A 72,089-nucleotide genomic window follows, 5' to 3' on the forward strand; every position below is an offset into this window, starting at 1 on the left:
ATGCCAGGTCCCTTCTCTCTCTCCCATTTCCACTGTTCAAATTCCAGCTGGTACTTCAAGGCCATCTCATATGGTCTTGTCTCTGAAGTTTTCTCTGACTGTCATCCCAGTTCAAACTTCTGTAGGCATCTGTCCATAGAATAATCACATAGAAGAGGGGGGAAATATAATTTTGACAGTCAGAATCCCAGCTATGCCACTCATTCTCAGTAGAACCTTAGGCAAGTTGCTTACTCCATCTGAGTCTCCGTGTCCTCTTCTAAAAATTGAGATGGGGGCACCCCTGGTAGCACAGTGGCTAAGAATCCACCTGCCAATGCAGGGGACACAGGTTAGAGCCCTGGTCCAGGAAGCTCCCACATGTGTGGAGCAACTAAGCCCATGCGCCACAACTACCGAGCCTGCGCTCTAGAGCCTGTGCTCCACACCAAAGAGAAGCCACCACGATGAGAAGCCCACGCACCGCAACTAAGAGTAGCCCCCGCTCACCGCAACTAGAGAAAGCCCGTGCGCAGCAATGAAGACCCAACACAGCCAAAAGTAATAAATAAATAAATAATTTATTAAAAAAAAAAATTGAGATGGTAATAGCACCTACCTTGAACAATGAGGAAGTTTTCTATTAAAGTACTTGGTACAGTCTGGCATATAGTAGATATAATTATTGTCATTGAAATAATTATCTTGTAGTATGTGGAGTACTACTAGCATAATATCTGGCACACAGTAGTAAAATATTATTTTTTTTATTACTGAAGCATTTCATAGCCTATATTTTCTACTTTTCCTCTAAGGATTCTTAATTCACACTAAGGACCTCTTTTGTAGTTAGTCACTTACCCATTTTATGAGTCTAAACTCTTGAAGGCACGTTATTCCAAAACACCTTATCTGTGAAGGGCAGAGAAATTTGAGGTATTCATAGTTTAGTGTTATTTGCTCTCTGGTCAGCAATTGCTAACCTCCCTCCTAATGAAAAAAATACCACCCTTAAATGCAAGTCCAGCTGTGCTGCTCTGCAGGGGTAACTGAACTCTTGGAGGGACACGTGGTCTCTTTTTCCCTTAGCAACCAGGAAGAATCTAAATTAATGTATCAAATCTCCAGCATTCCCTAGGCAGCCAGACACACAGACAGCCTGGAGAGAGGGACTGTCATTAAATGAGTTGTGACTAAGAAAACAAGAACTTCTTCCCACATTAATAAATATGGCAAATCCCAGCCTGGGTGCCTAGGTTCTGGGCAGAAATTGCTTTAGAATTTTTTTTCCAGTGAGTCATAATCGTCATGGTCCTAACACCTGTCACTAGAAAAAGAAAAAAATCAGTGTAATCACCAGAGCAGTTGCCTCAGGAATACATTCTTTTAGTAATTTGGTTGGAGGAAGTTCAAGAATGCAAGTGATGGGTTAGTTTCAAATGTAGAGTGACCGGAGTTGCCCTAAGTGCTGAGCTCTCTGAATTTAAGGGCAAGTGGGGGAGGAAAGAGAAGTCATCGTATTATTAACAGCACAAAATCAAGTTATTGAAGATTCATTCAGTAATGAGTAAAATCAGCTCTGATACCAATCTTTCCAGTCCACATGAAAATATGAAAAAAAAAATTATTAGATTCCCCAACCAAGCAATTAGTAATGGGGTTGGCCTGATAAAAAGATAAGAATTAATGGCCTAAAGAACGACGGTCTGGGATTATACCCACCTTTTAAAATAAAGCCAGATGAAAAGATGACTAAGCAGGGGAAGGGTGTTTAGGTGGTAGGGTAGAGCTTACAGTTGATAGCACACTGCTGGCAATATTATTTTCTTGTTGTCCATGTTATTAAATTCCTTAAAGGTCCCGTAGGCCATCTAGATGAAACTAAAACCACAAACCAGTGTAGTCATCTTGTTCCTAGGCCACCAACAATGAAATTCCTGTTGCTAATGGTCAATTTCCTGGAAATCATTTTAGCAAATCGAATTCTAATAAAGAGCCTCCAGTTTTGATGTTGGCCAGCTTTCAAGCCCTACCCCTCCTACTGCCTCTTTTTGTCCCACACCAGAGCAAGCCATAACAGGGTACACACACTCTCTCCCTTGGCACCAACAGACTATTCAAACCACACAAATGTTGGCCAGAGATAACACTTATCCTGGCCCTATCCCCTAACCTTAATAAAAACCAAAGTTACTCGTTTCTCCTTTCACTCAAACCATTCCACACATGCCTGAGTACCAGGTCTATCCTTCCCAGGAAGAAAAGACATAAAAACATACAGATTTGAAAGGAAACATAAAACTGTCTTTATTTGAAGATGGCATGATTATATAAAATCCTAAGGAATCTACATGAAAGGAACAGGAAGTAATACGTGAGTTTAGCAAACTGGCAGCATACAAGATCAGTATAAAAATCAACTGTATTTCTATCAACTAGCAGCAATTGTAAATGGAAATTATTTTTTAATTATCATTTACAGTAATATCAGAACCATAAAATTCTTAGGTATAAACATAAGAAAATATATGTCATGACCTGCACATAGAAAACTATAAAGCATTGCTGAGAAAATTTAAAAGACATAAAGAAATTGAGAGATATACCATGCTCATGGATCTGAATATTCAATAACTCAATATTAAGATGTCAATTGTTTCTAAATTAATTTATAGATTCAATGAAATCCCAATCAAAAATCCCAGTTGACAAGCTGATCCTCAAATGTATATAGACATACAAAGGAACTAAACTAGCCAAAATCATTTTGAAAAAAGAACAAAGTTAATTTCATAACTTACTATAATGCTACAGTAAAAAAGAAAGAATGATACTGGCATACAGTTAAATATATAGATCAAAGGAACAGAATTTAAAATCTATAACAGATAAATTTATTCTATAAATATAAAGTATATATATACATCCAATTGATTTTCAATCAGTTGGATTGAAACAATGTTCCAAGGCAATTCAGTGAGGAAAAGGAAATCTTTCCAACAAATCATGCTGAAATAACTGATTATCAAAAAAGAAAAAAGAAACCTCTCAACTCTTACATTCTCCACTATGTAAAAATTACCTTGAAATGGATCACAGAACCAAATATAGTTTTAGTAAGAGCTAAAACTATAAAATTTCCAGAAGAAATCATAAAAGAAAAATCTTAGTGACTTTGGTTAAGCAAAGTTTTCTTAAATTGGATACCAAAAGCACAAAATATTTAAAAATTGAATCCCATCAAAATTTAAAACTTTTACTCTTCCAAAGACACTGTTAAGAAAATGAAAAGGCAAGCCACAGGCTATTATATGAAAATATTTGTAAAACATATATCCATTGAAGGACTTTTTATATTTTTAAAAACCCTTAAAATTCATTAAGAAGGAAACAACAACAAAAAGAGCAAATGTTTTGAACAGACACTTCACCAAAGGAGATATATGGATGGCAACAGAGTCTCAACATCATTAGTCATCAGGGAAATGTAAATTAAAACCATAATCGAATACTACCAGTCATACTCTAGAATTTCTAAAATCAAAAAGACTGACAAGGCCCAAGGGTTGGCAAGAATATGGGGCAACTGAAATGCTCATAAATTTAGATTTCTTAAAGAGTTAAGCATAAATCCACTTCAGTTTTAGTCAGAAACTGGCTGAGGTAGAATCCAGGGCCTAACCATTTTAAAGCCTAGTTAGTCAGAAGCCAGGTAGGGGCTAAATCCACTTCAGTTTTAGTCAGAAAGTGGCAGAGGTACAATGCAGGGCCCAAGCATTTAAAGCCTAATTATTCAGAAGCCGGTTAGGGCCAAAATCCATTCAGTTTTAGGCAGAAACTTGCTGAGGTAGAATCCAGGGCCTAAGCATTTTAAAGCCTAGTTATTCAGAAGAGGGGGGCTTCCGGGAAGATGGCGGAAGAGTAAGACGCGGAGATCACCTTCCTCCCCACAGATACACCAGAAATACATCTACACGCGGAACAACTCCTACAGAACACCTACTGAACGCTGGCAGAAGACCTCAGACCTCCCAAAAGGCAAGAAACCCCCCACGTACCTCGGTAGGGCAAAAGAAAAAAGAATAAACAGAGACAAAAGGATAGGGACGGGACCTACACCAGTGGGAGGGATCTGTGAAGGAGGAAATGTTTCCACACACTAGAAGCCGCTTCGCGGGCGGAGACTGCGGGTGGCGGAGGGGGGAGCTTCGGCGCCGCGGAGGAGAGCACAGCAACAGGGGTGCGGAGGGCAAAGCGGGGAGATTCCCGCACAGAGGATCAGGGCCGACCGGCACTCACCAGGCCGAGAGGCTTGTCTGCTCGCCCGCCGGGGCGGGCGGGTTTGTGAGATGAGGCTCGGAGCGTTGGAGCTCCGGGAGAGGACTGGGGTTGGCGGCGTGAAGACAACCTGCAGGGGTTACTGCGCCACGGCTAGCCGGGAGGGAGTCCGGGGAAAAGTCTGGACCTGCCGAACAGGCAAGAGCCTTTTTCTTCCCTCTTTGTTTCCTGGTGCGCGAGGAGAGGGGATTAAGAGCGCTGCTTAAAGGAGCTCCAGAGACGGGCGCGAGCCGCGGCTAAAACCGCGGACCCCAGAGACGGGCATGAGACGCTAAGGCTGCTGCTGCCGCCACCAAGAAGCCTATGTGCGAGCACACGTCACTATCCACACCTCCCTTCCGGGGAGCCTGTCCAGCCCGCCAAGCCAGGGTCCCAGGATGCAGGGACAACTTCCCCGGGAGAACGCACGGCGCGCCTCAGGCTGGTGCAACGTCATGCCGGCCTCTGCCGCTGCACGCTCGCCCCGCACTCCGTGCCCCTCCCTACCCCGGCCTGAGTGAGCCAGAGTCCTCGAATCAGCAGCTCCTTTAACCCCGTCCTGTCTGAGCAAAGAACAGACACCCTCCGGCGACCTACACGCAGAGGCGGGGCCAAATCCAAAGCTGAACCCCGGGAGCTGTGAGAACAAAGAAGAAAAAGGGCCAGCAGCTTCAGGAGCAGCGGATTAAATCTCCACAATCAACCTGATGTACCTGCATCTGTGGAATACATGAATAGACAACCAATCATCCCAAATTGAGGAGGTGGACTTTGAGAGCAAGATTTATGATTTTTTCCCCTTTTCCTCTTTTTGTGAGTGTGTATGTGTATGCTTCTGTGTGAGATTATGTCTGTATAGCTTTGCTTCCACCATTTGTCCTAGGGTTCTATCCGTCCGTTTTTTTTTAATAATTTTTTTTTATTTTAATAACTTTATTATATTTTCTTACTTTATTTTATTTTACTTTATCTTCTTTCTTTTTTTCCTTCCTTCCCTCTTCCCTTCCTTCCTCCCTCCTTTCTTTCTTTCTTTCTTTCTTCTACTAATTCTTTCTTTCTACTTTTTCTCCCTTTTATTCTGAGCCGAGTGGATGAAAGGCTCTTTGGTGCTGCAGTCAGGAGTCAGTGCTGTGCCTCTGAGGTGGGAGAGCCAACTTCAGGACACTGGTCCACAAGAGACCTTCCAGCTCCACATAATATCAAAAGGCGAAAATCTCCCAGAGATCTCCATCTCAACATCAGCACCAAGCTTCACTCAACGACCAGCAAGCTATAGTGCTGGACATCCTATGCCAAACAACCAGCAAGACAGGAACACAACCCTACCCATTAGCAGAGAGGCTGCCTAAAATCATAATAAGTCCACAGACACCCCAAAACACACCACCAGACGTGGACCTGCCCACCAGAAAGACAAGATCCAGCCTCATCGACCAGAACACAGGCACTAGTCCCCTCCACCAGGAAGCCTACACAACCCACTGAACCAATCTTAGCCACTGGAGACAGACATCAAAAACAGCGGGAACTACGAACCTGCAGCCTGCAAGAAGGAGACCCCAAACACAGTAAGATAAGCAAAATGAGAAGATAGAAAAACACACCACAGATGAAGGAGCAAGATAAAAACCCACCAGACCTAACAAATGAAGAGGAAATAGGCAGTCTACCTGAAAAAGAATTCAGAATAATGATCGTAAAGATGACCCAAATTTTTGGAAATAGAATGGACAAAATGCAAGAAATATTTAAGAAGGACCTAGAAGAACTAAAGATGAAACAAACAATGGTGAACAACACAATAAATGAAATTAAAAATACTCTAGATGGGATCAATAGCAGAATAACTGAGGCAGAAGAACGGATAAGTGACCTGGAAGATAAAATAGTGGAAATAACTACTGCAGAGCAGAATAAAGAAAAAAGAATGAAAAGAACTAAGGACAGTTTCAGAGACTTCTGGGACAACATTAAACGCACCAACATTAGAATTATAGGGGTTCCAGAAGAAGAAGAGAAAAAGAAAGGGTCTGAGAAAATATTTGAAGAGATTATAGTTGCAAACTTCCCTAACATGGGAAATGAAATAGTTAATCAAGTCCAGGAAGCACAGAGAGTCCCATACAGGATAAATCCAAGGAGAAATAGGCCAAGACACATATTAATCAAACAGTCAAAAATTAAATACAAAGAAAAGATATTAAAAGCAGCAAGGGAAAAACAACAAATAACACACAAGGGAATCCCCATAAGGTTAACAGCTGATCTTTCAGCAGAAACTCTGCAAGCCAGAAGGAACTAGCAGGACATATTTAAAGTGATGAAGGAGAAAAGCCTGCAACCAAGATTACTCTACCCAGCAAGGATCTCATTCAGATTTGATGGAGAAATTAAAACCTTTACAGACAAGCAAAAGCTGAGAGAGTTCAGCACCACCAAACCAGCTTTACAACAACTGCTAAAAGAAATTCTCCCCAGAGATAAACCCACACACATATGGTCACCTTACCTTTGATAAAGGAGGCAGGAATGTACAGTGGAGAAAGGACAGCCTCTTCAATAAGTGGTGCTGGGAAAACTGGACAGGTACATGTAAAAGTATGAGATTAGATCTCTCCCTAACACCATACACAAAAATAAGCTCAAAATGGATTAAAGACCTAAAGGTAAGGCCAGAAACCATCAAACTCTTAGAGGAAAACATAGGCAGACCACTCTATGACATCAATCACAGGAAGATCCTTTTTGACCCACCTCCTAGAGAAATGGAAATAAAAAAAAAATAAACACATGGGACCACATGAAACTTGAAAGCTTTTGCACAGCAAAGGAAACCATAAACAAGACCAAAAGACAACCCTCAGAATGGGAGAAAATATTTACAAATGAAGCAACTGACAAAGGATTAATCTCCGAAATTTACAAGCAGCTCATGCAGCTCAATTACAAAATAACAACCCAACCCAAAAATGGGCAGAAGACCTAAATAGACATTTCTACAAAGAAGATATACAGACTGCAAACAAACACATGAAAGAATGCTCAACATCATTAATCATTAGAGAAATGCAAATCAAAACTACAATGAGATATCATCTCACACCAGTCAGAATGGCCATCATCAAAAAATCTAGAAACAAGAAATGCTGGAGAGGGTGTGGAGAAAAGGGAACACTCTTGCACTGCTGGTGGGAATGTAAGTTGGTATAGCCACTATGGAGAAGAGTATGGAGGTTCCTTAAAAAACTACAAATAGAACTACCATACGACCCAGCAATCCCACTACTGGGCATATACCCTGAGAAAACCATAATTCAAAAAGAGTCATGTACCAAAATGTTCATTGCAGCTCTATTTACAATAGCCCGGAGATGGAAACGCCTAAGTGTCCATCATCGGATGAATGGATAAAGAAGATGTGGCACATATATACAATGGAATATTACTCAGCCATACAAAGAAACGAAATTGAGCTATTTGTAATGAGGTGGATAGACCTAGAGTCTGTCATACAGAGTGAAGTAAGTCAGAAAGAGAGAGACAAATACCGTATGCTAACACATATATATGGAATTTAAGGGGAAAAAATGTCATGAAGACCCTAGGGGTAAGACAGCAAGAAAGACACAGACCTACTAGAGAATGGACTTGAGGATATGGGGAGGGAGAAGGGTGAGCTGTGACAAAGCGAGAGAGAGGCATGGACATATATACACTACCAAACGTAAGGTAGATAGCTAGTGGGAAGCAGCCACATAGCACAGCGATATCAGCTCGGTGCTTTGTGATCGCCTGGAGGGGTGGGATAGGGAGGGTGGGAGGGAGGGAGACACAAGAGGGAAGAGATATGGGAACATATGTATATGTATAACTGATTCACTTTGTTATAAAGCAGAAACTAACACCCCATTGTAAAGCAATTATACTCCAATAAAGATGTAAAAAATATAAATAAATAAGAAACTTAAAAAAAAGAGTTAAGCATACATTTACCATATGACCCAGAAATTAAAATTCTAAATATTTACTCAAGAAAAATGAAAATGCATGCTTACACAAAGACTTGTGCTCCTATGTTCATAAAAGCTTTCCTCATAATAACCAAAAACTGGGAGAAAAAATAATTATCAGATGGGAAATGAAATAAACATATTGTGATATATTCATGCAATAGAATACTACTCCGTAATAAAAAGAAACAGACTATGATAAACCCACATTATGGATGTGAATCTCAAAAGCATCATAAGTAAGTAACAGAAGTCAGACCAAAAAACAAACTACATACTGTATGACCTCATTTATATGAAATTCTAGAAAAGGCAGAACTAGTGAAAGAAAGCAAGTCAGTGGTTAACAGGAGCCAAGAAACAGGGAGAGGGGATGGGCTGCAAATGGACACAAGGGAACTTTTTGAGATGACAGAAATGTTCTACGTCTTTCTTACAATGATTGTTACACCGTTGTGCATATTTGTTGGATTTCACCAAGTTGTGCCTTTTGTCCCATGAATTCTATTCTAAAGACCTGTTCTAAGGAGAAACCTTTGATACGTGGAAAGAGTTTGCCACAGTGGTATTTATTGCATTTTAAAAAATAATAGCAGGGCTTCCCTGGTGGCGCAGTGGTTGAGAGTCCGCCTGTAGATGCAGGGGACACGGGTCCATGCCGCGGTCCGGGAAGATCCTACATGCCGCGGAGCGGCTGGGCCCGTGAGCCATGGCCGCTAAGCCTGCGTGTCCGGAGCCTGTGCTCCGCAACAGCAGAGGCCACAACAGTGAGAGGCCCGTGTACCGCAAAAAAAAAAAAAAATAATAATAATAATAGCAAAAACGGGAATAATGTCCAACTGTAAGGAATTTAATTAAATACATCATGGTATATTTACAAGATGGATTGCTTTGAAGCTATTAAAAAATGATGGTGTTGTTGGATATTTAATAACACAAAGATATATGGTTACTTTAAGGCAGATAACAAAGCAGTATATCCATAGTCCATTTTATTATCCATTTATGTGATTTTTACATGGGCATGTGAATATATATGAGCCTATAGAGATATTTAGATCTCTATATATTATTAGAAAGTTATGCAACATTATATTAACTGTTTGTTTTTTTCATTTTGTTTTTTAAGTGATAATGAACATATATTTCCTTTGAAGGAAGAGAAAAAACAAAAGTCACTATTTAAAAAAAAATACATGTCCTTAAGCCTATAATTTACTCAAGACTTCCTTTTTAGCTCAATAAAGTCTTGCATTTTCATCATAATAAAAAAAATACATGTCTTGCCTTTAAAAGACTTACAGTCTAGATAGAGAAAGAGACATGTAAATAGTGTAATACATGGTAGAATGAAATGAGTACCCATGGAAATAAGGGACAATTGGTTGGGTCAAGTATACTTTCTAACCAAAGCTGGAACCATTGTTCTCTTCAACATCCAGACAATGACCTTGAGGTTCTATCTGAAGCACTGAGCCCACTTTCTTCACTCATGATGATTTTCTCTCAGGGGATCCATGATTCCTGACTGCCACCCTATCCCCTAGCCCAGTGCATCAGACAAGAGTGTCAGTATTTGAACTTCAGTTGTAGGCTGAGTGAAAGTTCCCTCCCACAACAAGCCAAGGATATACTTGGACGCTTGCTGCAGTGTCCTTGAACTGCAGGTCAAGGACAGTTTCTAGAGATCCTCTGGAAATTCCGTGATAAAAGATGACCTGCTTGGGGAAATAAGCACTCCTGAAAGGCATCATATGCCCCAATGCCTGGCACACAGTAGGTACTTAGTAATATTTGCTAATTGTTTAGTGGATATATTGAAAATAAAAGCATGGGCTCAAGATTTTATCCTGAGGCTGGTTTTTGCCCTGGCTCAGTCAGGGAGGGCTTCCTGAAAGAGCTGTGATTCTTTGGTTTGAAACAATGTCTGCACACTGCCTCCACCCTTGTTGTGCTCTTACATTTGGGGTAATTCCAAGACAGAAATGTTTCCTGCTGGCCACTAGGATGCTTTCCATCTCACCAATTGGGATATTTGTAGACTAAACCTATTTCCAGTGTTTTCTACCAAACTTTCCTGTAGTGCTGGGCAGGGCTGATCAAGTCAAGCAATGAACAGTTTGGTCCAAATTCTTCAACTCTTTCTCAATATTCTAGATTCACTAAAACCCAAAACAATCCTACCTGGCAGTTTTGTCTTTCATTTTTAAACCTCAGTGGGTTTTCAACAAAACTGAATCCCTGTTGCAGATTGATTTATGTTCTAGTCCATCCAAACTCGACTTCGCCAGAATTAGACTTTGCCTTCTAATTAGAATTAGCGATTCTAATTAGAAGCCTCCAAAGCCTCGTGCTGAGGAAAGGATAGCAAGGCATCCCAATTTACATTCAGACAAACTAAAAGTGAAAAAATCAAGTGTGGATAGAGACTGTGTAGTATAATAAAAATCCAGATCATGAATCTTAATTTGTGGTGTAGGAAAATGAATGCTGTGTTAGGAGTGAGAGGCTGAGTCCAAAATCTGCTTTTATGGCCTGATTGATTAAACTTTCAAACTTAAACTTTCTGGGCCTCAGTTTCCCTCTTTCTTGTCTAGGGGAGATGGTTTCTTTTATTTGGGCCACTAAGTTCCCTTTAACTCTAGTATTCTGTGATTTTGTAATGTTCCCTTACAGATGCTTGGGGGAGACAGTCTTTGGCAAGATTCTTTCCCCGTCCTTGCCTTGTCTCATTACTTGTCAGTGTGTGCAACAACAATAAATAACCCATTGGTTGCAAGAAAAGCATGTATTGGATCAAGCTGATGTGTCAGCTCTCTGCCTTCTGGAGAGGAAAGAGGAGGCTTTGATGTTGTCAGAATGGGTTCCACATTTTGACCTAGGGACCCCTCAGTTCCAAGTGGGCCCCGTTGCCAAGCAGTATTATGCAAAAATTATTTACAATGAAAGAAGCATTTCGTACATCAAAACTGCCAGAGGTATTTTATTTTATTTTAAAAAGAAAGAAAAGTATAATCCCAAAGATTAAATCCCTGATCTGGAAATGGAAAAAGCAAAAACAAAAGAGCCAGAAACCTGCTCTTCGTATACTGTTCCTGTTTAATAGCAGGCAAAGAACAGGCTCAGTGATGCAGCCAGTCTGTCTGTTAATATGGAGCTAAACAAGATTCTTGGTTTATAATGGAGAAAACAGACATGAAACACTGTGTAATCCTACGTGGCTCCCAAAGGATTGAGGCCTTTCTCTGCTTAACCCTGGTCTCCAGATCAACCCTTTCTTTGGGCCGGGGCTTTGTGATGGCCTGTGAGATTGGTTACATACAAGGTGCAGCACAATTCCTGTCACATGAGAATTGATACTTCTCTTCTCCTTCCCCAAATGTGCTGTTAAAGATATCCAAAGGCCTACCTTCCTCCACATTCACTCAGCTCCATTAAAGTAGAATAGCATTTTCTGGAATGTGTTCTATGTAACTCTAATCCTGACAAGTAAATAAAGTGATACATGTAAATACTAATAAATTTGAGATGTGCTGCATAATCTCTCCTTCTCTTGAGGTTCACTTATAATACCAAAGGCTTTAAGATGTTCCACACACAATAAATGGTAGTTTGTTACTGGCCAGGGAGAACAAAGACTATCGCACCAAAGGAGTCCTTCACTTCTCCGTAAAGATTGTCCATATTTCCTGATCCCAAACTTCCTTCCTGACTTATCTCTCCTGACTGTTCCCTCCATTGGAAATAATCTCTCCTCCTCTGAACTAGATCTTTATTTGCATTTGTCTCATAAACTTTTTTTTTTTTTTTTTTTTTTGCGGTACGCGGGCCTCTCACTGTTGCGGCCTCTCCCATTGCGGAGCACAGGCTCCGGACGCGCAGGCTCAGTGGCCATGGCTCACGGGCCCAGGCACTCCAGGGCATGTGGGATCCTCCCGGACCGGGGCACGAACCTATGTCCCCTGAATCGACAGGCAAACTCTCAACCACTGCGCCACCAGGGAAGCCCTCTCATAAACTTTTTAAATTACTTTTTATATTATGGATATATACAGATAGGTCTTAGCTGTTCTAATTGCCTGTACAATACAAAAGAGCAGATTCCTTGTTCTTCGGTGTTTACCATAGAAGACCTTGTACATGAGAGGAATCTATACATGCTTGATTAAATGGATCCATCAGTCTAGGAGTTAGCATCTTCTAAATATCCACACCGTCATTGGCAAATAACAATGGAATGTATGTAAATTCTTAAATCATTAAAAAAAACAGTACTATACTCAAAGCTAAAGTTGGGAAAATGAAAATATTAACACTAAAGGCAGAAGTGCGAAATGTCTCTCCTCTCTTCACTCACTAATTCAATTACAAAAAAACCTGCATATTATCACTCTTTCATCTTTAGGTCTGGAAATATGCTTCATATGCATGAAATTTATTTACCATAATTGAACATGACATCAGGGGGAAATATAAATTTCAGGAAATTCCCTATAAAGGGATTATATTATTCTTTGTGAACAGTATTATGTAGGCTCAATATACACAGAACTATGGTATTAAAGGCTCTGATGCCAAACTTTGTTAGAATGGTATTTGTTTTAATTTTATATTCTTGTTATTTAAAAAATACCAAATAAAAGATCCACATAGATGATCAATTTTGAAACAATTTTAGTTCCATAAAATATGCCTAATATTAAAACCAAATTGACAGAATTAGGTCAGTTTTTGAAGGATGGGAGAAATAAGTATTGAGCACTATGGAACAAATATGAATAAGATAAGATCTTTACCCTCATTAGGCCTACCATACAGTAGGGTTTCTCAACCTCAGCACTATTTATATTTTGGACCAAAAAATTCTTTGTTGTAAGAAGCTGTTTTGTGCATTGTGGAATCTTTAATGGTAACCCTTAACCACATCCACTAATGCCATCCACTAATGCCAGTAGCACTTCCCTAATTTTGACAATCAAAAATGTCTATTCATTGTTACATATATCTCATAGGGGATAAAATTGCCCCAGTGGAGAAGTATTGCCATGCAGGAAGAGATCCTTAAAATTGTACAGGGTTTCAGAGTTACCTTTTAACCACCAATTCCCATTTAACAATCCTATTGGATGTAGGAAATGTAGAAAACCTTGGGCTAATTGTAGACTGAGTCCAAAACACAACAGTAGGTGTTTGATATTAATTCCCCTATTCAAAGATGAATAGAATAAAAAGTAAAATATTTGTTCTTTCTGGGGGGTTGAATCAGCCATTAACTACTCATTTAATGAGTTCTTCTTTGCATACAGCACTTAGCTAGGCATGAGGAAGATAGAAGGGTCTGATATGGTTCTGCATGCAATTAAAATCTCCTTGAGCTGCAGCAGTGATAGAATTAAATTAAAAGCCATCTTAGAGATGATCTACCTACTCCCCTGTTTTTTATATGAGAAAAATAAGACCCAGAAAAGTCAGTATGACCTAAGGACATCTACCCAGTAAATGAACTTGGGCTAAAACATTAAGTGTCTTGACTTCCTGGCTTCAGGGAAGGGCCAATCGTATCTTTTCCATGGACTTGGTGTCAAGCTGGGAATGACATGAGAGGAGACAGACAGGCAAGACAGCATCTGATATGAGCCAGGAACTGAGTTCACACAGGGAAAAATAAGATTTGGGATCATTTTCAAAATCATTCTGAGGAATCCCAGACTACCTTCTTTTCTGGGCATCATCCCCACATTTGTTCTTCAATCTTCAACTGTGAATACCCTACTGGCCCAGAGAGGGCCTTTGGGAGCAGCTTTACTAGAGGTGGAAGGCATCCCTAAGTTTTAAGCACCCTTGGAGCTGCCCAGCCCCAAAAGGCATCATCTTTATGATTCAAATTATGAACTCAAAAAATTCTCACACACCAAAGCACTAGCAACAGAAACAATCATTGTGCTTCTAAAACCGCAATTTTCATCACCTCCTTCCCTTTAGTATTTGATCTTGAACACTGAAATGGACTTGATTCCTTTTGCGTTACACAAGCTAAATTTTCCCTTTGTATCAAGGGATGAGCCTGGCATCAGTGAATGGATTATGTGAATCATAAGAAAAGTGAATCTGACTGTATGGTTTTATAAAGTTGAATTAATCCAATAACATAAATAAATAAACAAACATAAAGCATGACGATTTCATCAAAACATGAAAAAGATCCATTGACAAGACTTCTTCAGGAAAGAGCTGAGGGAAGTCAGCTCACTAATATTGTCAGCTTCTCAGGAAGATTACTGGGAGAAAAGAAAAAGAGAAAGAGAGAAGCCACACCTCACTCTTTTAGTCCATTAAGCATAGAGGTGATCCTTCTAATGTGTGTGTGCACACATACATGTGGAAAGTGAGAGAGACAGAGAGAGAGGGATTCTGGGATAAAGGAGCAGCATGGATTTCAGAAGGAAAAAATGAAGAAGGTAGCTGGTCTAGCTCAGGTTAAAAAACAAAAATGCAGAGAGGCAAGTACAGCTCAGAATAACCAAGGTAAATAAGGTAGTATCGTCTTTCTCCCACTTTCTCAGGCAAAACAGGCCACTAAGGCATTGAGGTGATTTTGCCCACTCTTCAAGCCTTCTAAACATATTGGCTGAGTACCAACTGTGTAATTCCTTTTCTCTCTTATGACCAAATTTCACTTGTGTGAAAAATTTTGGAGAGGAGAAATCAGGACACACAAATCCAGAGAAGATATCATCGAGCCTGTTTCAGATATTATTCCCAACCTTATGACTGAGTCCAGTGAAGGGGTACTACAGGCAAAAGCTGTAGGAAATGTTTGTAAAGGGACTCCATGAGGTGTGGAGACCTGCTCAGTAAGGCATTGATGTTCTGGGTGACAAAGTGTGGCACAGAGCTAGGAAGCGGGGCTTTCTCTACACCTTTGTGTGAAGCATCCCTCCAGTACTGTGAGAACTTTGGGAAGCATAAGGAGACTGCACTCTTTGTGGGTCAACAGCTTCCTCAGAAAGAGTACCAACAGTTGGGACACTGTTGGGGCATGTCTCTCAAGGAGACCTTGTATTTATTCAACACCTCAATAAATGCTTATGAGCAGCCTCTGTGCCAATCATTCTTCTACATTCTGAGGATACTGCAAGAAGCAAGGGCAGAAGAAAGCAATCAGAGAAATAGAACAGCCCATGAGAAATTATTGGAGCTCTTTTGGAATATCCCAGAGGCTCCCAGAGTTGACTAGGGTGAAGTGGAGCCGGAGGGCTACAGTTGAAGGCTGAACTATGCAGATGGGGACAAAATCCAGTTACATTTTGGTTCATATTCTTACTGTGACCCCACTGGTATGTGCACACTAGTGTGTGTGCACTGCGTATCCATGCATGGATAAGGGCTGGAAGAAAATATACCACAATGGTAACAGTTGTTATTTATGGGCAGTAGGATTATGAATATTTTTATATAATTTCATATAATATTATCTTTTCCAAATGTTCTATGGTGGTTTTATATATATATATATATATATATAATTATAAGCAGAAAAAGAATTTTTTCTTTTGTAAAGGAGGAGGTGGTACTACCCTGTCATTAATTTAATTTGCTTTGGATAGCATGATTCTGTAAATTCTGACCATGCTATAAATTTAAAAGAGGTGTCTTTCATGATAAACTTACGAAAACAAGAATTGACAAATGTCTCTGCTGCTTTGTAATTTTTTTTTTCATATAAACCCTGGTTTAATCTGTGTCAGACGCTCCCTGGGATGGTGCTAGCTAATGAGACCTGCCATGCCCCCATACAGGGGCCTTACAGCCATCCCCTGGGGCTGTCCCCTTGGAGTCTTTCCTCCTGTGAACTCTTTCAGCCAGTGATAATAGTAATAACAGTAACAGTGATGGTTACTGAGCATTTCTGGGGTTGGGGCCTGTACCTACATCCATGAAAACCCTATGACAGTGGGGTCGGGGGGGGACCATGCACTGCAGGAAAGCCGCTTTTAAATTCTCTGATGATGTTCTCAGGCGGACGGGTGTAGGGATGCTGGTTTTGGTTTTTGATTGTCCTTTCTTTTTTTAAAATTTTTTATTAGAGTTGATTTACAATGCTGTGTTCGTTTCAGGTGTACAGTAAAGTGAATCAGACATACATATACCTGTATCCACTCTTTTTTTTTTCCCCCCATATAGGCCATTACAGAGTATTGAGTAGAGTTCCCTGTGCTATACAGCAGGTTCTTATTAGTTATCTATTTTATATACAGTAGTGTGTCTATGTCAATCCCAATCTCCCCATTTATCCCTTCCCCTCATATCCCCTGGTAACGATAAGTTTGTTTTCTACACCCATGACTCTACTTCTGTTTTGTAAATATGTTCATTTGTACCCTTTTTTTAGATTCCACATATAAGCGATATCATATGATATTTGTCTTTCTGTGTCTGACTTACTTCACTCAATATGACAATCTCTACGTCCATCCATGTTGCTGCAAATGGCATTATTTTGTTCTTTTTTATGGCTGAGTAATATTGCATTGTATATATGTACCACATCTTCTTTATCCATTCGTCTGTTGATGGACACTTAGGTTGCTTCCACGTCATGGCTATTGTAAATAGAGCTGCAATGAACACTGGGGTACGTGTTCTTTTCGAATTATGGTTTTCTCGGGGTATATGCCCAGGAGTGGGATTTGTAACTAAATGTTTAATCTTATTTCATCTTTTACTCCTTCCAGAAAAGTAAATTTTACCGGAAATGAAAAAGAAGAGGGTAATTACCTTTCTCTGGGAAAAATCATAAAAATAAGTTCTGTAGGGTTTCCCTGGTGGCGCAGTGGCTGAGAGTCTGCCTGCTGATGCAGGGGACGCGGGTTCGTGCCCTGGTCTGGGAAGATCCCACATGCCACGGAGCGGCTGGGCCCATGAGCCACGGCCGCTGAGCCTGCGCATCTGGAGCCTGTGCTCCGCAATGGGAGAGGCCACAACAGTGAGAGGCCCACATACCGAAAAAAAAAAAAGCTCTGTAATTCCTTGGAAGATATATTCTACATGAATAAGAAGATAATTAATTGAACTCTTCAGATAATTCAAGAATTTAAATACCACATCTTTGCCCTGGTGTCTCTATAAAGAGATGAAACGGTTTACATGCGTGCGTTTTATATTCTATTACCATAAACGTGGCAGTTCTAATTCATTTGTAAGTAGTTCCCCTTGAAACATCTGGTCTTCAAAAGTTTAATGCTACCTCTAATGTAACCGTGTACCTTAATGTTTTATATACATAAATGTTTTATTCTCCTGGAGAACTTTAATTCAATCTAATACTTGATACAATTGATATTCCTTTGTTAGAAAAAAAAAAGCAATGAGAAATTTTATCTAGTTTTTCCCCCTTCAGATCTAATTGCAATTTTTAAAAAAGTGGCAGATTAATTTTCTTAAAAACAATGCAATGAGACTTTATGCCAACACAAGAAACATGTCTGTGCCAGGATTAGAGAAATGAATATGAAATAGAGATACAAAGCAAGCCTGGAAAGGCCAGGCTTGAGTGGGGCACAGAAATGAGGGTTCAGCATGGGGACCCCAAAATGTGGAGATTCCTGGAAGTGAGAGACTCTGGAAAGAGAGGTGATGGTGCTGATGTACACTGTTGTCGAAACGAATCACTAATTACGGCTTGATGATGGTTTTAGTGGCAGCTATGCACCTGAATCACTACTCCCAGAAAATAAACTATAAACGCTGATTTGGTCGAACCCAACCTTCAACAGAGTTCATCCAAGACCTTCAGAGAATTGCCAAGGACGTTTACTGTCCACAAAACATGCATGACTCCAATACAAACTCCAGGGCAAACTCACCAAGCTTCAGAAGCCAGAATGTCTCCATCATAAAGAAAGGATGCTCCAGGTGACCTAGCCATGGAAACATACATACATGGATATGTACGTATACTTTGTTCTGGAAGCCCAGATCTTGGGGTCTGTTTGTGCCTTCCAGACCTAATTGGTTAAGAGTAACCTTTGAAGTGAGGAAGTTCACCTTCCTAGGTCAGGTTCATTGGGAACCTTTGATGTACTACAGACCTTCCTTTGAGCCCATGTTTCCTTTCAGAGGCCCTCTGATAAGATCTCCTGGGAAATCTAAAAGAAGAGTTGTGAAGGGCATCACAGATCACAGCCAATGTACAGAAAGTCTTGACAGTTGGTTCTTTCTACTACATTGAAAATATGGGAACTCTCCAGTCAATACTCTGCTGTTTTCTTATTCAGTCCCAGCCTGCCCTGAGAGCCAGGCAGAGCCAGTTGGAAGACATGAGGTATTGGGGAGCTCTCCCCTCCGTGATGGAGATAAACCAACTTGGGTTCTCTGTATACTTCTAAGTCTTGACAGATGAGCTGTTCTGCCTGAGAAACAGTCCAACAACCTTACTGTAAAAATGCATACACTTTCCACATTACAAATGCCAGACAGCTAAAAACACAAGCCCTACAATGACTGTCAAATCGTACAAGAGGGTGCGGATGGCATTCATGTTGAATTACAATACAATTCACCATCTTTTTTTTTTTTTGCGGTACGCGGGCCTCTCACTGTTGTGGCCTCTCCCGTTGCGGAGCACAGGCTCTGGACGCGCAGGCTCAGCGGCCATGGCTCACGGGCCCAGCCGCTCCGTGGCATGTGGGATCTTTCCGGACCAGGGCACGAACCCGTGTCCACTGCATCGGCAGGCGGACTCTCAACCACTACGCCACCAAGGAAGCCCAATTCACCATCTTTATGGTATTTGCCGAAGCTTTCTCATTGTTTCCATTTCTTTTCTTTTTTCTCTTAGGGGAAAAACAGAAATAATATGCTTTGGGGTTTTTTCACTTAAAATGAGGAACTCAGATCTAAGTAAACAGTACATCTTAACACTTCTTCTCTTGCTTTCAGGGGAGAAAAACAAGTGGAAAAATTATTAAATACATTTGGAGAGAAGAATAATCCCTCCCTTGTAAGCTAAAATATGAACGAAACAAGTAGAGTCGTATATCTGAAAAAAAATTATTTTGACCCCTATTACCAAAGCTAAATTACAAGAATCATCTGGAAAATATGTTTCGTGGCAAAATATACTACGGCACTCACCAGTTGGAGTTATTAAGATTTGGGTCACATTTCCCAGTCTACAGTGATGTAGCCTAGCAGTTCTCTTATGGAAGCTCTCTTAGGTAGGTAAGTCTGTCTTGAGGCTGAGGCAGGTAGATGTGATGCCAGCACTCAGCTCTGCCATTTACCAGCGACATGTGTTCTTGTGTAAGTGGATTAACCTCTCTGAGCTTTGGCTTCCTCATTCATAGGCTGATGGCAATAACAGTACCTTCCTCGGACTTCCCTGGTGGCACAGTGGTTAAGAATCCGCCTGCCAATGCAGAGGACTCGGGTTCGAGCCCTGGTCCAGGAAGACCCCACATGCCGCGGAGCAACTAAGCCTGTGTGCCACAACTACTGAGCCCATGCTCTAGAGCCCGCGAGCCACAACTACTGAAGCCCACGTGCCTAGAGAGCGTGCTCCACAACAAGAGAAGCCACTGCAATCAGAAGCCCACGCACCGCAACTAAGAGTAACCCCAGCTCGCGGCAACTAGAGGAAGCCTGCTCGCAGCAACGAAGACCCTACGCAGCCATAAATAAATAAATAAATTACAAAAAATAGTATCTTCCTCATCAGATGTACTAATGTACGTAAAGCAGTCAACGCGGTGCCTGGCACATAATAAGTATGCAAGCATGCATTAAACCCAGAGTCAGCGAATTATGGCCTGCAGACCACTGGTTTTGTAAAGTTTTACTGGAACACATTCACACTCATCATTTACATATTGTCTATGACTGCTTTCTGTTCACAACAGCGATGAGTAGCTGCAACAGAGACCATGTGGTCTGTAAAGCTGAAAATATTTGATACTTGGCCCTTTCCAGAGTTTCCAATTCCTGGATGAACAATAAAAAACAACTATTATGATAGTGATAGCTCAATTTTCTTTTCTTTTCTTTCTCTCTCTCTCTCTGTGTATGTGCATAGAAAGGAACTGACTTTCAAAGAAGTATAGCAACTTACTGAAAATCACCCAGCAAGGTGGTGACGGGGATTCTCTTATACCCATTCCCACCCCATATTCCTTCCTGCACTTACAGAACCTTAAAGGAGGTCATTTCTTTCAGGAAGTATGTTTAGCTTGCGGTCCCATAACACATTTGCTATTTTTTTCAACTGATTGGCTTTCAATTCAAATTGAACTTACTAAAACCAAACATTATCATTTAGGGCTTTGAAGATGATTAAATGTTGTACATAGGTTTGTTCATCCCAAGAACCCTACCCCAAAATATTCTTGATAAAACTTTGGCTCAGACATCCCCCCACTGTGCTTATCTCCCTCTGGGCTCAGTTTGCTTTGAAGTCAGTGGATGCAGAAAACGTCCCCAGGGGGAGTGTCCCCAACTGGAGGCTTGATCTCTGAAAGTAAGTTCAACAAAAGCCTCAGGGTCACTCCAATGATCATTGAGCCCGTAGGTTAAAAGCTGAGGAGTGCAGACAAATTGGCAGTTACAAATTAGGTGTCCAGGAAGACAGTTCAACTGAAAAAAGTATTTTACTTCTACAACACCCGGGCTCACTTACTGATAAGCTCTAAAGAGACACTTTTACAAAGTGAATTTGATGTGTAGCTTTGTTCTCTTCACTTCTATCCCCAGAACACCCTTGCTATTAAAATAAAAAGTAGAATTTGAACTAAATCCTTAAAAAGGGAAAACATATGCAAGTAACTCAAGAGAGAAAAGGTTAATAAACAGGTTTAATAATCCTGCTTATTAAACCCCCTCCATGGGTTTATCACTGAGGTTGAAAAAAGACAGCATCAGAACACACATAAATGGTTTCTCCCGGCCCATTGTGTTGTCTGCCCTTCTACTATGTAACCCTTACAAAGCTACTTTGTTAAAAACAAGAAACTTTTACAAATAGAATTATTTTCTCACCCAGATGTTATGTCGGTTTATTTGCTGAGATACGTCTTTCTCTGATCCAAAGATGAACTTCCAAACTATACTAAAAGTCATATAGAATGAAAACTTAGTGAATTCAAAAATTATGCTTTAGGGTTTGGAGTTGATAAAAAAAAAAGAAATAGCAACTAGATTTGAACCATTGGAGGTTTTGGTGTTAATTTTTTTTTTAAATTTTTATTGGAGTATAGTCGATTTACAATGTTGTATTAGTTTCAGGTATACAGCAAGGTGAATCAGTTATACATATACATATATCCACTCTTTTTAGATTCTTTTTCCATATAGGCCATTGCAGAGTATTGAGTAGCTGTTAATTATTTTGACTCTTTAACATTTTATTCAATTTAAGGTAAATTTATTTTCTTCTTTCCTAAATGGCTCTGGGATTAAGAGCAAGTCTCAGACTTGAGGCAGAATTTTACAGCCAAGTTACAAAAGCCTGACAAACAAAGTTTATAATGGGAACACACAACAACATGACCAGCACTACTACGATGGAATCAAAATATGTGGGAAATAAATTTTTTTCCAGTAATATACAGGAGAATATGAAATTCCCACATTGAAATAAAGCATATTTGCTGGTTATTTACTAGGAATAAGTATTTCTATGTTGAGGGAATACAGAAATTCAATCCGCACATGCCTGAAAAATGTGAACACAGGTAATGGCCAACTTGTCTTGCTTCCTCATTGAAACCAAATGGAATTTGCCTACAACAAGCAACTCTTATTTTGTGAGTATAAATTCAACAAGAGATTTAAAAAGAGGGAGAAAAAGACTGAAGCCAGACTACATAAAATAGGAAAAACAGCAGAATACCCCAGTTGTTCAACCCAGGGCAGATATAAAATAAAACTGAAAATAGCTTAAGGAAGATGTTATACAGGTCCTGGTGTTCCTTCATGTTGCATTTGAGCAGGAAAAAAAAAAAAATGGGGAGAATACAAGATCTGGTCCCTTAGCTTCACAAAGCTCCATCCCAGCTGGAGAGCCATAGTGTTACATGCATTCATGAACACAGATGGGTCACACTTCAGTACTGGTTCAGAGTGTCCCCATTTTCCAATCCCTGGCAGAATCTCTCTGATCATTTCTTATCTTTCAGAAAGTAGAAGATCAGTCCTGTTATTTACCACCACAGAGAAGTTAACCCATGGCCCACCCTCCTTTCTGTTCTTCTGTCTTTTTAAATTCTGGGTTCTCCTGTTTTCTCAGCTCATCTCCCCACAGAGAGCTTTTCTTGGGAGGGCATGTGCGTTCACTTTTCCTTATGGTCATCATCTTAATAGCTTACAGTTATGTAGCACTTCCCACTTTCCACACTCTTTCAAACATCCCAGGGGGCTTCCCTGGTGGCGCAGTGGTTGGGAGTCCGCCTGCCGATGCAGGGGACACAGGTTCGTGCCCCGGTCCGGGAAGATCCCACATGCCGCAGAGCGGCTAGGCCCGTGAGCCATGGCCCCTGAGCCTGCGCGTCCGGAGCCTGTGCTCCGCAACGGGAGAGGCCACAACAGTGAGAGGCCTGCGTACCGCAAATAAAAAAAAAAAGAAAAGAGAAAAAAAATCCCATAGCGCCCCTATGCAGTAGTATTATTATTCTCAATTTACTCAGGAAATGAAACCAGTATTAACAGACTCATTGTTTATATACATGATCCATTCCCAGCCCCATCCCGAAAAAAGGATTATAACTTCTCATTTATAAGCATTACATAAATGACTTTCTCATATAAACAGAACATTCCTTTTGGACACCAAAGCTCCATTTTAATCATTTTGTAAGAAATCCTTCTCAAAAAACTTGTATGTCATAAAGGATAGTCAATGCAATTTAACCTTTTCTTGAAGAGCCGAATATAAATGTAAATATCATTATCTTATAATTATGTAATATAGTTTTGTTCCTTTGAGTCTAGCAATTTTCCCCCTTATTCCTTTCAGGCTATCTGCTGTAACTTCCTATTTTAGTGGGCCTGCCTCTTACAGTCACATTTCTGTTTCAAATACCCTGAAGTCATCTAAACCAAGAACTGGACAACCGTGTTTATTAAAAACTGCATGTCAGATAAGGTTCAAGGAATGACATAGAAATTATTGTTAATAAGTTTGGTGCAGAGATCTTAAGAAAGCTATTTCACTTTTCAAAGAAAGCCCTTTTCAACTTTTCCATCCAGGACCATGTTAAGAAAGGAAAACCTGAGGTTTTCCTTATCTGAAGTCTAACCTTCAGATAAGCTAGGTGGTTGTGAACTTTGATTTCCATTTTCATTCACATCTAACCAGTTTCTTATATCCTCCTGTGAGTTATCTGCCAACAGGTCTCAAAGCAGAGCAGGAATCTATGAACAATATTACTTTTTTGCCCAGTGTTACTGGTACTACATTAAGTCACAACAATTTGAACAATCTACTCCAGACCCCCAAAATTACTTTGAATAATTTCAAGAAGAAAAAAAATAATCAAAGTTGATAACTGATGCAAAAACATCTTTTCCAAGATTTACTTACTTTAATGAGAGGAAAGTCCACTGGAATAGAAGTCAAGAAATCTAGTTTTAATGCTAATTAGCTATGTGATCTTAGCTAAATCACTTGATTTATCTAGTTCAAATAGTCTATTTTTGTTTTTAATTAACTGACATGATTGAACAACATGAATTTCAAGGTCCCATTCAGCTTCCCATATAACCTGGCATTTAAAATAGGGTTTGATAAGCAAAATCTATGAAGTGTATGACATCTAGTGGCTTCTCAGTTCATGTACATCCTGACTATCCAACAATTCCCATGAAGTCGCCATGGATTAGTACAATCTCATACATGCAAACATTTAGAATTTTAAAAGAGTGATCTAGAGGATAATCTAGTTCAACCTCCTCATTTTACACTCATGACAACAGAACAAATAGTGGTCATATCCTTGCTTAGTTAAGGACCCAGAGCTAGAGGTTACCCACAGTCTGTTGACTCTAAATCCAGTGTGTTTGTCTTCTTTATTTTTATGTTCCCCACAAATGCCAAAAAAGGCAAGAAATAGTACCATAAAAGACCAAGAAGAGTTTTATTCCTTTATGCAAGATCATGTCAATGAAAAATTAATCAGTTGATCTAAGAAAGAAATGCAAAATTTTATTCAAGCCAAATTGAGGATTTTAACCTGGAACAGCCTCTCAGAAAGCTCCCAAAACTATTTCGGGTGTTAGAAGTCAAAGCACAGTTATAGGGCTTCCCTGGTGGTGCAGTGGTTAAGAATCTGCCTGCCAACGCAGGGGACACAGGTTCAAGCCCTGGTCTAGGAAGATCCCACATGCCGTGGAGCAACGAAGCCCGTGCACCACAACTACTGAGCCTGAGCTCTACAGCCTGTGAGCCACAACTACTGAGCCCACGTGCCACAACTACTGAGCCTGTGTGCTACAACTACTGAAGCCCACGTGTTTATAGCCCGTTCCCCACAACAAGAGAAGCCACTGCAATGAGAAGCCCGCGCACCGCAACAAAGCGTAGCTCCCGCTCACAGCAACTAGAGAAAGTCTGCGTGCAGCAACGAAGACCCAATGCAGCCAAAAATAAATAAATAAAATTTTAAAATTAAAAAAAAAAAAAGAATTACCAAAAAAAACACACCACAGTTATATACGTTTTTGAGATGGGGCTATACATTAAATGATGTAGATAGTTTGCACAATCCAAATCTGAAAATACAAAATGGTGGATCATTGTGACCCTTTTCAAGATTGTAAGGAGACAGGTTAGGGGGTCCCCTAAGAAAGAGAACCAGAAATGGCTTTCTTGACATAAGAGAATCCATTTTGGCCTAAGCCATTGTGTGACCTAAGCCTGGCCACAATGCTTGCCCTTAAACAGGTCAAAGTAATTCATGATTTTAAGGGAGGGAATGCAGAAACTAGGGAGGAGCAGTCAAGAAACAATAGTGCAGCCTTGGGGCAGGGTCCTGGTTCCTCAAGGGACATACATAACATATCTTTGAGTTCTGCAGGAACTAAGGCCCCCCACCGAGGTGGAGGATAGAATGATGACTTCAATCAACCTTTGCCCCAATTCTAGGCTGAATTCTCCTCTGCTCAAGCCCCTTCACGAATATACATGTACCCTTAGCTTAAAACTTCCCCAATTTTGCTGTTTGGGAGACACTGCTTTGGGAGTGATCCCCAGTGTTCTCCTTACTTCCCACAAGTAATAAACCCTTCCTTCTCGTGATCTTTAGCTCTGTTGTGTCTACTGGCTCAACATCCACCAAGAGGAGAACCCAGTTTTCAGGTAACAAGATCAAGAAGGAATATAATCTTTTAGGAGTTGTTGGTGCTAGGAGATAGTTGCTCTTTATGGTTGAGCCAGTATTTCTGCCAAAAGGGAGGTTTGGTTGATGCATAATGCAGCTACACAACACACAGTAGAGGCAAAAGAGGAGGCCAAAGGGCAGAGAAAAAATTTTATGTTTAAATGTTCCTTAACTTGCCTTAGAATATGAGTTTTTATTTCACCAATCATTATCTGTCATCATACCTGTTAGTGATTATCACACTGTTTTATAATGGTTGTTTACTTGTTTAAATTTCCTCATTAGTCATGAGTTTCATGAGACTAAGAACCCCAGGTCTCACTCATTTTTGTGGCCCCGGTACCTACAGTTATATTGAGCCTATCACTGATGCTAAAATCTATATATTTACTATCTATCATCTATTTATCTACATACTTATCAATCAAGGATTGGTAACATATTGTCAATATATCCTTTTTAAATGTAGTGAAGAGTGTGTAATTTTATAAAATAAAAATGTAATTGTGTATTACTTGTGTGGCCAAAAAGAAGATAAGTTTATTGGACTGTTTTCCCCACCTTCCATTGGAAAACCACTTATCTTCATTCTGCATCACTTGGGTGGGTCTCCCTTGACCCCAGAGGAGATTCAGCCCCAGAAGTTCATGACCCAGGCTTGGCCACTTTGTCTTCCCCATTTTTCTGGGCATGTCTGTGAGGGTATTTCTGGATAAGAGTAACATCTGAATGAGTAGACTAAAGCAGACTGCGCCTTCCTAATGATCCACTGAAGATCTGAATAGAAGAAAAAAGCTAAGTGAGAGGAAACTCCTCCTGCCTGATTATTTGAGGTGGGACATTGTCTAGTGGAAACTCAATTTCCCACTGATTAACAGGATTACGCATCCTGGCTAGTACAGTAATGTGGGAAGTTGGGTGAGGCTGGGGAAGTAAAGCTAGATCCCAGATAAGGGGGACCAGATCACTCTGCTTCCAGCTTCGCTCCACTACAATCCACTCTCTGGTACAGCCAGCGTAACCTTCCTAAGACAAATCTGATAGACCTAATCCTTCTTATGTCTCTTCATTGGTCCTGAAAAAAAGTGTAAACTCTCTATACATTGGCCATCATCTCTAAATTCTGCTTCTCTGTCCAGGACCCTTCTTTTTTTAACCACTACCCCATTTCTACGTGGCCCGTTATAGACACACAATTTTAAACATCTTTTGGTTTTGTTTTGTCGTTTGTCATGTGCTGAGATCACTCTTCACTTGCAAGACTGTCACTCAGTGAAGAAAAATTAGAATTATGATCCTAGTTACACTATACATAAAAAAGAAAACAGGTAAAAGAAGCTATTTATTCCTGAAAACCTTTCTGGAACAACTAACCAATAAATATATGGTAAACACATGCTATGCATTAAACCCTTAGTAAAGGTGCATTGGCTAATACAGTGACACATAAAACAATGTTTCTGTCTTCAGTTAGCTGTATGAAGAATATGGAGACAATATTCCTAAATATTAAAATAAAAATTAAAAATGATAAAAGATACAAACACTAAGATCAACATAACAACAGGAATGCCTTCATATGCTTTCATGTGATAGTCCATGACTGTCAGGAAATCACCCAGTGTTGAGGTGATGCAGTTTGGAAGAGTGGAAGAAACATACATTTTAGAGACAGATAGACCTGTGGTCCACTCCTAGCCCTGATTTTACTAACTCTATAACTGTGACCAAACCACTTAACCTCCCTAAATCTGTTTCCAAAATGATGAGGTACCATGCAGAATAATTATGGGGATTAAATAAGTTGCTCAAAAGCAGTAGAGATTTCCACCTGGAACACAGATGTTTGAATGTGAAACACCTAGGCTGGAGCCCCTGGGATGTAAATGACCATCCTACAGCCAGAGGGCCCCTGAATGGTGAGGAACTGGAGAAGTGGTGCTCCTTGAGCTCTGTGCTGAGATAAAAGAAGCAGATCACAGAGCAGGAAAGGACCCAGAAAACACAGGTGAAGGAAGGAGACTATTAGAACACTGTAAAATTGATCACGTGTCTCCCTATTTGCTACCTCTGTCCTCTGTCATTCCCCCATCTACTCTCTACAAAGGCAAATGCAAATGCTTAAAATAGGGAACACTATGGACTTCATTTCAACGACATACACGAGAGAGGAGGTGAGAAGAATCCCATCTCACAGTCTGTCTCGGAGGAAGAAAAGTCTCTGGAAAGAAAGTAGCTTCTGGCATCTTCAGAGAAAAGGGAAGTAAGCTGAGTCCTATGAGCCTGCACAGAAAAAGGGAGAGGTGAGAAACGCTGAAAATGTGACCCTTAATTGCCATGAGGCACATTCAGGTTCCCAACATCTGATTAACTTCCAAAAGAAATATATACCCAACATATGCTCTAGATACAAATGGTAACTATGAGGTTTGCTAAGGCCTTATGCTGGCCATAGACAAATGGCAAGATTTAGATGGATCTGAAGGGCTAAGATCATGAGCAAGTGAGCAAAGGCCAGGATACAGAGAAACACTGTCACCTCTCCTGGGGTACATCTATTTCACTGGAATTTATGAGGGCAGAGAAGAAACATAAACTGGAAAGTTACTAGGGTCTAAGTTGTGAAAGCTCTTTATTGCTAGGATAAGGACAACCTTTGCTCTAGGCAATGAAAAATCATTGTAAGGTTCTCAGCAAAGAAGAGGTATGACAAAACTGAAGATTAATTCAGGGGGATTTTTTAGGATAGTTCCTAATGAACCTAGAGTAAACCTGAGAGGGTAATTAGCCAGAACATTCATTTCCCCAAACGTAATTAACTTTTATAGCCCTTTAGAGTTTGCAAAGGACTTTTCATACATCTAGTTTCATTTTATTCTCCCAACAAGTTCCAGAATCACCTGTTATTCTTATCTACATTTTATAGCTGAAGAACATGAAGATATCAGACAGGGTCTGCAGGATCTGCCTGAGAGAGTGGCTGCTTCAGGTTTCCCTGCACTAAACATTAGGCTGGGGCATTCTGTCAAGTATTGTCAAAAGGAATAATATTTGCTTTTTATAGTCTTTTTCTGCCCATGTGCAGGATATTAAAACACAAAGGCAGCTAAGATACACATGGACTATAGAGCACTGCTCTATGGTAGTACTAGGACTAGCTGTAGTTTTAGAACTAGGTCTAGGTATCCAGAGCTAGATCAGCTGTCCCAAATTCCACTCCTCTTTGCATGACTTTTGAACTGTATTTAAGGATAAAAGCCTGGAGGGAGTGACTTTCGTGGTTTATCCAGCGATTTCACCAGCTATGTGATCTTAAGTAGACTCTTGAGAATTAAAAAAAACATTTTTTAATTAGTTTGTGTTATTGACAAAAAGTCAAGGATATAGGCCTTTATTACAAAGACAATATGTTCTTTTGGGGGATTGCAGTAGAGAAACAATTCAATTAAATTATTGCAAGCCCAAAGGTGAAGAAGGTAATTAAAATACTAAAAAGACCTGTGTCTGAAGTCTCTGTCTCAGGGAAGCAGGTGTTCTTAGGAGACCAAGAGGAAGGAGAGGTGCTTGGAAAATACACTTCAGTTTTAGTGTTAGAAATCAGCAGTGTTACACTGAAAGTAAAACAAGAGAAGACAAGCTGATTAAGCTGCAGAGAGAAATTCCCTTAAGAAAAAAATTACTATGGTAGAGGCAAGAAGGGAAAAAGCGTATCTTTAACGAAAGGATAGATAGGAAACGGAGTAACCTCAAAAGGTAGAAGAGAACTAAGGTATTCTTCAAAAACGCAGTAGAAAATGGGGAATGTGTTAGATGTTATTAGGTCAAAACAATGAGATCTACGGAAATAAAATCTAACAGGATGGGAAGCAAAGCCACTAAACAAACTGGAAAACTCAGAAGAAACCAGGGTTCAAACACCACGGAGTGCCCTCTTCAAGGTGTAGATAGGCTTTCTATTTTGGAAGCACCTACTAAAGCTTGACACTGTCATTCAAAATGCCCACAGAACATCTGGACAGTTTTGAAAAGTAAACCAGAAACATTGGTGCAAAATACTCAAAGAGTTAGACAGTGAGTTTCAATTTGACCAAGTAATTATGCTTGTGCCCTGAGTAAACATATGGTTTTTTTAATATATATATATAAATAATAAATCTGCATCAGCATTATCTTCTCTGCTGTGGTCTATAGTGATGCTATATGCTATGAATCTGCATAATGATTGGTAACATCGTCAACAGCATTCACAATTTTAACCATATTTTTCAGATACAAAATGATTTGCAGGATTAACTGCAAAGAAATCAGAAGGGAAAAAATTCATATCAGTAAGGACCATATGTCTGATAGCTCTAAGGATTTCAGACTAAAACATAAGCCAAGATTTATTTGGAAAGCATTGTGTCACTCCAAATGTGACTGGTAAGTAATTTTATCATAATAATGAACACCTTATAAGTGGTGTCACATTTTCCAAAGTGCATTGCATGGAACAACTAGTTTTGTCAGATGTTGTTAGAAGTTAAGCACCCTTGCATCCTCTCCCCAACAAAAACCTCCACAAAAACACCCTTAGTTCTTTTTAAGTGAAATAGCACCCAAATTCCTTTATAGTAACTGTAAATACTGCTAAATGAATCACAAACACGTTTTGCCTTAGAGATAACACTCGCAGCACCTGTCATGCTCAGCGTCTCCTTCTAAAGGTGCCCCCAGTCCATGAGGAAAACAGCTGATCCCTGCAGCACGATGGCTAAACCACATGACCAGCCCCTCAGCCATTACAGATAAGACCAGGGGAGGCACCCGACCTAAGGAACAACCAATCCATCCATAAGCTGGCCTGTGACTTATGATGATGTGGCTTGGCAATTAGACAACTACTCTGATTCTCCCTGGTAACTTGAACCAGGACATGTGGAATAAATTGGCCAGCTGGTAATAGGAGGAGAAGCAAAAGACAAGACTGACTGAATCTTGTTACTAGCAGAGTACTAGAGTTCAAAGGCACAACTTCCTTATACTACAGAGCACCTCGGATTCTGATCAACAGCCTCGCATGAGGCCCAGTTGTCAATTTTCCTGCAATCCACCTGGCCTGGCTACACAGATGAGATTCTCCTTTCCCTTTCTACTTCAGGTTGTTTAAGAATAAATTTCCTATTTGTCAAAATCACCAAATGAGTTTCCTTCTTGCAACCAAAAGACCACGCCTCCCCATTCTCCCTGTAATCAGATTCATTCTTACCTGGTTATGTTCCAGCTGAATGTTTTCCTAAGATGTACTAACAGCAAAGGAGAACTTTCCATGCAATCTTCCATTGTTACACACCCTCTGTACTTCCTTTCTTTTTTAATGTTCTTACCTGAGTGAATAAGAGATTATAGATCATCTTGAATCTTCTCTAATTCATATTTCTAAAAAGTTGATTATGTGCAATCTTCTATTATTTTTAACATTTTTTGTAACGTAGCTCTTAAATAATTTTGTTCCACTTCTCAAAGCAGAGATGTTGAGAATCACTGTCCTAGAAAGTATGTAGAGTAGTAGGCATAAATTATAACACTGGATGTCAGTCAATATTTTTTTGTTGGTAAATACAAATAAAGTTGCATAAGAGCATGTTGTGCTCTGGATCTGAGATCTGCAGGAAGCTCCCATCATCTTTGCTTAGCCCTTAATGTGCATGATGAAAGTACCCCTTCCTAACACCAGAGGGCACTGTGCCATCAGGATACTGCCAGCAACTGATTTTTTTTTTTTTTTTTTTTTTTTTTTTGCAGCTGCTTCTATCAATACATTCCTGCACCACATTCAACCTCTCAGAAAAGCCTTCTGCTTTTTCTTTTTGCCATTCTTAGGCCAGGACTGGTTCTGAGGTTACATGAGAACAAGGGATTAAGAGAGGCTGCTAAAAACCAAGTTTCACAGGGATAAGAACAATCTGTAATTTTTTAGCCATTATTATTCTGCCTGTAGCAAATTCAGTATCTTGATCTTTCTGGCCCTCATTATTCTCATTTAAAATTAAGATACAATTCCGGCTTCCCTGGTGGCGTAGTGGTTAAGAAACCGCCTGCAAATGCAGGGGACACGGGTTCAAGCACTGGTCGCGGAACATCCCACATGCTGCGGAGCAACTAAGTCTGTGCGCCACAACTACTGAGCCTACGCTCTAGAGCCCGCGAGCCACAACTGCTGAAGCCCACGTGCCACAACTACTGAAGCCCGCGCGCCTAGAGCCAGTGCTCCACAACAAGAGAAGCCACCGCAATGAGAAGCCAGCGCACCGCAACAAAGAGTAGCCCCCCGCTCACCATAAATAGAGAAAGCCCGTGCGCAGCAGCAAAGATCCAACGCAGCCAAAAATAAATAAATGTTTTAAAAAATTTTTTAAATAATTAAGATTCAATTCTCGGGAAAACATGTCTAATGAGCATAATTAAACAGTTTTGCATTAGAAGGTAAGACTAGATCCTGTTGATTCTCATTGCAATTTAAATATGGGAAGTCAGATTGGTTTACTTAAGCCTATAAAATTGTGTCTAACTACTGGAACTTCTTAAAGAGAATACCCACCAAGTACTACCAATAATCTACTCTTATTATAAAGCTTCTTCTAAATCTCATTAGTACAGCGGTTTGGGCTTCTTTCTTTCACAATCCAGATTAAGAGGAAGTTTTTCAAGCAAGGATTGTCTCAACACTCATTAATTCCCTCAACATGTACTGAACATTAACTGTGTGCCAGGCTTCTATCTGCTAGATGCTGGCAAAAATACACAAGTTGTGCTTTCGTGAAGTTTTCAATCTGAGGCAATAAAATATTTTTTTAATTGTAAAGCTGAACTGATAGGTGCTATAAAGAGAGCTCCAGGAAGCTACCAGAATATATAACAGGGAGACTTGCCCCATCTGGTAAGAGTGGTCAAGAATGGTTCCCCTAAGGAAACGATTCTTGAGATCTAACAACTAAGTATGTGCTAAATATGCAAAAAAGGACGTGAGGCAGGCAGAGATGAGGATGGGGAGAATAATCTCAGCAGGTACAAAAAAATCTGTGGGAGAAGACCTGAGAAATAAGGTCACTAAGGTTCAGTTAAGTGTACAGTGGGTAAGTGGGAAAGCAGGGCAGAGGCCCTCAAAGCCATGACTATCTTTACACTGAAAAACACTTAAAGAATTTTAAGCTGGAGGTTGCCATGATCATATTTGTATTTAAAAATACTATTCTGGTGCCATGTGAAAAATGAACACAAAGTCAGGTTAGGGGGCTACTGATTATTGAGCTTCATGGAAGGATGACCCTGAAGGTGGCAAGTTGTCGAGAGCTGATGTTGAGAAAGTAAAATCCACAAAACTTGGTGATGGAGTATATAAATTATAAACGAGCTCATTGCGCTTCTGATTTAAAATCAGCAACTGTTTTAAATTGGCTGGTAAATGAAAATAGAGCCATTGGATTACAAACTGAGACCTCTGCGTGAGAGAATCCCTGGGGTCGGCGTGGTTATTAAGCAAAAGTTTCGCTGCATTCTCATGGGCTCTGTGGAAATGCTCCCCGATAGACTGGCGGTGGCGTGTACAAAGGAATGTCCGAGGAAGGGCGCTCGCCCCTGGATCACCAAGGCTTGGGTCTTGGGAACCCTGGAGTGCAATAAGGAGGGCTCGGTCAATTCACCGCCACAGACTTCGGGGCCCTGAGTAGTCCCCAGAACTCAGCAGTCACTCCAGGTCAGGTGGCGCCGAAGCAACAGCGAACTTCGGCCTCTATTCCGGTGTTCATCCCACTGCCAGGGATGGTATTCAGCTTGCCGGAGATTTGCCGGAAACTTAGCCCCTTCGCTACGGTGGCCGAAAAGGCCCTGAAATAAGCCAAGTCAGACTGAAGAAGGCGCACGCGCATTGAGGACTTCTGGGCTCTGGGAAAGGCTCAATACCTGACGGGCAGAGAGTGCACGTTTAGCGTCTGTAGTTTCTTCTCCCGCCCCTTCGCACCCTGATTTTCTAGAAGGGTTGTCGCCCAACAAGCTTGGTTTAGAGAAAGGAGGGCCCGCCATTCCCCGTTGTCGATTAGCTGCCCGTCATCCATCAGGTTAGGAGGCGGAGTTTGGGCGCTTTCCTGTTGCATCAGCAGGTCCCTCTCGGACCACGTGGCGCAAGCGCAGTGTTCCTGGGCGTTCCAACCCACCTCTGCCTGGCGACCACTGTCCTTTCCTCCTGACCGAAGTTTTGGGGTTTAGTTTTCTCTTAGTGGTTTGCCAGTGTCCGAGGAGAAGGCCAGTAGCCCTTCAGGGAAAATGGGAGACGAGAAGTCGGTGAGTGGGTTGAGTGGATCCTGGAGGCCGGGCTGGGGCTCTCCTGGTACCCGTGTTGCCCAACCGGGGGAGGGAGGGGGTGGAGGAACCCGAGGGGGGCGATGGAAATCCCGGACAAGTCAGGGCCCCCTTTGGAGAGGAATCTCAAATGGATAAAGCAGGGCGGGGCTTAAGATCGTCTCTGGGACCATCCTCTTTTTGTAGATGAGGACACTGAGACCTTGAGTGTCTTGCTCAGAGCCACACAACTAATTAGAAGCCGAGACAATTAGAATCTAGGGCTTCGCACTCCTAGACTAGGGTTATGTGGCTCACTTTCGTCGGGAAGAATGTTGCAGAGTCTCATTTACTTTTAAAACCACGTACGGGTAAAAAGCCCCAGTTTAAGGAAGGGAAAACCAAGTCATCGAGATCTGCCCAAGTTTTGGGTGGTTTATAATAAATGGTGGAGACTGGATGACCCCAGCTGACAAACTCTAGAAAAGTTACACACTTCCCTGCGTGGTGGTGGAGGCATGCCTTATACCATTCATAAATGCTCATTTCACCTCTGGACTTTCCCTTTAGTGTCATAATTTGCTTAGGAACATCTTCCCAATCCTCTTCTGTGTACCAACTTTTGGGTTGAAATTTTAGATTGCTTTTACGTTGACATATAATATGTAAACTCGCCTATTTTTGTTTTGTTTTCATTAGAAGTAAAGAACAGTTGCCCATCACGATTTCACTTGTTATAGGAAAGGTGAAATGGGCCTCAGGGTTCCAGAGAGATCCATTTTAACGCCCTGGCTCTACTGTTTACTAGCGATGTACAAATGGGAAATTACTTACTTTCTTTGAGCCATTGTTCTCATTTGTAAAATGGAGAGGTATTTAGAAGACAAAAAAAAGTGATGTTAATTTTCTTCATCTTTACCATTATTCCTGTTCATTTAGCAAATATCCATATGACCAAAACCAAAAACATTTAATCAGAGAAATAGAATTATTTCCCTCTCTTTCTGTTTTAAAGCTATACAGGCAAACTTGCAATTAATTTTTCCCCTTTTTTAAAATAAATTTATTTATTTTATTTATTTATTTTTGGCTGCACTGGGTCTTCGTTGCTGGGCGCAGCCTTTCTCTAGTTGTGGCGAGCAGGGGCTACCCTTTGTTGTGCGCGGGCTTCTCGTTGCGGGGGCTTCTCTTGCTGTGGAGCACTGGCTGTAGGCACGCAGGCTTCAGTAGTTGTGGCGCACGGGCTTAGCTGCTCCGCAGCATGTGGGATCTTCCCGGACCAGGGCTCAAACCCGTGTCCCCTGCATTGGCAGGTGGATTCTTAACCACCGCGCCACCAGGGAAGTCCCTTTTTACCCTTCTTTTCACCTGATATATTTGACTAATTACATTAATCATACAGTATGGTGAAGGCATACAGGTAATCTTGTAATCATGTTGGTTAGTACTTGATTAGAATGGACTTAAGGTGTGTTCATTGTTCATCTATTGACTATAAATGAACCTTCAGAGTTCATTAAATATACCTGAGTGGGGCAAGTGTTAGCTCAACATGAAATTTGGAGTCATATTTTTAAAATTTGTTTTGTTTTTTAAATTATACAAGTCATAAGTTTTATGAAATTGAAAACAATGAGAATGTCCACAAGGGATAAATGGATAAATAATGGAATGTTATTTGGCAATAAAAAGCAGTGAAATACTGATACATGTAACATGGATGATCTTGAAATCATTATACTAACTGAAAGAAGCCAGTCACAAAAAAACCAATATTGAATGATTCCACTTATATGAAATGCCCAGAGTAGGCAAAACTGTAGAGACAGAAAGATTAGTGGTTGCCAAGTGCTGGGGAGAGGGGAGAACAAGGAGTGACTGTTAATGGATACATGGTTTCCTTTTGGGGTGATGAAATTGATCCTGGTGATAGTTGGGCAACTGTCTATGCACTAAAAACCATTGAATTATATGCTTTATGTGGGTGAATTTTACGGTACAGAAATATATCTTAATAAAACTTTAAAAAAAATTCGAAGATCAAAAAAATATATGAAACAAAAGTCCCCCCGTCACATCCCCAGTTCTACCCTCAAAACTCCTTCACTGCTGATGATAACATCCCCACTTAGAGCTGACCGCTGTCAACATCTGGGTGGGTATCTTTTTTTCCTGCCACTTGTAGGTTTTCCGAACCTAGAAAAATCATCTAACTTTTTAAAGTTTAATCTTATCTATAAAATGGGAATAATAATGATAGTCATCTCACAGTGTTTCTATGAGAATCAGATGTGATTGTGGAGGAACTTTGTAAACTGTAAAACTTTATGTAGTGAAATTTGCATTAGGATGTTTCTATCTGAGCAGTTACAAAGAAGTAAGTAATTTATTTCTGAGAAGATACTCTTTGGAGTATCCCATAATGTGGTTCCGTGTTTCTCGACCTCAACACTCTTGACATCACGGACTGGATAATTCTTTGTCGTGGGAATCTGTCCTGTGCGTTGTTGGATGGTTAGCAACCTCCCTGGCCTCTACCCACCCTCTGCCTGTTGTACGCACCACACCACACTGCCCTCCCACCTTCCCCCAACTCCCCACCCCCGGTTGTGACAACTGAAAAGGTTTCCAGACATTGCCAGGTGTCTGCTGGGGGCAAAATTGCTTCTGGTTGAGAACCACGGGTAAGACCGTTCTTGCCATTGGTTGCCTTTTTGCACAGGACTTACTGTAAAACTTTCTATGACTTCCTGGAATTGAATTGAATTGAATTCTAATTGAAGTACACATCTTTATGGTAACTTTTAGTGCTTGCTTCTGTCTAAGCCCTCATCTGTCTTAACTGACAGTGTTTCCTAAAAGGTTTAGTAATTTTCTCTCTCTCTCTCTCTCTCTCTCTCTCTCTAACATTTCCAACAATAAGTTTCTGTGTACACCTAGAACAAAATTTCCTCCATTCTCAAAATCCGGCCTGTTGAAATCTTCTCCATCCTTTAAAGTCCTTTAAAGCCCTAACAGTTACTAGTGTCTTAGCTTATCTGACATCTGATCAGAGTACTACAGCTGTGTTCTTTTCTCCTCCAGGAGTTTCTCACATATGTATGCCTTAGTTTCCCCAAAGAGATTAAGTTTGCACATGGTAGGGATTGGGTCTTATGTTTGCTTCTTCTACAGGGTTTAAAAAAAAATACTGCGAGCACAGAGGCTCTGGGTAGTACTTGTGGGATGGATGGATATATATTGCATTAGATTTTTTTTCTGAAAATACTACTGAATAAATTGCATGCTTCTTGTAGCTATATATTTAGTATATGTCCATTTAAACCTGAAGTGAGAGTCATGTGAACAGGTAAAATGAATGAAATTTGAGGACTTGAATATTATCAAGTAACTCTTCTACTTTTTTAGGGCTTGTCTTTATTGTAAGTTGTTAACTTGTCTTTGACAGTGGTGAAATTTTCTAGTCTTTCAAAATCAGATTTCCACTTAAAAAAAAAAAAGATGCTAAAATAACATCCTCAAAACTTTTCTGGAAGCAGCATGGATGGGTGTCAAATGAGATTAAAATGTAAAACCTTCATGCCATTTTTGCTTATTTAGGTAGGTGCCAGTGAAGAGAAACGAAAGGAAGGAGGCAAGAAGAAGAACAAAGAAGGCTCTGGGGATGGAGGTCGAGCAGAGGTAAATGTTTTCAGGGCTCTGTCATCAAAGATTGACAGAGGCAGGGAGCTGTCTCAGACTCATCCTATGCGAGATTCTAATGGTTTTTGTGGGGGTTATAAGATGGCACTAGATGGGAAAATCAGGGAGAAGAATTAGGAAATTCTGAGAGGGGGAGAAAGACTTGCAGTTACTTGTTATTGAAAAAGGAAAACAACTGAAGTATGATTGTAAAATAATCTGTGGGATTAGATATTAGAACAAAAGTTGGTGAAAAGAGGACTGTGGTAATTAGTTGCCGGGTCGAATGCTAGCTGTCTGACCATTTCATTCAATGAGACGTTAAGAGACGGTGTTGGGGCTTTTACTGACTACAACAGAAACCAAAGAAAGCCTTGTTCCTTCACCCCATTAGCACTGTTTCCACCTGGACCTGCCACTGGAGTTTGGTTTTAAGCCAGGACAAATCTCCTTGCTGCCTCTCAAGTGTAGAGGAAAGGCTTTCAGTTCACCAGGCTCACACTAAAAGGAACTGGCATTTCAAGAGTCATCCCAGAATTGACCTGGTTCCTGGGACTTGCTTTAGGAGGCAGTTAAGCTTGTCTTCCTACTTAGATTTTGAAGTTGAACTGCTGTGAACCGTGCTTGACTTTTTGCTTTTGTCATTGCAACCGTTTTGTTAGAGACTCTTTAGAAAACGACCAGAATGCAAGACAAAGGAATAGGCTTTTAAGAAGTATGCTATAGCACAGTAAACTGACTTTAAAGAGCTGTTTTTATAAATGTTGCATTGCTAAATTTATAGTGCTTCCACTTAATTTAGGGTAAGTTTGTAGGTGATCAAGGGTCAGTAAGTGTTGCCCAGAGCCCTGCATAACCGCTTCTGTTGTGTTTTGTCCATTATATCCCACTGTAATTGTAGGGAATTGTTGATTGTGAATTTCAGAATTTGTAAGTAAGTAAGAAAATGGCGTATGTTCCCTAATTTCTTTTTTGTACTTTCAATACAAGTAGTACATGTTGTTCTGTTACAGCTTGAGATTTAGCCTGGAAATAGGAAACAAAGGGTATAATTAGAGGACTTTTTTGAATAGAGAATTGTGCATGTGACATGTGGTTGATTATATATGTTTTAAATGATCTGTCTGGAAAAAAAGTGTACAGTGAGATGTCGAAGACCTTTCTTCCTCCTCCACGCTCCCATCATCTGTGTACTTGTCTTGTTCCCCTTCTAAGGGCAGTGGGCAGGTCTTACTCTTCTCTTGCATCCGCAGAGCCAGGCACAGAGAGTATCTGCTCCATGAATGTTGAATAAATTAAGTTTGACACTAAGTTCTTCTGATCAGGAAGTGCCAAATGGATGTGGAGATAAACTGCAGTAAGATACAGAGGGTCATGTGGGTGGGTAGGACTGTAGTGATGTCAGAGTATGTGGGACCAGGTAATGTGCTTTGGCCTGAGGGATTCAGAGCAGGGTTGTAGAATGATAGACTTTGAGCTTTTAGTTAATTTATTGATGCTTCTTCATTGAGGATTATGGACCCCTGTGACAATTTAATGAAAAGCCCCCAGTGAGCACCCAAATGACTAAAGAAAGGGAAGGACTGTGGTCGGAGGGAATTATAAAGATATTAAGGCTCTTCCATTTAAAAAACTGAAGGCCAAGAAAAAATATGATTGAAATGAGAAGGAAATTTTGTATAAGGGAAAAACAATAAAAGCACTACTTCATACAAGGTAAACTTTGTTTTTATTATTTCTTCCACTTTTCTAAAAAGGAAAGCAAGTGTGTACTGATTATTTATTTCTTCATTTGTTGTCTTGCAGTTGAATCCTTGGCCTGAATATATTAACATACGTCTTGAGATGTATAATAAACTAAAAGCAGAACACGATTCCATTCTGGCAGAAAAAGCAGAAAAAGACAGCAAGCCAATTAAAGTCACCCTGCCTGATGGTAAACAGTTGGATGCAGAATCCTGGAAAACTACACCATATCAAATTGCTTGTGGAATTAGGTATAAGCTATACCTGTCTGGACCTTCTGTTGTTTGTAACTGAACTTTTTTTTTTTTAGCTTGCCAAGTTTTATCCTCATAATATTTTTATGTTCCTGTTCAATGTTTTTATTGTTTAATTTACCTTATTTGGGATTTTTAAAAAATCAAAATAATGTAGAGCTTTATAGTCAAGATTCAAAGTTAATATCTGAAAGAGTCAACTTCGGTCTTATTTTACAAAAGATTTTATATAATTAGTTCTCCTACTTTGATCATAAAATGTCACATAACCAAGTAGAGAGTACTTCACCTATTTTGACTAAAAAGTCTCAGTTTTAAAGTTAAAAATGAAGGTAGCTCATCTCAAAATGGGAAAATTAAGAAACTAATATATGAAATATATTATTAAACTATATATGAAATATATGAAACTAACATGTGAAAAAATGTACTATTTTTATAAAGCTAATGTTAAAACTTTTGTTGGGCTGGGGAGAAGTTATTTCAGGTAACTGAGAATTAGATGCATACTTTGTAATAGAGTAAATGCTTTCCTAATCTAATATGATTGGGATGAATAGTTGGTAAGTTTATCAAAAAACTGATAAAGTTGGGAAGGCATAAATTGATACATGTGTCTACTACCAAGTGTTGGCAAACTGGTCATAGCCTGTTTTTGTACAGCTCAAGAGCTAAGAATCGTTCTTATGTTTTTAAATGGTTTGAAAAAAATAAGACAACTAAGAATATGCAACAGAAACCATGTATGGCCTTCAATCTAAAATATTTATATGGCTCTTTACAGAAAAAGTTTGCCAGCCGCCATTTAAACATTTTAACTTAAAACTTATATATATTCATTTATTCACTAATATGTATATAAGGCCAAAGTTTGGGGGGTGGAGTGCTAATTAAACTTTTACATTATCTTAACACACTTGAGAAGCCATCTGAGTGCAGAAGCCTTCCAGATTTTTATGTAGTTGTTTCATCCACACCTGACTTGACAGTATTTTTTTAGTGACTTCCCTTTATCAAGCCTTCCCAAACATTCAACTTGGTTTGAATGTAATTCAAACCAAGAAACTGTAATTCCCTCATTGTATACTTATATATTTCTATTTATTTATAATAATTACATATTGAGCTGAAACAAATGAAATCATATATGAATTGTCAGAAATGGTTGATTATCATCAATTTCATATTGTTGAACCTAAGACATAAAATAACAAGTGCGTAAACAAATTTGGGAACCATCACAGCTGATTCTTGGTAAGCCTACTATGTAACTGGTGGGAGTTAGGCCCACGAGCTATGTATTGGTATATGCCCTGGCCTTCTTACAAAAGGAATGGAATGTTGCTGTTAATTTGACAAGTACTTCTACCTAACATACTTCTGCCTTACTCCAAAGGAAGTAAGTAAGAAAGTTGTAATGTTAAGCAAGTTTCCATGTGAGATCATAAGTGACTAGATAGACCTTTAAATATCAGTTCAGCCTTTCACTTGAGAGATAATTTCGCAGGTGAGGTTAAAAGATTCCTCCGTTGTTGCACAATGAGTCTGTAGCTGTGTCAGTACTAAAATCCAGGCTCCTGTTAGTGCAAGAACTTTTTCTCTACATGCTACCGTATTGTTCTTCAGATTATGTTGTAATTTATCAAGTGGCCCATTGGAAAACTAATTTTCTCTTTTTTTGAATTAAAACTTTTATTGCGGTGTAAGTGTCATAACATATTAGTTTGAAAATATTTGAGGCGGGGAAACTGCTAGACTATTATAGACTGTCATTTCTCTAGCTGCACATTCACATCTATAAGCTGACTAACCTTACTCAATTCTGCTTGAGCCCCGCAGCTTCCTGAACGTCTCCTAATTTATATCTCTGCTTGCATCCATGCCCATTCTCAACATTTGAAGTGCCATCTCCTCTCCTTTTCTTCCTGTCCAAATCTTTTGATGCTTCGTCCCCTCATTACTTTATGTTTTAAAGCCTGTCCAGACTTCTCTGAACTGTGCTGCTTTCCCCTCCTCAGAACTCCTGCGACTTCTCCACTTGGTGGGTCTAACATCTCATCACTTGAGGAGAGAGTTGTCTTTTGTACTGTGTACTGTACATTTAGATGACATTTTTATCCGTATTATAAAATGTTTCATTAAATAGTATTTCAGTTCACCTGTATATTTGTTATAACTAACATCATCTTAGGCATTTGCAGAATTATGAGATTAGCGTTGCTTCTCAGAGGAAAGATCTGTTACAGATTTCAAGCAGGATAAAAGCAGAGAGGTTATTTAGAAGCACCTCCACCTCCCTTTTTTTCCTTTGGAATCTGAATAGCTTGGCTTTATGGAAAACTAATTTTGGAGAAATTTAAAGATAAACTACTGGAACTTGTTATTGTTTATCACAGTTGCCATGTCTGCTTAAACAAGAAGCATTAAATGAGGTCAAATAATAGTGTTCTGAATTTTCAGCATCTTCTAGTTATATTCTTAGGGACTTTTTTGAATTTTGTCACTTTTTCATTTTATTTCAGAAAGGTAAATGTACATCTACATCTATATGTAATATTACAGGCATACCTCAGAGATATTGCGGGCTCAGTTCCAGACCACCACAGTAAAGCGAGTATCACAGTAAAGCATGTCACACGAATTTTTTGGTTTCACAGTGTATAAAAGTTGTTTACACTGTATTGTAGTCTATTAAATGTGCAGTTGTTTGTCTAAAAAAAAGTACATGTTGTAATTTTAAAATACTTTATTACTAAAAAATGCTAGCTATCATCTGAGCCTTCGGTGAGTCATAGTACTAACATCAAAGATCACTGATCACAGATCGCCATAACAAATACATATAATAATAATGAAAAAGTTGGAAATACTGTGAGAATTAACAAAATGTGACACAGAGACACAAAGTGAGCAAATGCTTTTGGAAAAATGATGCCAATAGGCTTGCTTGATGCATGGTTGCCCCAAAAAAAAAAAAAAAAAAATTCACAGTGTAATAAAAGGAGAGATATGCCTGTATATAATGTTTATTTTAATTATATAATGTATATAATGCTTATTTTCCTGTTCTTGTTCTCCAATTAACTGTTGTGCTGCAGAAAATTCTTTTTTAGAGTCTTGTGTTTTTATACATGTGTGTATGTTTTTTTAAAAAGTCAGGGCCTGGCTGACAACACTGTTATTGCTAAAGTGAATAAAGTCGTCTGGGACCTAGACCGTCCTCTGGAGGAAGATTGTACCTTGGAGCTTCTCAAGTTTGAGGACGAGGAAGCTCAAGCAGTAAGTTTTTATTCAGATTCACATTTGCAGACTTCTCCAGCTTATTACTAAAGCCAACGGGTGGCTAAAGTTGATTGATGTCTCATTGTCATATTTGAAATCTTCATTTTGTCTTTCATGTAGGAAACATAGTAAAAGTGCTTGTCTCATAAAATTAATAAGTGCACTTATTCAAGTTTATTTTTACTCTAGATACTTCAGTGGGGAAAAAGTGCTGGGAATTTTATTAAAAATTGATTAAGCAAGTAAAAATTGTTTTCTGCATTATTAGTCAACACTTAAATCAAGATGCATATATTTAACAAATTCGAGCATGATTTAAAGTTCTCTTCCTGTTGGGCAATTGATTTCTGTATTTTTCTTACCTTAAAATGCAGATCTGCTGAAAGCACTGTAAAAATCAATCTGCATTTGATGGCAAAGTTTTCTCCTTATTTCCCCATGATGGAATACCATATAAGAAGAAGTAAAATACGTTGTTTTAGTGACAGTGGTTTACTTATGTATGTGAATCAGTGGTTTTCAAATGTATTCTGGAGTCCTTAAGTTTTTTATGAGAATTTAATTTTACTTACTATTTATTTACTTATTTATTTATTGAAGTATAGTTGACTCACATTATTAGTTTCAGGTGTACAGTTTTTATGAGAATTTTAAAAATCTTTATTTTGGTACCTTATTAATTAATCTTAAAAACATTGCTTTGGGTATATTCTGTCTCATCTGAATTACCACCTTAAAACCAAGTACTACCTTTTGATTTCAAGGCCCGTATGTGGTCCTTGGTTTTATAATTGTACCGTAGGGTCAAGTTGTACCATCTTAGCTTTGTTTGGGGCCAATAAGAGAAAAGCAGATATAATTCTTTTTTTTTTCTTGTGGTACACGGGCCTCTCACTGCTGTGGCCTCTCCCGTTGCGGAGCATAGGCTCCGGACGCGCAGGCTCAGCGGCCATGGCTCACGGGCCCAGCCGCTCCGCGGCATGTGGGATCTTCCCGGACCGGGGCACGAACCCATGTCCCCTGCATCGGCAGGCGGACTCTCAACCACTGTGCCACCAGCGAAGCCCTATAATTCTTAAGTGATGTTCCACAGCCAAGTAAAGGCCAGAGCATAGCCTTTACTAATTTTGGAGAAATTTAAAGATAAACTACTGGAACTTGTTATTGTTTATCACAGTTGCCATGTCTGCTTAAACAAGAAGCATTAAATGAGGTCAAATAATAGTGTTCTGAATTTTCAGCATCTTCTAGTTATATTCTTAGGGACTTTTTTGAATTTTGTCACTTTTTCATTTTATTTCAGAAAGGTAAATGTACACCTATATATAATTTACAGGCATACCTCAGAGATATTGCGGGCTCAGTTCCAGACCACCAACTCAGATATTTTGAGTCAGTTCCAGGGATTGACTCAAAAGATCCTGGGGCTATGGCAGTTAATAAGACAGTCACATTGTGAGTGCCTATTGTTTTCAGGAAACAAAATCCATCCCGTTTAATTAATGATGCTAAATTTGTATTTTAATTAGTTTGAAAACAACTAAACCAGATAATTTCTAAGGTACAAATACAATTTAGTAATTAGAATCATTTTAAATTATGTTGGCTCTGAATAGAATCACACTGCAATCTATAGATTTGTAAATTTAGGTTTTCACGTCTTGGGTTTATTTATAATAAACTTTATATATCTTTCAAAACAAACAAATTAATTTACAGCTTGTATGCCCAGACTCAAACCATCCCATTTTTCTTTGATTTTCAGGTATATTGGCACTCGACTGCTCACATAATGGGTGAAGCCATGGAAAGAGTCTATGGTGGGTGTTTGTGTTATGGTCCACCAATAGAAAATGGATTCTATTATGACATGTACCTTGAAGAAGGGTAAGTTATGTAACTGGATAAAGAAAAATAAAATCTGAATTACTGTGGGTCCATACAGTATTTTTAAAGAGTTCTCAATTAAGGAGGAATGATATAAAACTTATTGCTTCATAGTCACCAAGTACTCCCACTAACAAAACTTAAAGTGTTGTAGTAAGTCACGATGTAGTAGAGAGCTCTCTTCTAGATCAGTGGAGGTGGAACCCTAAGCTATGTCGGGAAATAAAATGAAGCTTGGACCTCTCCTGTTCTTTAAACCTGGTTATAAAGTTAGAGGAATGTTCACTAGTTGGAATGGTCTTCACGATGACCAAGGTCAGAGCCACTGAAAATATGAAAATCGTTTATAAAAAATGTCTAGTTTAGAATTCTTAATAAATGATGCAGGGGTCTAACTTTTTATATTAAAACCCTTGAAGTATTCTAAAGAAATGTTCCCCCAAGCTGTGGTGTGAGTGGAATGGAATGGAAAGAGATTAATTATATTTTCTTCTTCAGGGGTGTGTCCAGCAACGATTTCTCTTCTTTGGAGGCTTTATGTAAGAAAATCATTAAAGAAAAACAAGCTTTTGAAAGATTAGAAGTTAAGAAGGAAACTTTACTGGAAATGTTTAAGGTAAATTGAACTGTAACATGGCCTCCGCTTTTATTTCACTCATTAATGTTACGTAAAGTACATTGGGCTCTACGCAGTGCTCTGTGGTGACCTAAATGGGAAGGAAATCCAAAAAAGAGAGGATATACGTATATGTATAGCTGATTCACTTTGCTGTATAGCAGAAACTAACACAACATTGTAAAGCAACTACTCCAATAAAAATTAATTAAAAAAAATAAAGTAGGGCTTCCCTGGTGGCGCAGTGGTTGGGAGTCCGCCTGCCAATGCAGGGGACACGGGTTCGTGCCCCGCTCCGGGAGGATCCCGCGTGCCGCGGAGCGGCTGGGCCCTGTGAGCCATGGCCATTGAGCCTGCGCGTCCGGAGCCTGTGCTCCGCAGCGGGAGAGGCCACAGCAGTGAGAGGCCCGCGTACCGCAAAAAAAAAAAAAAAAAAAGTACATCGGGGCTTAGTGTACTAAGTTCTTTAGAAAAATTTAACAGTGTTTTTAAAACATGAAATACGTATTTATATTCATATGGTGATTAGATGTACTTTGAATTGTATTTTAGCGATAGTATTTAGAAGTAAAAATTAAAGGATGGTTATTTAAAAAATAATTTTTCCTATTTTCAGTACAACAAGTTCAAATGCAGGATATTGAATGAAAAAGTGAATACTCCAACTACCACAGTCTATAGGTGAGAATATCAAGTGTCATTAAATACCATTGGTGTATATGTCATTTTAAGTCTATGTTAAAATTCCTTTTAATTTATCTCTAGGTGTGGCCCCTTGATAGATCTCTGCCGGGGTCCTCATGTCAGACACACTGGCAAAATCAAGACTTTGAAAATACACAAAGTAAGCAATGTAACTTTGAAGGCGCTATATAAACATATTTGTATACTAAAGATGTATGTTTAAACTTGCATTCGTTTCTCTTTTCAGCCATTTTTCTGTTGCATATTTAAGGGTGGATTTTTTTCTCGTGCTGTCTACTGACTGTGGGCACTATGTGTCACTAGCCATTTTTTTTAACTGAAATTCTCTCAAGCACTGACTGAGTGACTCACCACTCATCACCAGAGCACACGGGGATGGAGATTTGGAGGATTTACAAAATCACAATCATGGGCCATCGTGGCTCTAAAAGCTTGGAGACTCACTGTAAGAGTGTGTGCTCTTGCCTTTTGTATGTCTAAGGTAGTAATTACCCAAGCTGTTCTTTTTTAACCAAACTAATCCTGCCAGTCAGATTTTTTTTTTTTTTGGCTTGTTGGTTGGTTTTCCATTTTTGCTGAATCATCTTGTGGGAGATGCCCCTGTAGTCAGTCGTGTTCGTGGAGTTGTGGTGTGAGTGGGTCTGGAGGGCAGGGCAATTTCAAGGGCATTAAGCAGCCAGCTTTGTGCTGTGGAATGAGTACAGCCACCCTAGCAAGGCCTCAGCAACTGAGATGCTTACTACATGTGCACTTTTTGTGCCATTTTTCTTGTCATAAGGACTAAATATGAATTTGACTCATGATGTGACTGAGAGAGAAAACGTCTAACTCTTAAAATAAATGAGATATTTAAAAATTTGGGGACTTCCCTGGTGGCGCAGTGGTTAAGAATCTGCCTACCAATGCAGGGGACACGGGTTTGAGCCCTGGTCCGGGAAGATCCCACGTGCGGTGGAGCAACTAAGCCTGTGCGCCACAACTACTGATCCTGTACTCTACAGCCCCCATGCTCCGCAACAAGAGAAGCCACTGCAATGAGAAGCCCGTGCACTGCAAGGAAGAGTAGCCCCCGCTCACCACAACTAGAGAAAACCTATGTGCAGCAGCGAAGACCCAACACAGCCAAAATAAATAAATAAATTTATTTTTCAAAAAAATTTGAATATTATCTCATGGTTATTCCTTCTGTTCAGAATTCCTCCACCTACTGGGAAGGCAAGGCAGATATGGAGACTCTGCAGAGAATTTATGGCATTTCATTCCCAGATCCTAAAATGTTGAAAGAATGGGAGAAGTTCCAAGAGGAGGCTAAAAACCGAGATCATAGGAAAATTGGAAGGGTATGTTTAAAAGAATAATGATGTGTGTAGACTGAGTTTTCTTTATTTTCATTTGAATTGAAATTGTATTACGTACCAGGAATTTACTTCTGCAGAGATGCTGTAGCTTTCAGTAATTATTGTACTGTCCTGTGAAAGCTGTAAATTACTTATTCATTGTCCACATTATCTTTCTAGAGTGTGTTCAGTACCGCACAGAAGTTCATTTTGACTTCTCCTTTTATTGAGAACAAATGCTGATGACCTGCATTTTTCTTTAAAAAATGTATAGCGGCATAGCAGCATTTCACAGAGCTGGGAGATGCTTTAGAAATCCCCTGGTCTCACTGACTTATTTTAAAGATGTGGAGGGCTTCCCTGGTGGCGCAGTGGTTGAGATTCCGCCTGCCGATGCAGGGGACACGGGTTCGTGCCCCGGTCAGGGAAGATCCCACATGCCGCGGAGCGGCTGGGCCCGTGAGCCATGGCCGCTGAGCCTGCGCGTCCGGAGCTTGTGCTCCGCAGCGGGAGAGGCCGCAGCAGTGAGAGACCTGCGTACCGCAAAAAAAAAAAAAAAAAAAGTGGAAACTTAAGTCCCAGGAAGATTCATCTGCTTGTTGCCCAAGATGACATAGCAAGTCATCGATGGATTCTGTGGTGTCCTTTTCTTTATTCTTCTACCCCTGACTGTTTTCTAAGCTGTCAGTTGGGTTTGGTAAAAATACTCCCTTCTAGAAGAGTGTTGACTCTGTGCTAGGCGTCAGGTCGCGGCTGTTAGGTTGCGAAGTTTGCACACAGGCAGCAGCCACTGTCCTGTACTGCTGACTGCCTGAAGTAAGATCCAGCAGGAAGGAGGCCAGCAACAATTGGTGGGGTCCCTCCCTGAGGACTTGGGCATTTGGTGGGCAGGAAGGTAGGAGGGTGTGCCTCTTTCACCATGACCCAAAGTTAGCCAACTTCTTCTCCATCTTCTCTTTCATTATCAGTGTCTTTTTCTCAGTCTCCTTCCTGCTGTTCTTACTTTAAAAAAAAAAGAAAGAAAGAAAGAAAAAAAGGGAGGGAAGGAGGGAGGATCTTTGAGCTTTGAGGAATTAAGACTCTGAGAGCCCCTCCTGTGCATAGTAGAGGAGAACTAAGACCCTTGCTCGTGTGACTCTTGGGTAAACTTGACTGGATTCAGGAATGTAACAGTCAGAGAATGTCAGAGAATGTACTTGTGCTAAGTGGTAAAACACCTGCAACACCAGAAATGTCAACATGTTTTCCTTGATTTGGGAATGGCACCAATTAAAATACGAAGCATCATGACCATATTCTGAACTCAAGAACCCTGAAATTTATGTTGGTATTATATACATATATAAACTTTCTTTTGCTTTTGTTTTACCCAGGACCAAGAACTATATTTCTTCCATGAACTCAGCCCTGGAAGTTGCTTTTTCCTGCCGAAGGGAGCATACATTTATAATACACTTATCGAATTCATCAGGGTAAACCATATTCATTACTTTCTTCTGTAGATTTAAGACATAAGTTGATTTTATTAAATAAGATCTGCCAAAGGGAAAGATAATCTTTTGTTTGAGAAGAAACATTTCAAATAATAAATGAAAATGGACGTATTAGGTTTCATAAAATGTTTTAAAAATTCTTTCCTTCTAATACATGATCTTGTCCACATACCTGGGTGTGCACGCATGAGACAAGCTGGTGAGCCTGAAGTGGGGCCTGTAACCCTTTACACAGGAGCTCTGTGGCTTTCTGACCGTTCATTTGTATTTGCCTAGAAAAAGCAAGTTAATCTTTACATTGCTTTTTTTCTTTGTAAACTATGAAGTGTTTCAAGCATACATTTATAGAGAATAATACTGCCAACATCTCTGTACTCCCACCTAATTTAACACATAACTGCATTGGGCTATATTTGCTTCAGATTTTTTAATTGAGGTAAAGTAATACATATATAGGGGAAAAAAAACTCCCCTTTGAGAGCCCTTTCTGATCCATTTCCCTCCTTTCCTAGAAGAAACTACTGTTTAGAAGTTAGCATGGTTGGATTCTTTTTGTCCATGTTATTTTTACATCTACCCCATAAATATGTACCCTAAATTATAATGTTTGTTTGTGTGCTTCAAACTTACATACGTGAAGTCTCATTGTATATCAGTCTGCGCTGTGATTTTCATTTTAGATAGGTACAGATCCAGTTTGTTTCCAGTTGTTACGTATTAGTCTGTCATATAACTACCACAGTGTTCATTTCTTTACTGGGGGACACTGATGTAATTTCCCATTCTCCCATATTACCAGCTGTGCTGCAGTAGCCTTCTTATGTGCGTGTGCAGGCGCTTCCTCTTTGGTGTATACCTCCAGGTGGAGCTTCTAGATTATAAGATGTACATCTTGAACTTTACTAGATAGTATAAAATTGCTCTTGAAATTTTTCCTTCCACCAGCAGTATAAGCATCTTTTCCTTACACAGGCATTGTATTTGTTTTCTAACAGAGTGAATATAGGAAACGAGGATTCCAGGAGGTGATCACCCCAAACATCTACAACAGCCGACTCTGGATGACCTCGGGCCACTGGCAGCACTACAGCGAGAACATGTTCTCCTTTGAGGTGGAGAAGGAGCTGTTTGCTCTGAAACCCATGAACTGCCCAGGACACTGGTATTCTGCAATTTTGAGTTTCTAGCAAAGATTTTCTTGCAATCAGTCCCAGATTGTTTTCCCTCCTTTGAAAGTATTTTGTGAAAAACAAATTATGTAATCAGAAGAGTATTTAAATACATCATCATTGTGGTGGTGTAACATCTTCTGTGCCCAGCTAGATCCTCAGATCTACAGATAGTCAAGAATGGAACTGGGGTAGCAGCAGTGAACAGGCAGAATACAGAACAGGGGCGACTGAATATGGGGCACAGCAGATTTTTTTTTTTTTTTTTAAAGAAACATGTATCAAAATCTTCTGATGAATTGACCTCCTTGGAAAATCTTCCTTGCCTTGAGGCCATTCACTTTCTATCCTTGAAAGTTGGGTGAAGAGCAGCGTGGCGGCAGACTAGGGAGAGCTGTGGCTGTAGGTAGCTGAGTCATCGCTCCTAGCACTGCTCCCAGTGGCAAGACCTCGAGGGCAGAGGGCTGAGACAGAGGAGTCTCCACGAGGGGACTAGCTTGTAGGTCAGGGAACCAAGGTCAAGTTCATTCTTAGTTTTCCCAGATTCTTCACAGTTTCTGAAGCACTTTCAGACTAAGAGGGAACTGAAGCACTTTTGAGAGCAACAAGAGTACAGACTTTAGTTTCTGCTGATATAAATGATTTGTATATAGCTAAGATTTTCTTTAAAATATGAGCCTTACAGGCAGTCCTCAAATTAATAGAGATAGAGCACAAGGCTATGACTCCAGACTTACGGGAATACATTTTTAATTTTCTCTTAGTTACAGATGGTTGTATTATAATTTATTTGCTACTTTATTCATGCAAGTGCTTACGCCGTTGTATGGAGCCCAGACTTTGAAAAGTGTTGTTTGTGTGAACAACTAGAACCAGTAGCTTTTTGACAGCCTTCCTTATAGTATTAGAGAAGCAGTTTTATTCTTGTGAAATTAAATATCAGTGGATTTTACTTTTCTGTTTTCTTTAGCCTTATGTTTGATCATCGGCCAAGATCCTGGCGAGAGTTGCCTCTGCGAGTAGCTGATTTTGGGGTGCTTCATAGGAATGAGCTGTCGGGAGCGCTCACAGGACTCACTCGGGTACGAAGGTTCCAGCAGGATGACGCTCACATATTCTGTGCCATAGAGCAGGTATGAGACGCTGGGGTGAAACACTTGGAAAAGAAGTGTCACAAAACTTGAGGAAAATTAATGACCACTGTGTCCCTGTTTTTTGTTTTTTTTTTAATTTAAAGATTGAGGATGAAATAAAAGGTTGTTTGGATTTTCTGCGTACAGTATATAGCATATTTGGGTTTTCTTTTAAACTGAACCTGTCTACTCGCCCGGAAAAATTCCTTGGAGATATTGAAGTATGGAATCAAGCTGAGAAAGTAAGTGGTGATTTTCAGCGTGCTTCAATGTTATTTGACTGAAATTGGCTTGCGCCATAATGTGATAAAGCAAAACCTCTTTAAATGGATAAAAGCAAAAGAAAATTGGAAATGGTTTCTAGGCTTGTATAAGCTAGTTTTTTTTCTCTATGGTTTTGTATTTTAGAAATGGTTGAATGTTCTTTTAGTCATCAAGCTGTAACCTTTAAAGGGGTTTGTGTATGAGTATGTCTAGGTGGACAAAATGGTAAAACAAAGAATAATGACACATGAAAGTAGTTGTAGTATTTTTAGTCTCAAATTAGGCTGGAAGAAGTTGCATTTGACCAGAAGTTAAAATCATTTTGCTTTATCCTTAGCAACTTGAAAACAGTCTGAATGAGTTTGGTGAAAAGTGGGAATTAAATCCTGGAGATGGAGCTTTCTATGGTCCAAAGGTCAGTACCAAAGTCTATTTGAGAGTAATATGTCTTTCATTTTTGGGTGAAGAAGAGGTTACTTTAAAATAAGTTTTAAAAAATTCAACCCTAATACAACCCACTCTTTGCTTCTTAGATTGACATACAGATTAAAGATGCCATTGGTCGGTACCACCAGTGTGCAACAATCCAGTTGGATTTTCAGTTGCCCATTAGATTTAATCTTACTTTTGTAAGGTGAGTTTCTAGTGTCTGCTCTGAATATTCTTCTTCAAGGACGTATAAAGGAATATATATATATATATATAATAAAGCAAAACAAATCTTTTCTTTCTAGCAATGATGGTGATGATAAGAAAAGGCCGGTGATTATCCATAGAGCCATCTTGGGGTCAGTGGAAAGAATGATTGCTATCCTCACCGAAAACTATGGGGGCAAATGGTAATTTTTGTCATTGTTTCCTTCTGTTTTTGTCTGGACCGTGTAAATTCACTGTCAGAAATGTCTGCTGTCCAATTTAGTTATATGACGGAAAGGAAGAATGATTGTAGTTGGTCACTTCTAATTAATCATGAGTGTTCACTAAAAAGTAAGGAATCACAATCTAAACCCAAACTTTTTAGCTCTATGAATATTTGTTGTGAGTAATTATTTTTATTTTAGCACTTGATTTGTTTGAATATTATATAAATGCTTTCTAACTAGGAATTATTATTCAGTAAGAAGCTTATTGTTTTGATTGCTTTTCAAGTAACTTTGGGAATTTATAAAAGTTTGATGTTTTTGTCTGAGTAAACAAGAGTAGGCTTTTAGCAATACTTTGTTCAGTGTTGCTGATAATAATAAACAAGTATTTTAGACTCTGTAGAAGCCAAGGTTTTTTTTATTTTGATTGAAAGTACAGACTCCAAACTGATCATCATTTTTTGTGTCCTATTTCTAGAAGCTTATGTTTCTACTGACAAGATATAAGCACATGACTTGCATTTTATTTTCTAAGCAGCTTTATCTGGGCCCACATTTTGTAAAGGCAGTTGAAAACAGCACATGGTTATAAAACACCTATTTTGTAGAGCCTGACAGACTACACTGTAGTCATCTCAGTTTCATGTGTAATTTGGTTACTTCAGACATAGGGTGGGGTGGCGGTGTCATACTTGTAAATGAAATAAGCTAATCTTCTTTTTTGTTATATTTTATATATATAAGTTTTCAAAGTTACTTGAAAACTTATATATATATATAAGTTATATTTCATGAAATCAGATCAAATGTGGGCAGTATTCTCTATGCACAGTCTAGAGAATAGGGGGATCCTCAGATAACTGCTCTACGAAACCTGTAGTAGGTGGGGAAAAAAGCCCACAGTTTGGGTAGAATTTAGTGCCTACTCCAGCCTTTTCCCTAATGTAACAAAACAACTTGAACATAGAGGAGTGACCAAGAGAAACACTGGCCTGATGTGTGCAGCATGGGGAGGGGTTAGACACCTGAAATACCTGAAAGGTAGAATTGAGGATGGGGTCACCTTTTAATAAGTAGTGAAAACACACTCATTTTTACCAAGTACCATCACCAGTTATTATGGGTTCCAATTTGTTGAATCCTGCAAAGTGGATCTTGAATAAACTGAAGGTACAGCCTTTGTCCCCCAGTGAAGAAAAAGTAATAAAGTAACACTTGAACAAAATAACTTTTTGAGTAAAATAACTTGAATCACTAAGTGTTCCTTAAACTATGTTAAGCCCTCTGGCAGCAGGCATATGGTGTTCTGTTACCTGATGCGTTGAGTTGTGGGCTGTAGTCCCTGCCCTCTGTTTGCTTTGCTATATCTGCTTAGCAAGACAAATCTTAGTTACAGGTTTTCCTGATTTAGGGTTAGTTTTCTCCTCCTGAATCTCCCTTTAGTCCTTTTTGGATATTGAAAAAAAGCCAAGTTTTTTAAAGTGGCCCTTGCATGTTTCAGGAAATGGTACTGAAGAGTAATCTAAGAAATGTGCCATTCTTGTTAAGGAAAGTGCCCAAATCCACATTAAATGTTTTTAATTTCTTCTAAAGGCCCTTCTGGCTGTCTCCTCGCCAGGTAATGGTAGTTCCAGTGGGTCCAACATGTGATGAATATGCCCAAAAGGTAATCCTTAAGTATGACTTACTTTAAATTTAAGAGCTGTCGCTCAGCTTTTCAATCTCATAAACTACGTGTATTCTTGGTAAATCAAGCTGCTTGCGATATAGAGAAATGTTTCTCTTTTCAGTCTGTGGTAAGCCTCAGTAGATCATATTACCTCTTCAATGCTTTTTTATGTGGTTCCATGGTTAGTAGACTTTATTTAGAGAGTGTTTTGTACATACTTGTAGTTTTTAGTTTTTAGCATTAGTAAATAGCAAATGCCTCAGTATGACATGTAAATTCAAATGCATAGAGCAGTTTAAACTGCTCTTTGACTTCAGTAATTTTGCTTTGTTTCTAATGCACATTTCTTTAATTTGAAACTTTTTTTCAGGTTAATGGCATGACAGAGCAATGTTTGCCTTACCTACCAAAAAGCTACCTTACTAACAGATGTACAAATATCCATTCATACTTCATACCTTAAAGACTGGAACACTCTGTTCTGTTATAGCAACAATTTCATACTAAGGAATTTCAAATTATCAAAAGCTGATATTAAAAAAAAGCATTGTTTCATAACTGGCAAAGTAATAAATTGGCTAGTTAAAACAGACAAAAATCTAAATATCAATGAATAACATTGTAACATCGAAACCACCATGTTTTCAGGTCATCAGAATAAATTGCACTCGGGTCTCAACTGTCTTTGAGAAATAAATGATCATTAAAACAGCTGATAGGCAAACCATTCAAGATATACTGTGTTCCTATTACTGCACATGGTAGTTTTAGTTAGAAATGATCAGAATCAGCTATGCTCCATGTTCAATGGATTTTACTTTATTGTATTTGCATTAAGAAAGCTCACACAGTAGGAAGAAAGTCTGTATTAGTTAACTCACTTTTCAACTGGAGATAGTACTGACTTTCTCCTTTCCATCTGGGGGTGGAGTAGCGTTTAGAATTATGTGGGGTGGATTTTGGTTATATTGAGTGGACGGGAGGGTGAGCACTGCTATTGATACTTAATGACTAGAGACCACAGTTGTTAAACAGCCTAAAATTACCAGGCTTCCTCCCCGATTACAGAATAGCTCAACTCACATGTGCAGAGGACTCGTGTTAAAAAAAAAAAAAAAAAAAAAAGACATTGGTGCTTTATTCTTTAAAATAGGTTACAGTTGAGAGTGAAGTCTTATCCTGGCACTCTAATAAACTAAGTAAGAACCCTTCTGAAATTTGCATACTTATAAAATTTGCATTATAAAATCCCAGGAGGTTCATTGGTTAATGATCACTAAGGCACGACAACCTATTAGTGAAATAAAAATGGTTCATTCAGATCTTTTTGTCATATTAGTGGTAATTGGTTGTCAGATGGATGGAAAATTTAAGCTAGTTTATTTAATTTAATTCACAATTTATCTCTCGAGCAGAGTATATAGTTTTGTAGTTCTAAGTCACAATAATATATGCTTCAGTATATGTATTAACATTCCTTTTTAATGCTGGCATGATTATCCAAATTGTTTGTTAAATAAAAATATTTAAGATCAAAATATAATTCTGATTTTAGATCTGAAGAACCCTCTATCTCTATTTAAATAGGTACGGCAACAATTCCACGATGCTAAATTCATGGTGGACATTGATCTGGATCCGGGCTGTACGTTAAACAAGAAGATCAGAAATGCACAGTTAGCACAGTATAACTTCATCCTAGGTAAGAAAGGAGACTCACCAAAGAAAACCTGCCAACCTTTAGGAAAACTTGAAATGCTGAGACTTAGGCTTAAGAGAACTGCGGTCATCAGTAGTTCTTTCCAGTCCTGATCTCAAACTGTATGTTTGTTCCATTGATGTAACAAAGAAACACTTTGGTTTTAAAAAAAGAGTACTTGAAAGGTTTGTCTAAAAATCTCCCCTTCACCTCCTATTTTTTCACATGGTGAATTTTTATTAAGTTGGCTGGATTAAGTGACTTGGTAAACACAGCAGTTCTAGTCATTGCAAAATGGTGAGTTGGGGTTTTTTGTTTTGCTTTTTAATGACTAGATTTGGTCACCTGTACATTTTAATGAATCAGAAGCTACAGGGTGGATTTCTGTTCCAATATTCAATAGGAGTTCTTTCACCTAACAAAGCTTTGTGGGTTTTGGTTTAGTTGTTGGTGAGAAAGAGAAAACCAGCAGCACCGTCAATATCCGTACCAGAGATAATAAGGTGCACGGAGAACGTACTATTTCTGAAACCATCGAGTGGCTCCAGCAGCTCAAGCAGTCCCGCAGCAAACAGGCAGAAGAAGAATTTTAAGGAAGAACTTTGCCCAGATTGGCTCAATGGAAAAGGATGAGCATGTTTCCATAACAGTAACTTTGTACAATTGAAAACATCAGCTTCTACTGACCTTGGAATAGTTTGGCAGAGTCCGCAGAGATGAATGCAGGATCAACCATGTTTGACCTAGACAGATTTTAGAAAATATGTATTTGAAGGAGTTAATTAAAAGTGACACAGTAAAGTGATTTTATTCATTAAATTTCTGAGCACTGGAATAAAAACATGAGGAATGCTTTGATGTAATGTGGAAGAATGTTTCTGTAAATTTAATACAGCTAAAATAAAATTTTTTTCAAATTTGATTAATGGAAAAGAAAGATTAGAATTGGATTATGATCTAGAAATAAAAACTTTTATTCACGTAAGTTTCAACTGCTCTGTCCCTCGTGTCCGTACAAACCTACCTGGAACAAATGGCGTGATTCAGTGCTTATCTTTCATCTTTTATAATACAAATGATGTAAGTTGGGTGGAGGGGTAAAATCTGTAGTGTACTGCTGTTCTCAAACTGGGGTATGAACCAGGTGCCTGCTTCTCAGTCACAAGGTGACATCGTGTAGGAATGTCACTTAACTGGTTTGCGATGCAAACCTTTTAAAACAAATTAAAACCAACCATGAAGCTAATTTAGAGTAGATTTGCACAAATTTTTAAGAAGAAGGATGAGTCTTCAAAGAAATGCATGCTTCATAGATGTAGAGAACAAACTAGTGGTTACCGGTGGGGAGAAGGAACAGGGGAGGGGCAATAATAGGGGTAGGGGATTAAGAGGTACAAACTATTAGGTATAAAATTGGCTACAAGGATATATTGTGCAACACAGGGAATATAGCCAACATTCCATAATGAATATAAATGGATTATAACCTTAAAAATTGGGAATCACTATATTGTATACCCGTAACTTATATAATATTGTACATCAGCTACACTTCAATTAAAAAAAAGAAATGTGTGTTTATGGCAGACTGTTCCGGGCCATAGAATCCTTTATACCAATTCCCTGTTGTCTCATAAAGGATAATTTATGATTTTTTTTTTTAAACCATTGAATGGTGTTTGGGAGAACACCACAAAATAAGGAATTTCTTATGTGGATACATATCAATTCCTCTTTAGTTTTTTTTGTGTGTGTGGTACGCGGGCCTCTCACTGTTGTGGCCTCTCCCGTTGCAGAGCACGGGCTCCGGACACGCAGGCTCAGCAGCCATGGCTCACGGGCCCAGGCGCTCCGCCGCATGTGGGATCTTCCCGGACCGGGACACGAACCCGTGTCCCCTGTGTCCCCTGCATCGGCAGGCGGACTCTGAACCACTGCGCCACCAGGGAAGCCCTATTTTAAAAAGACAACATCTTGTCAGTTCGCCAGTTAACTCCAGTAGTTTGTTTGCTAGGATCAATTCAAAGCAGAGCCCATTTGCATAAATGAATCCTCACTTTAATAAAGGAGATAAGATCTTTAATCATAGGGATTTTTTTTTCCTGAAACTTCATAATTAAGCCTTGCTTATGACTGTCTTATAACTTAGCCTTGGATAGGTTTGTAATTAACTTCTATGCTTATCCTTAGGAAACTAATTTTGTATTTGAACCAGAACTTTGCATTCTCAAGTCATGACACCAAAATTTCTGATTCATTTTAAAACTATTGGACTTTTATTTTTTTTAAATTCACAGTATCTTAGTTTGGATTTTTCCTCAGCTTTAAAAAACTCATATTACAGCATTCTTTTAAATGGCTTCTGTAATAACGTAGTCCAAAGACCAGCTACGGTTTACCTAGATTTCTTTAGTACCTGTTTTACACTTAAAGCAACAAATGGCTTGTATATTAATAATTTTCTTGAAATATTTGGAGAAGCTTCATAAATCTTACAAAACTTAAGATATAAAAGTATAATAAAGACATAGGTAGGCAAGACTGGGAATCAAAGACTCCTCTTTGTAACTGACACCTTCTTAGCTTAGTCCCCACTTCCAGTGGAAGCATAGGGGACCACTCTCTTATCCCATCAAAGCTCTTATGTCTGTAGTTTGTTTTCTTTTCCTTCTCTTTTCTGGAGAGCAGAGACTTCTATCGTTGTACCCTTCTGATCTCTTCTGGCATATAATGAAGAATTGACTGAACCCAATTGCTGGGAATTCCCTGGCGGTCCAGTGGTTAAGATTCCATGCTTCCACTGCAGGGGGCACCAGTTTGATCCCTGGTCGGAGAACTAAGATCCCACATGCCCCGCAGTTCGGCCAAAAAGAAAAAAAGAAGTGACAGAACCCAATTGCTACGACTATCGAGAGTTATATGATCTGGTAATGAAATATACAGACAGGAACTATGTGAGAACAATGACATCTGCAAAGACAGATTTTGTCAAGTAAAACAGGTACGAAAAATAAAGTAGGTACCAAGATGTGTAAAACAGGCACCAAAACCACAACCAGGCTAAACCAGAATCTGTAGAGACATAACATAAAGTCAGGAGTACTGAACAGGCGGGTAAAGATGGTTTAGGCAAGTGAAAGGGCAAAGGACCTGGGACGGTGAGCTGAGGTCACACCTGAGCCCCTGGTGACCTCATGTGCCCAGTGCATCCACTTGCTTCACTTCACCTATGTACATCCCCAGACATCTGCGCTGTGTCTGCTAGACTGTGCTTCTCAAATTGTACTGGACATGGGAATCAGCAGGAGATAGCGTGAAAATGTGTATTCACTCTGTAGGTCTGGGTCCTGGGATCCTGCATCTAATGAGCTCCAAGTTGATGCTGACAAGCACAGTTTGAGGAGAAGGTAAATCAAATTGTAGTAAAAGGCCTATAAGGAAACCAGCCTATTGTACTTTGAACCCTCATCTGATTCCCATGCTCCCAGGCAACCACTTTAGCCATGCTGGTGTAGGCTTCTGTTCCTGTTTCTAAATACATTACTCTCTGATTCATCACTTTTAAAACCCTTCTTCCAACTTACTGTTTTAGAAGATGTGGATTTTAATTTACACCTGTTTATTTCCTCTCTCCATCCTAATATATCTCAACTTTTTGTTAAATCCATAGTAGGTGTTATTGTTACTATGTCCACAAATATTATGGTCTAATAAATCATATTCTGTGATTACATTCTCCTAGTACAATTTTTTTTTGGACTTTTAATTTTTTCTTTCTTTTAAAATGTCTTCCTTGAGTATTTGACTTAAACAGCTCTTCGTTATACCTTTCATTACAGTTTTCCCAAGTCAATTTTCTCCCCAGCTTTATTGAGGTATTGACATATGTGTAATAAGTTTAAGATGTACAATGTGATCATTTGATACACATAAATATTGCAAAATGATTTACTGCAGTAAAGTTAGTTAACATCTCCATCCCCTCTAATTACCATCCAAAAGTCAAATCTGACAGACAATTCACTAGTTCCATTTATCTTCCAAGGCAAGTCTCTTCTAGAATCTTCCAGTGTCCTGATCATGGCAGCCCTCACCTGGGTCAGCTCCCACCTTCCCTCCATGTTTGATCCTCTTCCCTGGATTCCATGTCTTCCTTTCTCTTCGTTTACTACTTCATGTTGGTGGACAGGATTTTCCAGCTGCTTTTCAAAGAAGGATGCGTGAGGTTAGGTATAGAATCCTTGGTTGAAAATATTTTTTTTTCTCAGACTTTGGAAGACATTGCTCTCACTTCCTTCTGCCTTCTAGTGTTTCTCTGAGGAATCTGTTCCAATTCCCAGTCCTTTGTGTGTTACCTGTCACTTTTTTCTATGAAAAGTTTAGATCTCTTTTCTTTAGGCTTATTGTTCTGAAATTTCACGGTGATGGTGTAGGTCTTCTGCCTTCCATTCTGGCGAGCAGACTTTTCATTCTGGAGATGGTGCCCTGCAGTTCTGAGAAATGCTTTTTGTGTTGTCTTTGATGGTTTCCTCCCTTACCTCTGTTCCTAATGGGCCTTCTACTATTTAGGTGTTCTACTTTAGGAGAGATTTCCTTAACTTTCTCTTTCCATTATTTCATGTGTGTGTGTGTGTGTGTGTGTGTGTGTGTGTGTGTGTGTGTGTATGCACAGACTGGAGAACTGTACTGAATTGTGATCTGGTGGGCAGTTTATTTTTCCTTTTGTTCTTAGTGGAATTTCTATCATTTAGGTGATTTACTTTATTTATTTATTTTTTTTGCAGGTGATTTACTTTCAAGAGTTCTCCTTAACTTTGTCTTCCCATTCATTCTATTGATTTAAAAAAAAAAAGGTTTCAACTGTCACTTTTTTAGGTTTCCAGCATTCTTCTTTGTTCTCAGCCTATTCCTTATATAATAACATACTGTAGGGGTTATAAGTGTCTTTAGAAAAGTTTCTTCCAATCTCCCTGCAAGGTAAGCCTATGGCTTTTTGGCGTTGCATGCAGGAAGGGTTTGGGAGGGGAAGTCTTATCATTCAGTATGCAGACTGTAACTTAACTCTCCCAATGTCCAGGCAGAACCTCATCCTTGTTCTGCTCGGACCCTGGTGTCCCAGAAGGCTACAATCTCTCTGATTCTCCAGAGAATAAACCAAACAGTCTTCTGGGAGGTGCAGCATGGAACAATCACCTGACTGTGCAGGTAGGGTTGCAGACAGAGGTCTAACTACTCTTTATGCAGACTTTGAAATAATACCCTTATATTTAGTCCCCTTTCTTCCATTGTACCCAGTGCCTCTAATTCCTGAGACTCCCTGGGTTCCTCAGGGCAAATGATCTTGCTCTTCCTACCCTTTACAGGCATTTAAGTTTGACCTTCCTTTTCTCTGCTGCATCATATACCGATGCCCCATTTACCTTCCGTTACCACAAAACTGGGTTCGCCTCTTGGTGGGTGTTGAGCCAAAAGACACAACCAAGCCAAAGATCTGGAGAAGGAAGGATTAATTACTTGCAGGAAATAAGGAGAACACTGGGGATCTCTCCCAAAGCAGTATCTCCCCAACAGCAAAATTGGGGAAGTTTTAAGCTAAGGGTACATGCATATTCATGAAGTGGTTTGAGCAGAGGAGAATTCAGCAGAGAATTGGGGCAAAGGTTGACAGATTCCAAGCTTTAGTTGAATGAAGTCACGAGGGTCAGAAAATGTCAGCATCATCCCTTAGGCTCCAGCTGATCAGGTGGTTGAGTGCTCAAGGGGGGTTAAAATTCTGCAAAAATGTGCTTCAGGCTAATCCTTACCATTAAAGTAGAACTGGGAGTCTTTACAACTGATTCATTAATCTGTAGATGCCATCCTTAAAGCAGACATTCCCCAAATTCAATTATTCCTAAAAAGTTTACTTAAAAGCTCTTATCTCAGTTACCTCTATTTTATTTACTTAAAAGTTTTTGACAGCCAAAAAAAAGGAATTCCCTAATTCCCTGGCTGTCCAGGGGTTAGGATTCCATGATTTCACTGCCGAGGGTGCAGGTTCAATCCCTGTTCGGGGAACTGAGATCCCACAAGCTGCGCAGTGGGGCCAAAAAAAAAGTTTTTGTCATATTATTATTTTTCTTGCTGACAAAATTTGTAACAGGAATAATCAGGTCTTATTGGATTTCAGTAAACCTAGGTACAATAAAAATATTATACTTAATGTTGAGGACTCTGAATTAATCCAACCAACAAGCTTAAGCTAATGTTAATACCAGGTATTAATTCAATCCTGAATATTTCCCAGATCACGTGAACCTGAAATTCATTCTGGCCAGCTTCTTTTATATTTCTTGAGTAAGTGCTTAATTTCCTTTAAGCCAATTAAATAGACCTTTCACAGATTAATTTCGGCAGCTCCATACATCTACAGCAGACACATAGATACGTACAAACACACACACACAGAGACCATAGTTCTCATTCCAGAATTTCAGCCATGAGTCAGGCACAGCAATGTAAAACCCATCATGCACAAAGGAGGCTGGATTCAAGTTGGGTTTCTGGTGGATGGAACAAATTAAGGTCACCTGTGTGGATGACTAAACCCTCTCTACTAATATTTATGGAAAAGGCCCCCATAATATATTTGCGTTTTAAAAAGCTGGCAGAAAGAAGGGTTCCTGGAGAAGTGCAGGTAGAACACTTGCCTCTCAGAGGCATAGGAGGAGAAAGGCTAGTTCCTCCTTGGAAAACTTTGTTTCCTGAAGGCCAGAAAAAAGTCTTTTCCTCAGTACTTACAAGCCTCTTAAGATAAGTAGGGGCAGTTTGGGGAGTGGTAAAAGCATTGATGGGTTTTCAGATTATTTCTGGAGCCACACCTCTGGTCCCATAAAGTCTAGATATGTCAAAAAAGGACAGTTCTTCTTTCCTCAGAGAACTGGGTGGTCACCTCAATGAGATGGAAGGACTGACACACCCGTTCCCTGTGTTGGGATGCTTTACTCTCCCTCCTTTTGCTTCGCAGAGAAGGTCTCCCCACCAAATTCCTATCAGGCTCCAAATATAAGCTATGGTCAGTTTAGTCAGACTGGTGGCCTTGCATTTTGGTCACCTTTTTACAACCACTTTTGGGGTCACACACCTCAAAAGTGCCGTGTGATCCCAGAAAAATTTCTGGGTTTAAGAAATTCTTCAACTATGGCCCTCAGTTTGGCCTTTGGTCTGAAGAGATTTGCCTACAGCCTCAGGTAGTCCCATTTCCAAAGGTACCTGTTTAGCAGTGTCTTCAGAGTGGAAAGGCAATCAGGCAGAAGATCACTAGAATGAGTACTCAAAGAAGCATAGAGGGGAGCGGTGGTTAAAGTTGTAGGGACCTTTTATACCATTAATCTTCCATTAGCCTTCTACAACAAATCTTTCAATGAGGCTATTTTGGAATTTTGAAGCCCTTTGGGGCTTCTGCATACCAATTAAAATAGGTACAATAGTTTAAAATGAGGGCTCTCTAAAATTTTAAGTTTAGATATTTCTCCAATTCAAAGGACCTGTGGAGTTAGCTCTATAAATATTTTTCCCTAATAAAAGATGAAAATGAAACAGGAGGGAAGGGCAGAGGACAACCTTTAAAAGAATGACATAGTCATAGGACATGACAAAAACTGCTTAAAACCAACTAGGTCCAAGATATCAGAAGATTCAACTTCCAGTAGAACTTGAGCCTCATTATATGCTCATTGTAATACATCAGCATATGCTAAATGCCACATCCACTAGCACCATGACCATTCTGAGGCCAACCATAAAAGGTCAAAAAGAGGGCGGTGGCCCAATTCCTGGAAATCTCTGCCCCTTCCCCCCCCACAAATAGTTGGAATAATCCTCTCACTCATTAGCCAATGAAATTACCCAGCCCATAAAAACTAACCACACCATATTTCAGGGCTTCTCGCCTTCTGAGATGGTCCACACTCTGTCTGTGGAGTGTGTTTCTCTCTAAATAAATCCACTTCTTACCTATCACTTTGTCTCTCATTGAATTCTTTCTGAGGTGAGGCATCAAGAACCTGAGCTTCATTAAATCCTGAGACCAGGTGTGTGATCTCAATTAAAAGACCGTGGGTTCAAGTCCCAGTCTGAATTGCAGGGTTTCAGAAACATTTACGACTGCTGTTTCCAGTAGACCCTGCAGGCACAGATCCTGAAGACTGATGGCTTTAACTGTGCACTCAAAATTGTTTTGGAGTGTCAAAAGAAGCCCAGCTTGGCCATTTCAGGGCCTGATTTCCTTTAGCTCCCAATTAAGTCCTTGCAAGCATCCGTCAACCCGGCTGGTATTCCCATAGGTGGCTGTTTGCACCCGAGCTCTTTGGTTTTTGAGGCACAGTTTCCCAGTATTAATTTCATAGTTCAATTGAGATATGAGACATCGAACAACTTTCTGAGGACAGCGTAGTGGATCGCGCATGTGCTGCTTCTGAGCCTAGCTCCCCAAGGAGGGTCGGTTTGACTTCTTTTATGAGGCTTGGTTTCTCCCAGTGACAGCCTAAAACCATCACGGGTGCTCAGAGGCGCTCGGGGATCAGTTTCCACCAAGCCCCCTAGACGAGCACTGTTTACTTAGTGGTCATGGTGAGGGTTCCCCTATGGGGCCACTGCGCGTCGCGAGGATTCATCCTCAGACACTTCTGCAAGGTCCTCAGTCACCTGAGGATGCCGTGTGGCTGGAAGGACAAAAATATCCTTTTATTCTTCAGAGCTGAATAATTCAGCCTCTCATTTCACTAGCAAAAGATTTGTTCAGGCCATATATCAACTCATTTTTTTCCAATTTAAGTCAAATTTAACAAACACCCGACCACCTATGTTTCCCTGGGCCTGTTGCCCAGACGCCCTAGGCCTTGCCTAGGAAACACAGCAGTGCCCCTTAAGATTCCAAGTCTTAAGTGAAAACCAGCTCAAATAAAATTTTGAGGATTATCACCCAAACAATAAGATCCAAACATCAGGAGAACTCACCGGAACACCTGAGGAATACCGAAAAGCAGTGGAGCTCAGTGGGCCCATGCTCGTACCGAGGGCCAGTTCCAGGTGGACGCCAAGTGTCCTCTTCCAGGTGTCTCTGATATCCTGCCGACTACACCAAGCATATGTCAATGAAAAATAAATCAGTCGATCTAAGAGAGAAACAGAAATCTTTATTCAAGCCAAATTTGAGGATTATAACCAAGGAAGAGCATCTCAGAAAAAGCTCTGAGAACTGTTCCACCCATCAGAAGTCAAGGCACAGTTAAATACGTTTTTTGAGACAGAAGCTGTACAGGAAATGACATATGATTGACAGCTTCCACAATCCAGACCTAAGCACCCTGTGACCCCTATCAAGAAGGAATGTTGTTTTTAAGGAGTTGTCTTATTAATGCTAGGAGAACGTTGCTCTTTACGGTGGAGCAGGTATTTCCACTGAAGAGGGACGTTTGGTCAATGCATAATGCAGACACACATGCACAGTTGGGGGAGAGAGGAGGCCAAAGGGCAGAGAAGAATTTCTACAGTTAAATTTTTCTCGTCTCACCATAAAATATGAATTTTATTTCACACAAGAAAGAAGTGACTGGACATGGGAGGGAGATGGTATGGGGGGGAGTTTTGGGGAATAAGAGGCAGGGTTACTGTGGAATTGAGGATGGAATGACTGAGAGATGGTGCCATCCTAGGAATTACAGCATAGATAATTGTATTTAGATTCACAGTGGCCTGTGTGAAGTGACATTTGTATGTTGACTTTGAAAATACGAAGTCATGTGCTTTCTAGAGGCTCTTCAAGATAATCAATCTGGGAGAGATTTAGGTAAAACAGTTTCTTCAAGGTATGACTTCTTGGAGTTTTCAATACCTCAAAGTTCATTATGAGTCTCCAATGATGCCAGAACTTCATTTACGCAGGGAAAGCCTGATCTATGAAGATGCACATCTATTTTACCTCTAAGCAGCAGAGGGCGATCTTGCCTTCCTTATGCAGATTGACATACATTTGACAAGGTTGAGATAAATCAGCTAAAATAACCTTTGCTAGTGGCCACTTCTCTGCAAAGACAGAATTAAATTCTTTCCTACAGTCCAGGCAGGGCTTCGAAACCCTCTCCTGATAAAATGTGAGGCCGAGAATACCTGCTTCCTGGACTAGTTGGTTCACAAGAGGAAGGGGATAGGGCTGATTGGACGCAACTGGCTCTTTCTCCTCTATCAAATAACTGTCCCCTTAGTTGGGGAGTGGGGAGTGAAGTGAGCTGAAGAGAGGGACCAGGACACTGAGTCTAAATAGGAGTAGAGAATAAACACCCCCTCTTAGAAGTTATCTAGATCCTTATTCCTATTCAAAGTTACTCCAGCGCGTGAGAATGCCCAGGAAGATAAGAGAGAATTCACACACGCATATTTTGGCTCCAAAGGTCAAAACTTCAGTCCAGGCCTTTTCTCTGAAATATAAGTGAGACTCTGAAGTTTTTTTCTGTAGCCACTATTTTCAAAAAGCGTCTACCACTTGGAACCTCAATTATCCTCAGTTGACTGCATACACAGAGGCCCAAGGTCTCGGTTTTTGTGATCTGGAATGAATAAATTCAATACACCGACAAGTCTCAGCACCAGCTCATGCACTAAGAGAAGAAACAGCACTTATGTGATAAAACCGCCATCTGTGGCTGGTCCTGGGCAATGTGTAAGCTGGACATGGGCGGGGCAGTGGGGGGGAGCAGAACTGAAGGGGAAGGCGGGGGACCTGGGCTCCACAGTCCAGTTAGAAGTGGTCGAATCCCTTCCCCTCTGTGGGCTTCAGTTTCATTTCCCGCATAAAATGAGAGGTTCAAATATGGTGGCATCCTTCCACCTTAACAGGAGTTTTATTTTAAATGTACAAAAGGAAGAGATTTTTACTAACGATATGCCTATGTTAAAAAAAAATCAGCAAAGTGGATGTGATGACATTTCAGATAAAGAATAAAGGTTTGTAGATGGCAGAACGGACAATTACTGCTCTCTATCAATATTCTTAGCAGAGGGACTTCACTGGTGGTGCAGTGGTTAAGAATCCACCTGCCAATGCAGGGGACACGGTTTCGAGCCCTGGTCCAGGAAGATCCCACATGCCACAGAATAACTAAGCCCGTGCACCACAACTACTGAGCCTGTGCTCTAGAGCCCGTGAGCCACAACTACTGGAGCCCATGAGCCACAACTACTGAAGCCTGTGCACCTAGAACCCGTGCTCCGCAGCAAAAGAAGCCACCGCAATGAGAAGCCCACGCGCTGCAAGACAGAAGTAGAGAAAGCCCACGCACAGCAAGGAAGACCCAACGCAGCCAAAAAAAAAAAAAAAATAAATAAATAAATTTAAAAACCCAAAAATTTCTTAGTAGAAAACAGAACTGGCTTTAGATCCGGTGGAGGAGAGCTCGTTAAAAGATACTAAGTATTTACTTCACAGAACCTGCAGGTCAGGATTGGAGTTGGACATGGAAACTGTGCAAGAAGGAACAGCCCAGAGGGCAGTGCTGGATTCCTGGTGGAGCCCTTGCTGCAGCCTCCAGAAGACTCCAGCTCACCACAGCTGCGCTAGGGCGGGGCTCCGCCTCCCATCTCCACCAGGGCTGCCTAGTAAAGCTGGGCATCTCTCTGCCATCATCGTTCATTCCCCTCTCTCGGCCAGCTGGATTCTCAGGGTGCCTGCCTCCTTCTTCCCAGCGAAAATCTTGCTCCTTGAGCTCTAGTTTCAAGGGAGGTTGGTAGACGGCTTTGCCTCAGGGAGGTAACATTCATAAGGGAGTAATTGCCCAGATGTAGGAACAGAACTCAAAAATATTGCGTTACCAACGAGTATAGCAAATGTCCCTGCCCGCTGTTATTATATCATCCTAAAGGCAGAAATCCAGGAAACTGAGATTTAATGCATCACTTAATGCCTTTGATTTGCTTGTGAATGCTCATACATCATGGGACCAGAGAACCACCCTATGTTAATTTCCCATCATACGATAGTTATTTTAAAAATCAATTCTGGGAAGTGAAAGTTGTTACTGTGCTCATGGCTCTGGAAAAGGGCGTGTTATGTTAAAGGACTCATTGAATATTAATTCAACGTGCAGCTAAATGGAGAGATTGGTTGAATAAGCTGTCTTAAAGAGGATTTTTGAGGGGAGGAAGAGCAGTTGGGCAGAGGGGTCAGTCAGCTCTTAAGTGTCGGTTTTGCAGTGGTTAGCTCTTTTAACACATTTCAAAATCACCTAGGTTCCTTGTTAAGATCTTAGGCTGATTCCTGACTTAATGAATCGATATCTGGGGAATATCATCGGGAATATACGATGGTTATAATGGTGTGAAAGCAATACACATTCAGTAGAAACAGTACTTTGAATGTGGATCTTTTCCTGGGCCAGCGATATTTCGTTCGATCCTCTCTTGTGATGGGGGCAGCGACAACCAAACCTCCCAGTCACCCATGTGATCATGAGGACAAGCAACTGATGCAGCCATTCTGCTTCTCGCTTTCAGTACAGTATTCGATAAGTTACATGAGATTTTCAACACTGTATTATGAAATAGGCTTTGTGTTCGATGGTTCTGCCCAAGTGTAGGCTAAAGTAAATGTTCTGAGCACCTTTAAGGTAGCCTAGGCTAAGTTATAATTTTTGGTGGGTTAGGTGTATTAAAAGAATTTTCAACTTATGATATTTTCAACTTACAATGGGTGTATGGGGACGTAACCCCATCGTAAGTTGAGGAAGACCTGTACAATTTAACAAGCTCCTTAAGTGATTTCTTCCATTTACCAAACCTTGAGAACTCCTGCGTTACATGGGAAATATAGGTACCTTGAGGAAACAAAGCTTAAAAATTAAAAACTTATTAATTAATTAATATAGCAGTGTACGATTTACACTGTATTATTTATTCTAGTCTCTGTTGATTTGGTGTAACATCTGCTATTTACATTGTAGTCTACAAAATCCGAAGTGACAGTGCTTTACTTTTATCAGTACATTTGAATTTCAAATGTCAAAACCTTTCCTAGGAGTCCTTAGTCTGCATTTATCTAAGCCAATCATCACAGTCATGGTACAGCTTCTTACCTAAGCCTCGAAATCATTGTCTTTGATAGCAGAACTGGAAATAGGGCTTGTTTCCCCTCCTACTGGGCTTTTAGCCTCGAATTGGCATTTATTTTTTGAAACGTAAAAGTCATCCTCCTTCAAGGAAAAATATTCCATCAAAGTTTCCCATTAGCTAAGTTTTTGAAGCCAGTACTTCCCAAACTTAATGTGCATCAGAAAAATCTAGAGAGCTGTGGAGTCTGCAAGGCCTCTGGCTCAGTGCGCCTGGGATGTGGGTGGGGTCTGCACACCGGGCACTCAGCCCAGTGGATGCTGGTGCTCGAACCACCCTTCAAACTGCTTGGACTGCCCCAGATCCCCTTGTGATTATCCTTCGTCATAATCACAGGAGGATAGCTGAGTTGTGTAAGACAGTTTCTAATGAGTGAAGTCTCAGGCTCAGGAAGAACGCAGAGAAATTGGGGTGATCAAAGTGTTGCATCATGTGTACAGAAATTCCAGGGCTGTGCCCCTCTGTTGGCTGTAACTGCAGAGCCACTGCAGTGTCTGCGGGGGAGACACGGAGCCCAATTGTTCATCATCATTTCTCACCTGTGGGCTGTGCTTCCTGAGGGCAGTGATATGTAACCACCTCTTACACAGGTCTTTAGGAATTTAATACTTTTGCTTATTCCTTTCAACAACCCTGTGAGGAAGGCATTATTATTATCAGCCTCATTTAAAAAATATGAAGGTCAAAGAAGTTGTCTTGCCCGAGATCATGGCCTGAAAACCGTCACCAGCTACCAGTGAGGATGGATGAACTCCTTAGGGAGCCTTAGCACATGGCTCTGAGCTCAGATCACTGGCAGCAAAGCTGAGGTGAGAGCAATTGAGCTGCCCTGAGCAAGCCAGCAGAGCTTCCCCTTACCTGGGAGGGAGATGCGGCCTTGGGTTGACACCTGACCCCTTCTAACAAGGCACTTGCAGGTGTGGGATCTTGGGAATAACCCTCCTCTCCTCCTTTCCCCGAAGGCATGTCATAGGGTCTGAAATCTCTCCAAGGAGTATTTTGTCCCTTTGGATTTAAACAGAGCCCATTTGGTCTTAGTGTTATGTGTAAGGGATACCATTTCAAGACCCTGAAAGTACCATTTCCTCTGCAGAAATGGGGATGCAGGATGGCAACTGGCCCATAAGAGGTAGGTACACACTGAGCCTTGAGCTTGTCTGTGGTGGGCTTAACTGTGTGGTGGCTAGTTAAGGTTAGAGGTGCAGGCGGTGGCTATGAAACAGAGGGGTGTTGATGAGTAAGGATAAGGAAAGACAGGACCCTTCTATTGCCCAGCCTCAAGACAGGGGAGAACTCGTTCTAGGTATGCTCTGGGCTGAATTAGAAAGACTACAGAAACTCATGCAGCAGAATTTGGATAAGGCTTCTCTCTCTCCCTCCCTTCCTTCCTTCCTTGTTTCCTGAATAATTTAGTCCAAATATCACTAGGTAGGGCTGAGAAAAATTGGGACCACCTATTGTAAGGGGAGGGACAGGACCAGAGCAGGGTGTCAGAGCCTACACGGGGTGAGGGAGGCACTTGTGTGGGTGAAGGAATGGCAGGAGCAGAGGCCCTGCACCCCTGTTAGTCTTGGCAGGGTGAAGAGGGCGTCCGTGTTGGGTAGCGGTGGTGGCCCAGAACCGGAAGTCAGAGCACACGGGAGGGAGGGGTCAGTGGGAGCTGGGGGGAGGTGGCGGTAGGAGATGGGGGAGGAGCCCACAAGTATATTTATGGAGCAGAGTGGGAGTCAAGGAGTTACAAACATGAAGGGAAACTCATATCAATCTGCGGTACTGCTTTGGAACTGAAGATATCATTGTGGACCCATGCTTTTCAGTATAAATAGATAGGTATGAAAATAAATATAGCTATGACTGTTCATGTGTACATACCCACACTTACACAGACACCAACTCAAACAAGTGATCTAAGAAAATTTTGTTTTGGTTGCGTCTCACGTCTTGCGGAGTCTTGCGGGGTCTTGGTTCCCCGACCAGTGAAAGCGCGGAGTCCTAACCACTGGATCGCCAGGGAATTCCCAAGTGATCAAAATTAACATTACTATCAATGGGGCAGTTTCAAATGGTGTGCCCCCGATAGGATTCAATGAGAAGAGTATATCACTTCTGTGATATTCCTGCCAAAAATCATAACCTGAATCTAATTATGAAAAAGTATCAGGCAAATCCAGATTCAGAGATATTCCACAAAACCACTGGCCTGTAACCTTTGGACGTGTCAAGGCCATAAAGGTCAAGGAACGACTGATGAATTATTCCAGACTGAAGGGGAATATGATAAGTAGATGCAATGGGTAATTCTAGATTTGATCCTTTTCTATAAAGGACATTGCTGGAACAATTGGTGAAACCTGAATGGTGTCTGTGGATTGGATGATGGATGGGTATGAATCTTGAGTTCCTGACTTTGATGGTTGTTTTCCAGTTATATAGGAGGAGGTCCTCGTTTATGGGAAATATACTGAATATTCAGGAGTGATGGGGCATCAGGTCAGCAACTTATTCTCAAATGGGGTCAGGAAGAAAAGGTCTTTGCGCTATTATTGGAACTTTTCTGTACGTTTGAAGTTATTTCCAAAAAAAAGATTAAAAGATGTATGTATTTCTTTATGTATTGCTTTTGGGATTTAAGAAGTTCCTCTTAACTTTTTTTTCTCCTTGAGGTATAATTTACATGCTAAAAATTCAGCCCTTTGGGTTGTATAATTCAATGAGCTTTTGACAAACATATATAGTCATGTAACCACTACGAACATATAGAAACCTTAACTGTGTATGTCTCTGACTTTTAAAACTGTTAAGGAATTAGTTGGGCTTTTAGGAACGCTCTAATTTATTTTACAGGTATAAATATTAAACATTTTATTATAATTCCCTTTCAAATATTCAGATATGGAACATGTAATACTAAAATATGTTTGACTCTCTTAAACAGGTTAGAAGTCGTATGATAAAACAAGCAAAGGGGCATAGCATGAAATCTGCCCTTCACTGCAGAGAATGTTTGCCTCTCCTCTCCTTTCCCCATCAACGGGGAAATAGTGCAGCGTGGGGAGAGGGATGTACGTCTGCCAGGAAAAGCCTCATTGGCAGCAGGGAGAAGCCCTACCCACCTGCCCCTCGGCTCCCCAGGCACCTTCCTCAAGATGCCACTCTCCCC

At 40.1% G+C, this 72,089-nt stretch overlaps 1 protein-coding gene across 1 annotated transcript; it reads left to right on the forward strand.

Moving 5' to 3' along the window:
- The first annotated feature begins 33,831 nt into the window (after positions 1-33,831).
- On the forward strand, positions 33,832-56,767 carry TARS (threonyl-tRNA synthetase). The gene is made up of 19 exons (XM_029218682.1): positions 33,832-33,994; positions 37,592-37,672; positions 39,479-39,669; positions 42,828-42,951; positions 44,720-44,841; positions 45,340-45,457; positions 46,074-46,138; positions 46,223-46,301; positions 47,356-47,502; positions 48,873-48,971; positions 49,988-50,154; positions 51,132-51,294; positions 51,399-51,536; positions 51,896-51,973; positions 52,092-52,192; positions 52,293-52,397; positions 54,015-54,087; positions 55,678-55,792; positions 56,234-56,767. The coding sequence occupies exons 1-19, from the start codon at positions 33,977-33,979 to the stop codon at positions 56,380-56,382; spliced, it is 2,133 nt and encodes a 710-aa protein (XP_029074515.1). The 5' UTR covers positions 33,832-33,976; the 3' UTR covers positions 56,383-56,767.
- The last annotated feature ends 15,322 nt before the right edge of the window (positions 56,768-72,089 follow it).

Source organism: Monodon monoceros, unplaced genomic scaffold (genome assembly GCF_005190385.1).
Source record: "Monodon monoceros isolate NGI ecotype Baffin Bay Population unplaced genomic scaffold, NGI_Narwhal_1 Super_Scaffold_12, whole genome shotgun sequence".
In the NCBI taxonomy this organism is placed as follows: domain Eukaryota; kingdom Metazoa; phylum Chordata; class Mammalia; order Artiodactyla; family Monodontidae; genus Monodon; species Monodon monoceros.

Excerpts from the sequence above, each read along its gene's own strand:
- TARS (XM_029218682.1), top strand. Across the intron at positions 42,952-44,719 it reads AGGACGAGGAAGCTCAAGCA|GTATATTGGCACTCGACTGC; the intron begins GTAAGTTTTTAT and ends TTTGATTTTCAG. Across the intron at positions 55,793-56,233 it reads ACAGTATAACTTCATCCTAG|TTGTTGGTGAGAAAGAGAAA; the intron begins GTAAGAAAGGAG and ends GTTTTGGTTTAG.